At 41.4% G+C, this 72,089-nt stretch overlaps 2 protein-coding genes and 1 long non-coding RNA gene across 3 annotated transcripts in view; 2 read left to right on the top strand and 1 right to left on the bottom strand.

Moving 5' to 3' along the window:
• Nucleotides 1-15,405: 15,405 nt before the first annotated feature.
• rce1a (Ras converting CAAX endopeptidase 1a) lies at nucleotides 15,406-49,658 on the top strand. The gene is made up of 9 exons (XM_079671743.1): nucleotides 15,406-15,770; nucleotides 15,871-16,102; nucleotides 22,490-22,592; nucleotides 22,713-22,796; nucleotides 28,665-28,743; nucleotides 29,778-29,945; nucleotides 34,375-34,446; nucleotides 35,260-35,322; nucleotides 44,454-49,658. Exons 1-9 carry the CDS (start codon nucleotides 15,647-15,649, stop codon nucleotides 44,681-44,683), a joined length of 1,155 nt encoding a protein of 384 aa, XP_079527869.1. The 5' UTR covers nucleotides 15,406-15,646; the 3' UTR covers nucleotides 44,684-49,658.
• Nucleotides 40,631-43,964, top strand: LOC307033307 (zinc finger protein 862-like). Its single transcript, XM_079671723.1, has 3 exons — nucleotides 40,631-40,789; nucleotides 41,339-42,682; nucleotides 43,049-43,964. Exons 2-3 carry the CDS (start codon nucleotides 41,450-41,452, stop codon nucleotides 43,745-43,747), a joined length of 1,932 nt encoding a protein of 643 aa, XP_079527849.1. The 5' UTR covers nucleotides 40,631-40,789; nucleotides 41,339-41,449; the 3' UTR covers nucleotides 43,748-43,964.
• A 6,840-nt stretch (nucleotides 49,659-56,498) lies between the features above and the next one.
• The window catches only part of LOC307032067, an 18,690-nt gene continuing 3,099 nt past the window's right edge, over nucleotides 56,499-72,089 (bottom strand). The window contains exons 2-3 of the long non-coding RNA XR_013806152.1: nucleotides 56,930-57,038; nucleotides 56,499-56,704 (exon numbers count right to left, since the gene is read on the bottom strand). This is a non-coding gene — a long non-coding RNA (uncharacterized lncRNA). The remainder of the gene's footprint in view (nucleotides 56,705-56,929; nucleotides 57,039-72,089) is intronic.

The raw sequence follows: 72,089 nt of genomic DNA, 5'->3' as shown, positions 1-72,089 counted from the left end.
TCGGACGTCACATGTCACGTGATTTGAAGCAGTTGCTGCTTCGGACGTCACATGTCACGTGATTTGAAGCAAGCTTCGAAGCACTGCTTCTATGGAATAGGAAGTCCAGGGTTGAAGCTCCGTTCGAAGCTTCAGTGTCAAACTGCCATCACTAGTGTTTAGAGTAGTTTAGGATCCTGTGATGGTTGCCTTTAGTTTAGCTGTGTTTTTGTATAGATTCTTTGGTTAGTTGTACCACTTTTAAAGTGAGGTTTTGTTTCATTCTTTATTTAGGATATTAGTATTTATTTTCCCTGTATGTCTTTAGACTCACCTTTTAGAGTCCTCCCTTAGTTTGGTTGCCCATTTAAACTTACGCCTTTGTGGCCTCTATTGTTTGTTATTTAAACCGGTGTTTTTGGCTCCTTTGTTTGTTTGAGGCTGTTTGCCTGCCATTTTGTTTCCCGCTGCTATAAGAAATAAACCACTTATAATTATACCAATACCAATCTGGTTGTGTTGCTTCCCTTTGATTCCCCTAGCTCAGAAGGGAACGTAATACATGGGGGCTTGTCCGGGATCTTAACTACTTTCCTGGGGTTATAAGTGGTTGTGTACAGCTAAAAACAATTTGGTAAGGTTGTGTGCAGTTTTAGCTGAGTATGGCAACTTTTGATTTGGAGTCGTTTTTGGTCTGTCCTTCTCATGAGCAGTTAGTTCAGTGTCGTAGAGACGACTTATATGAGATAGCGCAACATTTTGGTCTCCCAGTGGCAAAACAATTATTAAAAAAAGAGTTAAAGGCTCTGGTGGTGGATGAGTTGGTGGAAAGGGGTTTTCTGGGGCTGCCTGCACAAGCTGAGCTCACTGTGCCAGATGTCCTTGCTAAAGGAGAGAGTAGCGACAGCGAGGGGAGCGAGCAGTGTAAAGCACCGTCTGCGCCGCCTCGCTATAGTCCACCGTCTCCTGGTAGTCCTAATCCCCGGGAAGGGAATAAACTTAAAGTCCGCCTCGCCCGACTTCAGTTGGAAGCTAAAGACAGGCAACTTCAGTTGGAAGCTAAAGACAGGCAACTTCAGTTAGAGGCAAAAGACAGGGAGCAAGACAGGCAGTATCAGTTTCAGTTGGAGGTAAAGAAAATCGAAGCAGATAAGGAAGTCCGGATGCGGCAGATGGAGCTAGACTCCGAACTGCGCGCATCCGGCGCTTTTGACTCTGCCGGAAGAAACTTGCCATCTCCACTTCCTCCACCTGCCTTTTGACGTGAGTAACAACATTTCGCTAGTGCCAACATTCTGTGAGACTGAGGTGGATGCCTATTTTGGTGCCTTCGAGCGCATTGCTACAGCATTGCGGTGGCCGGCTGAAGTTTGGGCGCTGATGGTAACGTGCCAATTATATGGAAAAGCTCAGGAAGCAGTTGCGGCTCTCACGTTAGAGGACAGCCTGCAGTATGACTCAGTAAAGGTTGCCATCCTCAGAGTGTACGAATTAGTTCCTGAAGCTTACCGGCAAAAGTTTAGACATTATAGGAAGAGTCCTGATCAAACGCACGTAGAGTTCGCTAGGAAAAAGGGAATGTGTTTTGCTAAGTGGATTGCTTCATGTAATGCTACAGATTATTCTTCTCTGAGAGAATTGATCATGTTGGAGGAGTTTAAGAAGTGTTTGCCTGATCGCATTGCTGAGTATGTGAACAAACAAAGGGTAAACTCTCTCTCTGCTGCCGCTGTGTTAGCTGATGAGTATGTGCTGACGCATAAAACTGTGGTTTCCCCTGTCTCTACGGAGAGATCCCGCCGTGTGTCAGCCGCACCATTTACTCAGCCAGCAAATGTGTATAACGTGAGCAGAGAAGAGAGAGAGAGTTTTTACTGTCATAAGCCTGGACATGTTATTGCCAACTGTGCAGCTCTGAAACGTAAGGAACAGCGGCAGAAAATATCCCCGCCTAAAGGCATTGGCCTGGCTACACACGCACGCGCAGAGGCAAGTAAACGTGACCCTGATGTTTCATTGTCTGATCCTGTGATTGTGCCTGTGTCTTCAGATAAAGCCGTGTCTGAGGAGAAGCCAGAAATTGCGGCTCCCCCTCGTGAGGATGTCATGAGACCAGCACAACACGCCGGCTCAGACAAGCCTTAGACTTCTCGACACTCCCGGTAACCCGAGAGCGTCAGCTCGTGTATCGAATCTTAGTGTTAGTGTTGGCTCTACAACATGTTAAGATTGATGTTGGACCCAGCCTTTGGCCAATTGTGATGTGTACATGTTACGATCCATTCATATTCTGCCCCAGCGTGTCCAAGCACAACCAGCGTCTCCTGCAATGGGCTCTGATTGTGCGGGACTACAACAGTAGACACCAGTCATTAAAGGGTTCAGAGAATGTGTTGGCCGATGCTTGTCCAGGTTCAGTTTGAGATGTTAGTGTGTCAGGTTGAGTTTGTGATGTTAGTGTGTCAGATTGAGTTTGTGATGAATGTGGGTTATTAGGAATTTCGGCAATTTTTGGCATTGGCTGCCATCTCCTGGTCCGCCCCTGAAGATTGCGATTGGAGCACGCCGGGCCCGACGCACTCCAATCGCAGCACACAGCCGGCGCACACCTGCTGGAGATTATCACAAAGCTCGGGGACAATCATCATTCTGGAGGCTCTGTATGTGGACAGATGCCTCTCGCTACTTGCTCTTTGTTCTGGGGTTAAACTTGTGTGATCAGTAGTGTCTAGAGTAGGTTAGTTAGAGTATAGAGTAGCTTAGTTAGTGTTTAGAGTAGTTTAGGATTCTGTGACGGTTGCCTTTAGTTTAGCTGTGTTTTTGTATAGATTCTTTGGTTAGTTGTACCACTTTTAAAGTGAGGTTTTGTTTCATTCTTTATTTAGGATGTTAGTATTTATTTTCCCTGTATGTCTTTAGACTCACCTTTTAGAGTCCTCCCTTAGTTTGGTTGCCCATTTAAACTTGCGCCTTTGTGGCCTCTATTGTTTGTTATTTAAACCGGTGTTTTTGGCTCCTTTGTTTGTTTCAGGCTGTTTGCCTGCCATTTTGTTTCCCGCTGCTATAAGAAATAAACCACTTATAATTATACCAATACCAATCTGGTTGTGTTGCTTCCCTTTGATTCCCCTAGCTCAGGTGTGTGTGTGTGTGTGTGTGTGTGTGTGTGTGTGTGTGTGTGTGTGTGTGTGTGTGTGTGTGTGTGTGTGTGTGTGTGTGTGTGTGTGTGTGTGTGTGTGTGTGTGTGTGTGTGTGTGTGTGTGTGTGTGTGTGTGTAAGGAGTGTGTGTGTGTGGCAAAGGTGCGTAAGGAGGGTGTGTGTGCGTCTATATGTAGCGTGTGTTGTCTGCGGAATCCCCTGTGTACAAGCCCAGCCTTTAAAAACACAATAGCACTTTGTGAGGAAGAGGAGGACATATTACAGATGTTGCGTGGATCCTGATTTCTCCTTTTCCCATTGCAGCCTGTTATGGCCCAATAGAATCAGGTTACTACATCATCATGTGTTAATAGAGTAGAAGAAGTCCATCCACAGCATGGCCCTGCAATCCGCTGCAATCTGCACACACAGCAATTATAAAAGAGGCCATGATTGAATAATCTGGAGCAGGAATCTATAGCGTTTCTGTCGCATTAACACTTTAATGCAATATGTCCAGGCTGCTTCTATGATGCTTAAAGGATTTGGTGGGATGGTCAGGGGAAATTAGCTCAAAATGGCTCACGACACCAAAAGTAGTTGATGGTATTCATGAATCAACAATACAATAGTTTGCTGAGTAATGACTTATATATATATATGTAGGGAGAGGGTAGTTTTAGACACATTGGCTTGATCATCGATATTTGGATATGATGCTGTTTCTGTAAGAAGAGTTGCATATGTAATGCCCATTTGTGTGTGTGTGTGGCTGGCTGGCTGGCTGGCTGGCTGGCTGGCTGGCTGGCTGGCTGGCTGGCTGGCTGGCTGGCTGGCTGGCTGGCTGGCTGGCTGGCTGGCTGGCTGGCTGGCTGGGCCGGGCCCCCTCCCTTCCATCTTATCACTAGACAGAGGGGGGAGGGAATTTAAAAAACAGTTAGCTTACACTTGTATTTGTTCTCTCTAAAACACAGTGTCTGTAAAGGTGGGGGAGACTGTCCCCCCCCCCCTTTCCTGCCATCTCTCTGTTTCTGCTGATGTGTAAAATATACAAAATAATGTTTTATATACTTACTCTCTTGTTAAAAGGTGATGAAGTTTGCAGCGTAAGCCAGCCATCAGTGTTCTAGTTTTAAGGTTTTGCATACCTCAAAGTGTGTCTAAAAGTATTTCGGCAAGAGAAAAATGTTATTTTAACACAACATTACTTTTTCATATTGTTTCAACATACTGTGATATTTTGTCTTTGTCTTGCTCTCCTTTTTCCATTATATTTTTGAAGAACTACATAGTGATTTTAGCAAAATACAACATGCAACTAATACATTATACAATATTACGACTTTTTGCGATATTTTCAACACAATATACTTGTACCTTTTTTTTTTTTTTTTGTAGGGCTTCAAGATATTTTGCATGTCATGCATAAACACGGTGTCATCTTTCTCGAAACTGACGTGCTGTCCGTTTTACAAACAAGTAATTTTTCTACTTCTTCATCCTCTGAATTTGAACCACAACTTGTCCACTGGAGTCAGAGCTTTCTGAACTTATTTCTTAACAGCACTGGGCATTTTTGTGTTGTATTGTGTACAGTTGAAAATGCACAGATAAACAGTAAAATGTGTCTCCTCAGGCTCTCTTATACATAGTCATCTCTCAACCCCCCTGCCTGCCTGCTTTTCGGTACTTTTACAGCCTCATGCCGACTGCAGGGCCATGGGGTGTTAAGAGCCTAACAAGCAGCTCATTGTGGAATAGCCCCCCAACTGAGATACGGGATTGTCCCACTCTCAATAGTTTTAAAGGTCAACTTAAAGAATGGTTGAGCAACAAACAGACGTGTAATCACCACTAAATAAATGCACTTTAACACAGGGGTATCTCCTCTTGCACTTTATGTAGCGCTTTTATCTTATCTTGCACTTTATATATCATAGCTGCTACATTGTACTGCCATGTGGTAAATGCTTGTATGCTGCTCATGCTCGTTATGCATATCATGTATTTATTTTTGCTGTATATATAAATGTCATGTTCTTATATGCTGTATGTGACGGGGCTACAGATGGAAATTAGCTCAAAGCTAAAATCCGGCTCATTTACACTTGTAAGCATTATTTTTGTTTTAAAAAGTGTTCATCAATGTGCACTACGGTGGCCCTGAAGAAAATTCAACATTAAAATATGTTATCAATTTCTCTATTCCCTGTTTATTTGGGAATAATTGCGATGTTTACTATGTTTTGGTAGCTCTTAACAAAACAGAATTTTTATGTATGACAACTTTACAACTGGTAGAAAGTTAAGTACTTTTTCTGAAGAGATTTTCTTTAAGACTGTGACTTTTAACACACCATCCCCCCGAGAGCCAGACATACTCCTCTCCTTTTCAACGCCCCCCCCCTGCAGCAGCTCAGGTGTGAAACCCCCCTACAGAATGTCAGTCACTGTGTAAAACTTTTATTTTCTTAAAAGACTGACTCTAAAAGGCAAGTTTGTGATTTTAACACTGTTTCGATGAAACAATGCAGTCTTGATAAGTAACTTGACTTAACTAACATTCTTTTCTAAATATATGTTTTTAGATGCTTTACTTTGATTTCTTTCATGTTATTTTAACACAACATTACTTTTTTCATATTTTTCAACATACTGTGATATTCTGTTTTTGTCTTTCTATCCTTTTTCCGTTATATTTCTGAAAAACTACATAATGGTTTTTAGCAAAATACAACATGAAACTAATACATTATACAATATTACGACTTTTTGCGATATTTTCAACACAATATGCTTGTACCTTTTTTTTTGTGGTTGTAGGGCTTCAAGATATTTTGCATGTAATGCATAAACACTGTGTCATCTTTTTCTTGAAACTGACGTACAAAACAAGTTATTTTTCTGCTTCTTCATCCTCTGAATTTTCCTCCCCCGTCCCTCTTCATTCAGCCAGCACAACAAGAATCAAGGTGGATCTGTGAAATGAAACACCTCTTCCCAAAGCGTGACTTCCCTATTGAGAGCATGCGTCTAGGGCAGTAGGGTCTAAACCAATTGGCCAGATATACTAACATGCAGAACGTACGGTATGTTTGAAGACTAACCATTTATCCAGTTCAAGCTGTCTTTAAGATGTGACATTGCGCTCTGACTATTTCCCGTAAAATGGTGACAAACTATGACTTATTCTTAAATTTGACCTCTTGCTGCTTGGTTGAAAATGATAGATGAAAAATAACTTTTAAAAAAAAGACTCAAACAGCGAGGGACATTATACTGGTGAAAAAAACTCGCAATTCTACAGATGACTCCCCCCATTCAACGCAATAAGTCCCTCCCTCCACTCAGCAAAGCATCTAAAACTAAGGACCCCCACTAAGACGACAGTTTGAAAACTAGCCATGGATCTGAGAAAAACCAAGTCTCCCCCCGCGAGTTGCAGCCAGGAACAAACTCCTGGACTACCATCATCACCACCATTCTGGACACCCGAATCTTGCAGTACTACTGCTGCTTATTTTGCTCCTTGGGCCAAGACGTCTCTGTTTATGGACACAGTGAAATCAGTGTTGGTTGATATTGTGGAGGGGGTGATACATCGGTACAGAGAAGAAATATGCAACGGATGCCGAGTCAGTCACCCCGGCCAGAGGCAACACGATTGTCTGAATGACATGCCCGAGACACAGAGACACAGAACCACAGAAATACAGAAACAGTCTGTGTTTTCTGTGTTTCTGTGTTTCTGTGTTTCCGTGTTTCCGTGTCTCTGTGTTTTTGTGTTTCTGTGTTTCAGTGTTTCTGTGTTTTTGTGTTTCTGTGTTTCGGTGTTTCTGTGTGTCGGTGTTTCAGTGTTTCTGTGTTTTTGTGTTTTTGTGTTTACTGTGTTTCTGTGTTTCAGTGTTTCAGTGTTTTTTGTGTTTTTGTGTTTCTGTGTTTTCTGTGTTTTTGTGTTTTTTTCGCATTGTTGTGTTTCTGTGGTTCTGTGTCTCTGTGTTTCTGTGTGTCGGTGTTTCAGTGTTTCTGTGTTTTTTCCGTGTTTCAGTGGTTTCAGTGTTTTCTTTGTTTTCTGTGTTTCCGTGTTTCTGTGTTTCTGTGGGGGTATAATACGCACATTTCAATACACATGTATCATACATCTTCCCTGTTACCCTCCCCTTGTTATAATGAAGACAACAGTGCATGTTAAGGACTGTAATACACATGTATCAGACACGCTCCCCTTGCTATAATGAAGACAACAGTTTTTAAAATGTAAAAAAGTCTTTTTTTTTTTCTTTTTTTTTTCCTATTTACATTTAAATTTTTTCACAAACAAAATCAATAGTTATACTGATTGTAACATCCCCAGGACCGTCTCCAGCTTAGAATTCCCCAGATTACTGGAAATATCATGGAGTTTTTTCACTTCAGTCAAAATATTAATGTGTATAATGAGATTGATGAGGCATGAATATAACTACAAACAGAGCATACAATGAGAGCACATGATACACTTTTGATGTTTGTTTCATTTCTTCGGTAATGTTACAGAATGTTTCGGGAAATGAAGATTCCAGGAGAACTTTAAATGTTTTGTTTACAATCGTTTCCCAATGACCAGGAATAGTACTGCCAGAACGAACGATATCCAAAATGTCTTCTAGTTTACAAACTTCAGCCATTCTGTTTACACGGGGATCACTCTGTTTTCAATCGTCCTCATCACCACACTTATTAAAAGGGTATTGTAGACCCTCCAGAAAAACGCGGGCAAAACTCCTTGATTATGCCGGCTAAAATCCTTGATTATGCGATTAAGCATGCAGGGTTTTTATGTGATTTTATGCGGTGAAATTGCGGGAAGTTGCGAAATATGCGGAAAGTTGCGAAATATGTTAAATATGACACACACACACACACACACACACACACACACACACACACACACACACACACACACACACACACACACACACACACACACACACACACACACTTCTCCGCCTCATTCTGTTTTCATTTACTCGTTCGTTATCTGACCAGCTTCAATCTTGTAGGCTACTCACTTCGTTTCTTGTAGCCCTCGAAAGGGTTTTGGAGGTTGATGCCTCGGTGAATGTGAGTTGTTTAGCTTTCTTGTCCGCAGCAGCAGAAAGCATTTTCGAATGTTTGAATGAATCAAAGTGGGTCGTCACGTCGATTTTCTCTTATACTCCAACACACAGTTGCACGGGGTGCAGAATAGTTTCCCCCCACCCGCCCGGTCTTTAGTAGAAATGTTCGTCGGTAAATGAGATGGATTAGATTTTTTCATCTTGGTGTTTTCTCTATCGTGTGAGCTCCACACGTTCACTCTATACAGTGTTGTTTACATTCTGTGATGTGCGAGCTGATGACGTCACGTCAAGAAGAGTTAACTTTTTTTTCTTCTCAACTTTGTGTGGAAAAATGCGGGGATTATGCGGCCTTTTGATAAATATGCGGCCTTTTAAAAAATCTGCGCCATTTTGCTGATTATGCGGTAAATTCTGCGATCGCAAAATCACTTTTTTCTGGAGGGTCTAGTATTGACTACATTCTGATCAATATATACCGAGCGTTTTGCATAGTAGTTCCCCATTTTTATTTTACTTTAAAGAAAAAGTCAATGTATCGAAAAAGAAAAAATCCCTGGCTTCAATTAACCACAGGTTATTAGTCTTCTTCTTCTCCATCCAACTCGGCATGGATCTTTTCAAGTCTCTCCTTGAGGCGTCTGCAATTTTTGAGATTGTGCAGAAAAGCCTCCGAAGCGCCTTGGATCCTCCAATCATCCGTGAACATTTCTTTATCAATAAGAGTCTGGTCGATCTCAGTAATGAAGTCGGTTAGCCAGAGTCTTTTCATTAACGCGTTGTAATTGTTTCTGAAGAAAAAATCGGGCATGTCATTCACACAATCGTGTTGCCTCTGGCCGGGTTGAATGACTCGGCATCCGTTGCATATTTATTCTCTGTACCGATGTATCACCCCCTCCACAATATCAACCAACACTGATTTCACTGTGTCCATAAACGGAGACGTCTTGGCCCAAGGAGCAAAATAAGCAGCAGTAGTACTGCAAGATTCGGGTGTCCAGAATGGTGGTGATGATGGTAGTCCAGGAGTTTGTTCCTGGCTGCAACTCACGGGGGGAGACTTGGTTTTTCTCAGATCCATGGCTAGTTTTCAAACTGTCGTCTTAGTGGGGGTCCTTAGTTTTAGATGCTTTGCTGAGTGGAGGGAGGGACTTATTGCGTTGAATGGGGGGAGTCATCTGTAGAATTGCGAGTTTTTTTCACCAGTATAATGTCCCTCGCTGTTTGAGTCTTTTTTTTAAAAGTTATTTTTCATCTATCATTTTCAACCAAGCAGCAAGAGGTCAAATTTAAGAATAAGTCATAGTTTGTCACAATTTTACGGGAAATACTCAGAGCGCAATGTCACATCTTAAAGACAGCTTGAACTGGATAAATGGTTAGTCTTTTTCAAACATACCGTACGTTCTGCATGTTAGTATATCTGGCCAATTGGTTTAGACCCTACTGCCCTAGACGCATGCTCTCAATAGGGAAGTCACGCTTTGGGAAGAGGTGTTTCATTTCATAGATCCACCTTGATTCTTGTTGTGCTGGCTGAATGAAGAGGGACGGGGGAGGAAAATTCAGAGGATGAAGAAGCAGAAAAATAACTTGTTTTGTACGTCAGTTTCAAGAAAAAGATGACACCGTGTTTATGCATTACATGCAAAATATCTTGAAGCCCTACAACCACAAAAAAAAGGTACAAGCATATTGTGTTGAAAATATCGCAAAAAGTCGTAATATTGTATTATGTATTAGTTGCATGTTGTATTTTGCTAAAAACCACTATGTAGTTTTTCAAAAATATAGTGGAAAAAGGAGAGAAAGACAAAAACAGAATATCACAGTATGTTGAAAAATATGAAAAAAGTAATGTGTTAAAATAACATTTTTCTCTTGCCAAGATACTTTTAGACACACTTTGAGGTATGCAAAACCTTAAAACTAGAACACTGATGGCTGGCTTACGCAGAGAGAACAAATACAAGTGAAAGCTAACTGTTTTTTAAATTCCCTCCCCCCTCTGTCTCTAGTGATAAGATAGCAGGAAGGGGGGAGGAGAGGGGGGCCGGCCACACACACACACACACACACACACACACACACACACACACACACACACACACACACACACACACACACACACACACACACACACACACACACACACACACACACACACACACACACACACACACACACACACACACACACACACACACACACACACACAGTTTGGTGCTTACTTTTAAGCTCGGTCGGGAATCGATTGCAATTACTTTTCTCATTCATAACTATCATAATTCCAGAGATACATCCCATAATACATCACATTTTTAACCATTGAAGCAATGGAGAAATTCTTCAACTTCAACAAATCTTCATGCAATTTCAACTGCTAACTGTTCATTCATACTTTCACTTTCAACTTTAAAATGTTACACATCTTTCTGACATTATTCGTGTAAAACAACTTTTAAATCTGATTCTTAGTTTTAGAGATATTAAACATTGTTCAGACCATGTTTTAGAGGTTTTCTTCACATTTTAACATTAACTAGAGTGTGTGATGTCACAGCTAGAGTGGAGGACAGCTTGAAATTCGCATTCATATTTTTTTTTAAAACTGCCATAATTCCCAAACTCTACATTCCTGAGACATAATCTATCATGACAAACGTAGGAAAACATCTCGTAACTTGAAAAATGACAAATAATTAAGCAAAATAATTAAACGAAATGCTTTTTGAGGGCATGAAGTGACAAAAACGTTCAACATTCCTCCATTAAACCCCATTGTAATTTCAGGCAGATATTTCCTCACGGTAGCATCCGCACACACCTTTAGTTAAACTGCCAAAAAGGCCACATTATTAACCCGAAACTACACAAAAATTACACTTCAGATACTCAACTTCCTTGACATGCTTCACGTTTTGAAATTTCACAGATATCTGTTACGGTTCTTCCACAAAACGTTCACATGAAAGAGGTTAATCTCTCATTCAGAACAATGAAGCCTTTGAAGTCTAGGCACCTCGTTAGCTCAACTATAAACACCTGTGCAATGGAATACGATGATGTCACCACTCCAATTGACATGCTCAGAGCAGCAGACTTCAGATAGACATGTTTACGCGCCAAACCACGGGTAGCGCCATAACCCTACACAAATGCACTTCATTTCCGCCGGAAGTCTTTTGCACAGCGTCTGTCGGTGTAAACCGGTGTAAACAGTCAGACGGGCACTGGTGTAAACACAGCGATTTCGATGCTAACAGTGATGCTAGCTTGGGAACACGATTCTACTTCTTTGACTGGAGATGGCGTTACTCTCCCCCACCCGAATTCAGTGCAAAACTGGGAGGATAACATGACGACGTGGCCCAGCATAACGTACAGCAAAATTTGCTCCTACTTCGTTCAATCCATGGCAATAGATGGAAAAGCAATGGACAGTCTGAAGGCATATCATAAGGCTGCGCACATTCTACTTTGCCCACATGCTCCCGAAAATTGTTGACGATTTTGTTGAGGGAAGGTTACAGTTCTGCAGTAAATATCTCAGCATTTTAAAACCAAAATAAACTGCCTTATTTAGGTCATGCCCACAGGAGCCAACAGTTGTCTGTTGTTTACATAATGCACAATTTACATGATCTCTTTATGCTGTGCAATATATCATATGTGCCTGTACTGTTTGAGTGAAAATAAAGTTTGATGTAATTTAATTTCATTATTGCACTGTTATTGCATTATTGCATTGCATATGTTCCTTAGAGTGCTACAATTTCTTTTAACACAGTTCATCATTCATATTAAGCTCATACTGTACATAAATAACACTGAATTAATTAATTGTTGAGAGGAAACTAAAGAAATGGCTTCAACAAGAAAGATCACATGTTTAATCCTAACAGGTATTACAAATTAAAATATAAAAGCAGCCCACACAATTACATCACTATGAAAATATTCATATATAATATTAAAAAATACAATGCATGCAGTATTTGTTGTGTTTATCTGTATTTAATGAACAACATGGCTGGGTGCTGGGTGCTGGTTTGTGGTCGTAGCACTCTCTATCTAACCACTCGTTCAGGTGCTTTCTCGAGTGATTGCAACCAACTACCGCACACGTAGTTCCCGAACCACTTTTCTTCATGTTGTAATTGTTATATCCTCTTTGTCTCTGCGATATCAGTGCTTTGTCGGCATAACGGAGCTAGCTAGCAAAACAAACCCAGTCCGCCAAAACGGAAGTGCATTGCATCGAAGGGAGGAGTTCAGGATGTAGAGCGGAAACGGCTCAATAACTTGTGTATAGCAGTGTGCAAACAGTCCAGCCGTGAAGACATCTACGGGACAGTTTTGAGATTTCTTCAAATGGTTTTATCATAACTTCAGTGAAAATACTCCAAACAGCCCAGAACTTCACAGGTTTGGTAACGATGCAGCCATCAACGCATCTAAGCGTAGTATTGGGTGTCATCAAATGCCGTTGCCATGGCGACGGACCACTCGCCATGAAACACGATGGGGCTGTAAGTCCCATCGACACGGTCCAATCGTCCCCCAATCTTCACTTGTATATCACCGATCCATGCCTCAACAGCTGTACGCCAAATCTGAGATCTCACCATATGCCGTTTCCATGGAAACGCATCCCTCGCCATAAAACATGATGTCGCTATAACTCCTATGAAAATGTTCAAAAAGTGCTCAAACTTCACATGTGTGCTAACAGTCCAGCCGTGAAGACATCTACGGGACAGTTTTGAGATTTATTCAAATGCCGTTGCCATGGCAACACAATACTCGCCTTGAAACACGATTTTCTCATAACTTCAGTGAAACTGCTCCAAACGCCCCAAAACTTCACAGGTTTGGTAACGATGCAGCCATCAACGCATCTAAGCGTATTATGGGGTGTCATCAAATGCCGTTGCCATGGCGACAGATCATTCGCCATCAAGTTAGTTCAGAAGTTTGCAGTTCAAATATTCTGCTGCTTTTCCAAGCCTTTTTACTTTCTTTTCTTCTCTCATCACACATTCAAGCCCCCAGTGTTCATGTATCATTTCAATCTCAAGTCTTCACTTTCTTCTTACACATTACATTTCAGCATAGCAGTTTAGTGTCAGATTTTCAGCATAAAGCATTCCCACTAGCAATTTCTTCAGGAATTGCATTCTCTAGTTTGATTCTGAAATTGTATATATTTATATAAATATATACCTATAGGCCTATATGGGCCATTCTACCGAATTGATGCAAAGTCAGGTTGGAACAGTTTTGAAATGTATGTTTTTTTCCCAAAACTTTGTCCATATATATTTTGTATCATATCTTAATTACACATCTGGTAAAAGAACCGTATTTTATATCGTATTTTCAGACTGTATTGGAATGTTCTTCCTCTACCAAAAATGGTCACTACCAAAACATAGTACATACACGTAAAAAAGCATTATATTAACCTGTTAAGATTGTTTTACCTTCCCTTATCTAAATAGTATTTTAACAAATATTTCTTGAGGGTTTTCAAAATTAAATCAATGCAATTTTATTTTAATCAAATTTCAAAGTTCAATTTATACAATTCATAAAAATCTCAATGCAAACTTTCTTTGTAAAATGCATAATATCATATTGACTCCAGAGTTGATGATTGTTGAAATTGAACATACATTAAACCAATCAGTATCATTTAATTGTATTTGATAAGTCAATATACTTTACTTTCTACAAAACATCCAGTGTTTCGGTAGTGACCACAGTATTTTTTTCTCAAGGTTGTTTCATATTCCCTCAACCTTATTTCTTAATCTTAACTCATAACATGCCTTATGTTGAAGTGTGAATGTTTGAAGCTACTGACCCAGAATCAGCACTACTGTAAGTAACAGGCTGGAATAGGTTACACGCCGATTTTCAGATTTTGGAACAGATTTATATCAAAAGTATGCAGTGTTTCCCCCACCATGGTCTTGGAGGGGCACTGCGCCCCGCCAACGGAGCCCAGCGCCCTGAAATTCAAGGTGTTTAAACATTTTTTTTTAAATGATAAATTAATTTTTATATATATAAATATATAGCACCAAATTGTAACTTCTCCATATGTACTGTCACTTTTCACATTGAACATGTGCTCTTTTATTAAATAAACTAAACGCTTTCATTTGAAGTTGTGAGTTTAGTGTTTTTGACCAGAAACACTGATGCATTATTCAATAACAATAGTCCACAGCTCCTCTCTCTGCTCCAGAGGATTTAAAAAATATATATCCCAATGACACAATTTTTTGAGTATAGTTTTCTTATTAAAAAATTAAACCCACAATAAATATAAATATTCCAACTCCTGTTTGAATATAATTATAAAGATCTTTTAAATACACCATATAACAAAATAAAATAAAATGTTTTAAGTTTTATTTCCAGAACATGAAATTTAGATGTCAGGGTTGGGGACAGCTATACTTCCCAATAGAAAGTACCCTATAAATGATATAGATAGATATATACATATTCTTAGTAAATATCTATGTCTGAATACTTAATTGTTTTGTTAAATCGTTTTTCTTGTTGTGGGACCACACTTTGCATCAATTCGGTAGAATGCCCCATATATGTGTGTATATGTCCGCATCTGCAGCCTGTGTTATTGTCTCATTATACCGCACTGTGAATGAATCAAAGTAAATATATAAGTCATCATGAACACATCTGTCCATCAGACAGAGGGCTGCTGTGCCTCCTGTCATCATTAATGGACGTCTCTTTAAAATGACCACTCAGAGGAGAGGAGTTCTCATTTCTCTAACCGCCTGCTGCTTCCCCTCCTCTCTCCTCGGTTCCACTCCTCGGCTCCTCCACTCGCATGGTTATGGCTAGAAAGGATCCGTCTAGTGTAAAACTCTCGCGATAGTTTGCAAGTCACGTGGCTGAATGTTTACGTTTGGCAGGCAGCCTTTCAGTTACGATCGTTAACATCAGTGGGCCACAGCAAATGATGGTGAGAAGCTAAACCATCTATTAATTATGTCAATGACTGGGAGTGTGATTGTTGAAATAGGGTGTTAGCGGTCTTGCTGTTCAAAGAAGAATGACAACACTCTAGATCACCAACACTATCGTTTATTTTTTATTCACAAGTCAACGTTGTCGCAGTAAAAGTCCCAAGATAGCTGGTGCAATACAATGTTCCCTTTCAGTGTTTTACTATTATGTCTGATGTTTCTCTATTAATATTACTTCTGCATTAATGTGTATGTTGCATGTTACTGCTGTAGGTGTGTTTCCGAGCCGCTCCAACGAGATTTACAACGAGAACGTGACGTCATATTTACACAAGAAGGATCTTTGTAGCCATAACCCACTCGCATCTCCTGTGGGCGGGACTAAGATACGAGGAGTCGAGGAGGGGAATTAGAGAAATGAGAAAGGCCCCGGGTGGCAGCATTGCAATAAAGAATGGTAGCTGCCCTAACCTCAGAGAAGAAGAAAAGGCAGCGACATGTGATGACGTCGTTAGAACGCGCCGAAGAAGCTATCAGTCCGGTTAGCGACGTTAGCTCCATGGATGTATTATGGTTAGCTCCCCTGTGAAATTAGACTATTGATAAGTTCGCGCTTCTTGTTGGGTGTTTTATCGTCTTAGATGGTCCACCAAACAGCCCGGTGCCGAGTAGTAGTTTGCTCCAGTCTCAACCGGCAGTCGTTATGGCAGCGGAGGGGGATCTACCAGCAGACCTTCTGACAGAGGAGGTGAAACACAGCAGCGGGGACTTCGTTCCCCCGGACGGGCTGTGCTGGGTGTCCGTGCTCTCCTGTCTGCTGCTGGCGTGCTCCTATGTGGGCAGTCTGTACGTGTGGAGGAGTGATCTGCCCAGGTGAGCCCCACACTGCGGAGGGATAACTAATAGGGTTGAATTACTCTCTTCTACCTGGTTGGCTCGTGCCCTGTCCACTCTGTCATAGTTACCGTTGCATAAGGCCAGCAGGGGAAAGTAACTAAGTACATTTACACAAGTACTGTACTGTACTTTTTTTGGTATGTTTTTTCTTTACTCAATTAGTAGGGATTTTTAAACACTACGTTCAACATTTCAACATGACACATACATATTAAATTAATACATAATAATAATTAAAAAAATGAACATAGGCTACATACAGATATGGGAAAAAATACATGAATTAAAGAACAACAAAGTTGATGAAGAATGGTTGTCATCAAATATTATTGCGTCCCCACTCTTTTTTTATTCAAGTAATGTGCTTGAGTACATTTTTGAGATACTTGTACTTTACTTGAGTATTATAATTGTATGCTACTTTATACTTCTACTCCACTACATTTTGGAAACAAATATTGTACTTTTTACTCCACTACATTTATTTTTAAAGATGAGTTACCAGTTACTTCGGGTTCATATTATTAATATACAAATTAAATACATTATGATGTACTATTATGAATGGAAGTACCTGGCAGTATAACAAGTTATTAAAGTTAAGTTATCCTTATCCAGCTGCAAAATGAACACAATGCATCACTAATTATAAACCAGTAATATAATATTTATTATTCAAAGATGGCCACTTTGGATGAGGAGAACTTTTGGTTGTGGTACATTTTACTGTACTTTTACTTAAAGGTGGGGTACGTAATTCATTTCAGAAACACTTGTTATATTCCATGGAATGCTCTTAACATCCCGATAGCAATGAATATCTTAAGTGCTTTGACAATAAATACATAAAACAATTAATCTGTGGAAGCCGTGGTACTGTAAAAAGCACGACCAATCATCTGAGCCGGCCCGGCTAAAATAACTGGATGGCCTACCTGCCTGTCAGCCTTCCATCTGTGCACAAACTTATCTCGTGCCCTCGTACTTTCAAATTCTAGCGCACTCGAGCTGGTTTCTCCATTCTTACCTACCGTACCTTTAAGTATCATTTTTAATGCAGGACACTGTGGTATTATAACTTTTACTTAAGTATACAATCTAAGTGCTTCTTTCAAAACGGCAGAAGGTTCAAGGGGATTTTGCAACACTATGTTCCAATCTCAGCTGATATTCATGTTTTCTCTTAGCATGTGGTCTTCATACTGTATTTGACAGCCTCTATGTGGACTTTATGATGCAATAATCTGAACCTTCCTCATTGTGGCTCAAACATAACTGAACAAACCTGTTAGGGGGCCCAAAGCAAACTCCTTAAGGCCCCTACTCATACATTCTGCCCTGTGTGTATTTTGTGTATGTCATTTCCCATAGAGCACAGACTATGTCTCAATGTTTATCCAGAGATCCAAGTTAACCTTTGCTGTTTGCTGCGCTGAAATAACACTACATTAGCTAAAGGGTCAAAGTTGTAAGCACAACTGTATGTACACTAAAGGAGTACAGTAAATAGGGTGCAGTTAAAGGGAATCTATCATGCAAAATGCACTTGTGTACGTCTTGTATACATGAATATGTGTCCCCGGTGTGTCAGGGAACTCACCAAGTCTCAGAAAACACAACCCCCTCTCTTTTCCTCCATACCCAAATCTCTAAGAACGGGGCTGCAACGGATCTGATACAGACTGATCCAGATTTGAAAATTCTCTGACGTCAGGAACAAGAAGCTCTGCCTATATGGGCAACTCTCCACCTATCAGGGGAATGAGAGGTTGCCGTGGCATGGTAACAGCATGGTAACATGACACTCGTGCCTCGCCCCCCTCCTTTGCAGGGGGGCGTGATCAGCTGCAGCTCATTTGCCACAGAATCAGCCCTTGCAAAAACAGGGCTGGAATAGAGCAAATACAGGGTGTCCGCGGGGTCTTAAAAAGTATTAAAAGTTGATAAATCAATTTAGCGAAAATGAAGGCTATTAAAAAGTATTAAACGGCATTTTCCAAGGTATTAAGAAGGTCCACAGCAACGACTACATGAAACACCCTTTAATTTACTGAATCGACATGTCGGGAAACCCCCTCAAGGCGGCCCCATGCATAGCGCGCCGTAAAATGCTGCTTCTTATTTTAAGTTTCGTTGCCTTGCTCCGCTCTGTGGGGTGGTCCCATAGCCCGCCTCCCTCTCCCCACGTCTCCTGCTGCTGCTGGGCTGTCAGAAGAGGGGGAGGAAAAGAGAGGCAGGCACCGTTTATTAAATATTATTATACAGAGAACAGAGTCGTTATCAATTTGTTTTAAAGCTCAATAAATAACAAGGAAGACCTCTGATCGGCACTTTTCTAATTTTGTACGGAAGATTTAAACTTTAACAGACATGTTGACCGGCGGAACATTTTTTTTAACGGAAACTCTGCCGCACGGTTCCCTCGTCCCTTGGAAGAGGCGGAGAGGTGGGTGTTTTTCATCTGCTGGTGGACTTCCGGAGAGATATACAGCAGGAGAACACGCCGTCCACTGCGGAGAATAAACAGAAGGGCAACCATGGCAACCATGCTCCGGGGTCTTCTTCGCTGCTTTTGGTGTATTTTGTGGCGGCAGCAGCGCCACTTACAGGCCTGGCATATGTACTACAGCGTTTCCAGCATTTCCAGCAGTCTAGTGTGAACGGACACATTAATGAATCGAATGCGTGTGAACGGAAGACTTTTTTGCGTTTGCGTATGAGTTTTACCGTATGCGTCCTCGTGGGGCAGGGGTCTAAGCCAAACTATATCCGGTCATAGAGATCTGCTATTTTAAAGTAAAGTCAACACATATCGACCCTAATATAGTCTATATTAAGAACGAGAAAAGTCTTAACATATATATCGTTTTTTGTAAACATATGACAAATGTGTGAGGGTGATGACGTCAGAGCATCGTCCTATGTGCCAGGGCTTAGCCCCGGACAGCCCCAGCCCAATTTAACCCCTGGGTATTTGTGAGGGAGCTCCTATATGGCATTACCCCGCTGAAGCTCACCAAAGTTTAATATATTTCATAGTTCAAAGTTTTGTTTATTGGTGAAATACTGGTTTCTAATGGTTTCTGAGGAGTTTTACTGGAATGAAAGAGCACAGAGTACAGAAGCAACAAAGCAGCATACTGCATTATACCTGACCTTCACAAAGAGGTTGAAGTTCATGTGGAGAGAAGGCTTCAGTAGTCTGTCTGCATTCTGTTTAGTTGTGCTATCTTACAATCAATATAGTAAATGTGAGGTAAAGTGTGTTGCCAATGTAACCGGTTAGAACTCAAAGTTGCGATGACGTCTTAAAATGTATGGAAAGGGTCTTAAAAAAGGTCTTAAAAGGTATTACATTTGACCTCAGGATTCCTGCATATACCCTGAAATAGAGCGAAATCAGAGTGATTTCTTTGGCCGACTTTCTTTGGGAGGTGTGAAAATGTGCAGTAAAGCAACAATGGTGCGGGAAACACCAACTTGAGTTGGGCGCCGCGAATGCCCGACTGCCTCTGACGGCCTCTGACTCCCAAAATCGGGTAGGTGTGTCAGGGCCTTAAAATGTATGATCTGTTTGGACTTTTGAAAAAAAAACTTCACAGACATGTTTTATATAGGTATGGCCCTACAATATATTATTCAAATATAGCACGATGGGTCCACTTTAAGATAAGATGGACCTGTATGGATCCCTCTAGAGAAATTCAGGTGTCATAGCAGAAAGAAGACAGAAACACAGCTAGTACACATGGGAATATACACAATAAGAATTTCAAAAGAAAATTAAGAAGAATAAACCTGTAGTTACGGTATGAATAGAAGTATCAAAAATAACATGAGTTAAACTCTGATCAGGTGAATGTATATACAGATGTGTGAAAAGGTTATGTGTATATATATAAGTAGGGATGCACCGAATATTCGGCCACCAAAAATTATCGGCCGAAAATGGTTAAAAAGGCCATTTCGGCTTTGGGCCGAAAGGGTTTTAGCACCGAAAAAATATCACCGAATGTCAGAGGGTTACGTTGATCATACTCCGCATATTTGTCCGGGTGTTTTGATTTCAAGTGGTGGAGTAATCCCGAAGTGGTGAAAGTCTTTGCAGTTACAACTCCTCGAGAAATGTCAACTGAACACGTTTTACAAATCGCAATCCGCGCCTCTCTCTCTGATATTTTGAAATATCTCCAAGCGACAGACATGTTGGCTGTGAGCCAGTCGCGAGCATGGTCGCGCGCCGTGCTTGTTGCCGCGTTTTGATTACGTCATCACAACAACACGTTAGGTTACCAAACTTATAGGTGCATTTGTTGTTGTTGAAGGCCTGGCTGTTACAGTCTTTATTTACACTGTTTAGTTGTAGGCCTACTGGTCTAGATGTTTATGCAGTTTTAAAGCACCTTGGCTTTGTTCTGAATGCACTTTGTTGTAGTTATCCTACAGAGAAAATAAAATGCACTTGACTTGGAATTAATGTACTGTATGCATTCAAAAGTGCTGAATAAATGTTTTATGGACCCATAATAGTGATTATTATTTAAGTTAAGTTAAGTTTTGCCATAATCATGTCTTTTTCCATAATCAGGTAGCTGAACAACATTGGTAAAAAATGTATACATTATATATATATATATTTCTATTAATCATTTTCGGCCTTTCAGCATTCGGTTTTCGGCCAACTGTTTCCTATTTTCGGTATCGGTTTCGGCCAAGAATTTCCCATTCGGTGCACCCCAATATATAAGGGCTGTGAAGTTAACGCGTTAATGCAAAAAAAAAAAAAAAAAGATTAACGCCACTAATTATTTTGACGCGATTAACGCATGTGTATTTTTTTTCCTCAGCCGCCCCGTAGTTTCAGAGCGCATCGAGTTTAAAATACCATCTGCAAGCTGATGCTAACAGCCCCGCTCCTGCCGTCCGCTTGTGGCAGACCACACTTCCATGCTCACCGGCAGGCACCGACTGGCACGCACACACACACACACACACACACACACACACACACACACACACACACACACACACACACACACACACACACACACACACACACACACACACACACACACACACACACACACACACACACACACACACACACACGTTGACTTGAGCCGTCCCTTATAGATACTGTTAGTGAGCCGGATCATTTGGCTCGGTTCTCTTAAAGCGCCTGCATGTTTCGGCTCCCAAACAGCTCTTCATGTTACCACTGTTTACCACGGAGCTTCAGTTTCGACGCTGCAAGGCTCTGGTGCTCGCAGCTCACGCTCGTGCTCCTCTAAAACCCCCCCGCTCATCGCCTCCAAATCGTGCACGTTCCGTGTTGTCCTGTAGCAGGCACCGCCGATGTCGGGGAAACGATCTTCAATACTCCGAAAATAATCCCACCAGACTCCTTTGTCCCTCCAACAGAGGGATGTCCTTGTCCTTTTTCCTTTTTGTCATTTTAAGCGATAAAAACTCTGAATCTTCTCTCGAATTATTAATATTTGTGGACGCCCTCGGCTCGAGTTCAGGGCGTCCAGAGCTGAATATGGCCGTCGAATGACGGCAAGACGCCCCCCCTGGCGGAAACGCTGTCTCACAATGGAAGCAGTTGTATTAAAAAATAAATAGCCTAACATCCAGGGGAGATGTGATTTAGTGAGTAAACAAACGGTAAAGGGCAGAAAGTCTGATGCACATTTGATCATCTTAAATAACTTATAATTACAACGGGAACAGTTTGCAGAGCTGTGCTTCGTTGACATAAGTCCAGCCATGCGTCACACCTCTTTTAAACATCACTGTTGGCTGAAATCGTCTCCGGATAATACTTCAGTGTACCCTCTGTTATAGCTCCTCCAGAGAGACTCCTCTCTCCTCTAAATCAGTGTACCCTCGGTTATAGCTCCTTCAGAGAGACTCCTCTCTCCTCTAAATCAGTGTATCCTCGGTTACGGCTCCTCCAGACAGCCTCCTCGAAAATCGATCCTCGACGACCGGCCGCCCTCCCCGACAGGCGCACGGACGCGAGGGCCCACTCATCACTGCGCGCACATCTGCGACCGCAGTTTTAATTCATTTTGTAATGTACAATGAATAGACAGCAGGCATGAACGATGTATGAACTTCATTCAGCGTTGGTAGTTTTGTTTAATGACATATATATGTTTATTTTAGATTTTTAGGATTAAACTTTTAATTATATTTTGAATGTCTTTTCGAAGATTAATCCAATATATAAACACAAAGTGTAAACAAAAATCACCATTTGGTGGTACTACAGTGCTGTGAGGGACTTCTGAACAGCTGTGTCTCCGTTCTGTGTGCTGAATCAGATCATGTGACGTGTGATCTTGTTCCTGTTCTCAGGGATCACCCCGCGGTCATAAAGAGACGCTTCACCAGCGTGCTCATCGTCTCCGGCCTGTCTCCTCTCTTTGTGTGGACTTGGAGACAGTTCACAGGAGTCAGGGTGAGTGTCCCACCATAACATCACGATGAAATACTGTATGTGTTGCAGTCAGACACATTAGCTGTTGAATTATCATTGATTTCTTCTGCTTTTGACTCTTCTGAATGTGTTGTGTGTCAGACCGGCCCAGCGCTGCTCTCTCTGATGGGGATCCGCTTTGAAGGCCTCATTCCTGCCATCATTCTCCCTCTGATGCTCACCATGGTAAGAAGCAGATCTCAACTGGATAGTGGTTTGACGTTGCTCGAGTTCTAAGAGGCTGTGTCCCTGTGGCTGCTAGGACTTCTATTTCACATTTTTACTATCATGTTTGTTTATATACATATTTATTTATTAATATGGTGCAACTGAAAACACAAAACCTATCAATAAATCAATAAAATATATATTTTATGGATAACAGTATGGGGGTTATTCCCTATCTTTATTCAAGAGCGTGGTCTTTACATTTGAGAGCATAATTAATTGATTTCACGTTCAGAATATGTATTTCTTTCCCTCAAACCCTGTCCTCACACTCAAATAGTGCCTGCTTGCACTTAGATTTGCTCTGCTTCTGCTCAAACTGTACGGTTGCACTCAGATATATTGCTGCTTACAGATTTCCTGTGTTCCAGCTTAAAACGTTCTCCTCGCACTCAGGCTGCTTCTGTGCGCTCGTCAAATGTCTGCTCTCGTATTTCTGCTGTGCGCTTGAATCTTTTGTGTAACAACCCTGTCAAAATCCCTCAACCAATAGGAAGCCAGGTGTCCTTGCGGGTGCGTTCGCTTTACTTATTAGAGCGTCCCGTAAGGGCGGTTACTCTTTGGTTTATAAACTACCGCCCTCCACGGCTTTATCACATAACATGTACTTCACTTGTTTAATTTACAACTTGTGGGGGGGAAAAGCACAGTGTTTATATATATATATATATATATATATATATATATATATATATATATATAAACTGTGCTATATATATATATATATATATATATACATACATACAGTGGGGCAAACAAGTATTTAGTCAGCCACCAATTGTGCAAGTTCTCCCACTTAAAAAGATGAGAGGCCTGTAATTTTGTGTGGGGTGTGTGGAAGAGAGGGTGACACAGGGCCGTTGTACTTTTTTGTTGACCGCAAGATTACAATTGCTTTGATTACAACAGTGTATATGTCTGAGAACCAAGTTGTTTTCATTAAACTCCCATACTACGAAACAGAGCTTCAGATCTCAGCGAGTACTTTCTTAGCGTGTCATACAACAGCAAACAGGCCCGGACACAGCCTCTCAGCGTCTTAGTTTGTTTCCTGCTGTCGCTACATCAATACTTTGTTATATACCCTTTGTTGGCAATGACAGAGGTCAAACGTTTTCTGTAAGTCTTCATAAGGTTTTCACACACTGTTGCTGGTATTTTGGCCCATTCCTCCATGCAGATCTCCCCTAGAGCAGGGTTTCCCAAACTTTTCAGCCCGCGACCCCCAAAATAACAGTGCCAGAGACTGGCGACCCCCTGTCGACAGGGGGGGGGGATGCTAGTGAATTAATTTCAGAAAAAAAAAAAAAAAAGTTTGAGAAACACTGCGCTAGTGTATTGTCAAAGAAAACATTTCTATGCAAACGTTATCATTAATAATAATTTTTTTTAAAAATTATAAAAAAAATTAATCAATTAACCTGTTGGAACTCGTTATCAGTATAAAAGACACCTGTCCACAACCTCAAAAAGTCACACTCCAAACTCCACTATGGCCAAGACGAAACGGCTGTCAAAGGACACCAGAAACAAAATTGTAGACCTGCACCAGGCTGGGAAGACTGAATCTGCAATAGGTAAGCAGCTTGGTGTGAAGAAATCAACTGTGGGAGCAATTATTAGAAAATGGAAGACATACAAGACCACTGATAATCTCCCTCGATCTGGGGATCCACGCAAGATCTCACCCCGTGGGGTCAAAATGATCACAAGAACGGTGAGCAAAAATCCCAGAACCACACGGGGGGGAACTAGTCAATGACCTGCAGAGAGCTGGGACCAAAGTAACAAAGGCTACCATCAGTAACACACTACGCCGCCAGGGACTCAAATACTGCAGTGCCAGACGTGTCCCCCTGCTTAAGCCAGTACATGTCCAGGCCCGTCTGAAGTTTGCTAGAGAGCATTTAGAGATGATCCAGAAGAGGATTGGGAGAATGTCATATGGTCAGATGAAACCAAAATAGAACTTTTTGGTAAAAACTCAACTAGACGTGTTTGGAGGAGAAAGATTGCTGAGTTGCATCCAAAGAACACCATACCTACTGTGAAACATGGGGGTGGAAACATCATGCTTTGGGGCTGTTTTTCTGCAAAGGGACCAGGACGACTGATCCGTGTAAAGGAAAGAATTAATGGGGCCATGTATCGTGAGATTCTGAGTGACAACCTCCTTCCATCAGCAAGGGCGTTGAAGATGAAACGTGGCTGGGTCTTTCAGCATGACAATGATCCCAAACACACCGCCCGGGCAACGAAGGAGTGGCTTCGTAAGAAGCATTTCAAGGTCCTGGAGTGGTCTAGCCAGTCTCTAGATCTCAACCCCATAGAAAATCTTTGGAGGGAGTTGAAAGTCCGTGTTGCCCAGCGACAGCCCCAAAACATCACTGCTCTAGAGGAGATCTGCATGGAGGAATGGGCCAAAATACCAGCAACAGTGTGTGAAAACCTTGTGAAGACTTACAGAAAACATTTGATCTCTGTCATTGTCAACAAAGGGTATTTAACAAAGTATTGAGATTAACTTTTGTTATTGATCAAATACTTATTTTCCACCATAATTTGCAAATAAATTCTTTAAAAATCAGACAATGTGATTTTCTGGATTTTTCTTTCTTCTCATTTTGTCTCTCATAGCTGAGGTATACCTAGGATGAAAATTACAGGGCCTCTCTCATCTTGTTAAGTGGGAGAACTTGCACAATTGGTGGCTGACTAAATACTTGTTTGCCCCACTGTATATACCAGCACCTTATAATAGCTACGTTAATAGTAGCCCGTGCTGGTGCAGAACAACAGTCTGGAGTATCGCTATCCAACATGGAGCAAAGTCATATTGTTTTATTTGCCATAGCCTACTTTTTACGCTGGTAAGGGTGTCGTGAATCAACCACGTTAGGTCTTGCTCATTGATAGCTGCATGAACTAACATGGCTATTAATGTTAGCTTAAGCCAAGATGATAATATTTCAAATGGCTCTTAAATACACGCAATATAGTAATCGTAATGTATGCTTCTGTAAGTTTCATTTTCCCTTCATCCAGTAGCGGCCGGCCCATAGGGGCGCTAGGGGCGCCGCCCCACCTCTTCCCACATAAAAAATGAATATATTTAAAAAAAAAAATATATATATATATATATATTTTTTTTAATGAACAAGGTAAATATTATATAATTGGTATCAGTAAAATGTATAGTCTACAATAAAATCTCGTTTAAAACTGTCTTAAGATGTCTAAATTTACTGATAAGTCACTTGTTTCCTGCCTGGCCTTGCCCGTGTATCATTACCCTCTCTCGTCTGGGCGCTAATAGAGGAGCCCTCTACCAGTGCAGCAGCAGCCACTAGCAGCTGACTATTGCTATCTGTAAACTATGGCTCCGAAACATAATTTCAGCCAATCAGCATCGTCAAATCTGATGATCACCGGGCGCCAATGTCAGCGCCCGGTGCAGGGTTATGGCTAGAAAGGATACGTCTTGTGTAAAACTCTCGCGAGAGTTTGCGAGTCACGTGGCTGAATGTTTACGTTTGACAGGCAACCTTTCCGTTACGATCGTTAACATCAGTGGGCCACAGCAAATGATGGTGAGAAGCTAAACTATCTATTAATTATGTCAATTACAGGGAGTGTGATTGTAACTGTGTGTGTGACTAGCTGGATGCAAAGAGGTAAACACTGTCTTTTGTTTCCCATGCTTGCTCTTCAAACAGCCGGGGACAGATACTATGTGCCCGTGCAAAATAAACACACACACACGCACACACACATAGTATTGTAGTTTTGACAGCATCCATCAAACTAGATGTTTTGCCTTAATGGTCTGTTTTCTAATATTTCTGTGTTTCTGAACCACGTCTGTGTCTGCATATAATGTTCGTATTTTGTCTCCTCAGGGTTCCCGCGGGGTCTTAAAAAGTCTTGAATTTTATAATCCGAATTTTAGGCCTTAAAAAGGTCTTAAATATGACAAAAAAAAATAAGAAAGGTCTTAAATATGATTTCGAAGGTCTTGAAAATGATGGGATTTGAAAGGTACTTCTGTGTTGCGATAGCGTCTAAATGCGTTTTGGGGGAAATGTCCGGGCTGCAAAGTAACCAGTACGGTAATAGCCTTTCAATTCCCCCCAACAATTTGTATTGAATTAAATCAACATGGAACCAGTAATCACTAACTTTGTTTTCCCCGGCCCCTTATTGGAGAACACCCAGCTAGTAACCTAGCAACCAAGCTTCAGCTAGCGGCAGTCAGAAACTCATGTATCTTCGAATCTACTTACAAATTAATATGGGGAAGTGTCAGTTCAACCATATTTGGTTGGAAAACATCTAATTTAGTGCGTTGAAACCAGTGGAGGGGAATGTGTTTGAAGCCTGCTACACCTTTTGCAAAATAAATTAGCGTTTGTTTTGCTAATGTAGCGTTAGCTAGTGCCGCAGCTCCGCAACAACACCAGGGGACCTCCGGGCGACGTTTGGGTCTACGTCAATCCTAAAAGCGGACGTGCTGTAGACGCTAAATACCGTAGCTAAACACCAATCATACAACAGCAATGATGAAATAGTGTAGCCAAGGCAGCAGAGCTCTGAACATAGCTCTTCTCTCTCTCTCTCTCTCTCTTTCTCTCTTTCACTCACACTCACACACACACACACACACACACTAGGGCTGCTCGATTATGGCAATAATCACAATTATGTTGGTCAATAATTAATATCATGATTATTAAATATGATTGTTCATTGACTTTGAAAACATCCATTTATTGAACTTTAAAATAAATAATAATTTGAACAGTATCTTTTTAACTGTTGATTACCCAGAACATATAATTGAACGGAAAAACCAATGCAAAAATGTATTAAATAAATGATACATTTAAATAAATAATATCAAAATAATAAATACCGATAAACAAGATCAATCAGTAATTGCGATTCAAAATATGATTAATTGCACAGCCCTAACACACACACACACACACACACACACACACACACACATACACTTTTTGTCACACGCTAACACAGTTCTGTGTACTGTTATGTTGTTATTTTCAGTCATTGTTCTTATGTTGAACATGAATACATTTACTTTGTAAGTAATTATGGGACGTATTTCTTCTTTCATAGCAATTTTCCTTCATACTTTATTACCGTGAAATAGGTCTTAAATTATATTCAAAGTGGTCTTAAAAAGGTCTTAAAAAGTCTCAAATTTGAGTTGGCGAAACCTGCAGGAACCCTGCTCCTGATTTTAAATGGGAATTAAATCATTTGAGTGTTCCCAAATAACCGGTGTTCTGCAGTTTGTGTGGGCCTACTGTACTGTTGCACAGTTTACTGTAGAATCTATGTCCAGGACAAGGTATTTGGAAGTTTTGGAAGATTCATATAGCTAACCACACTGAAGATTATGGAGGTATTGATCAGTCTTCTCATATCTCTAACATCACCAGAAGTCATAATTTAAGGGGTAATTTCTCAAAATGTTCCCTGTGTGGTTTATTCACCATTACAATAGCCCCACCTAAAATAATTTCCACCAGCCGCCACTGCCTTCATCCATGGGTGCAGCACATGTCCTGTTTAGGTTTAATCAGTGTGGCTAAATAAAAGACTCACATTAATAATTAGGGATGCTCCAATCGATCGGCCGATATTCACGATATGCCACGATCGGTGCTCTCTATAAAGGCCTACCCTAATAATCGCTGGGGAAAATTCCACAAAAATCACCAGGAAATCCGGCCCCGGTAAAATAAAATAAAAAGAAATTCCCCCTCCTAAATCAGACCGGGGTGTGCATGTGTCCGGCTGCAGGTGCTGTTCCTGGGCCCACTCATGCAGCTGGCGATGGACTGTCCCTGGAGCTTCATGGACGGGTTCCGGGTGGCTATAGGTGAGACGTGATTCCTTTTGCTTTTCACTTCCAACAATGCTGGATTACCTTTACGCTCGATATATACCACAAATGTTATCTTCAAAAAAATTGAAATATAATTTCAAAATGTTTACCTTTTTAACATTTTAGAAATCTTTAAGTTTACAGATGCAACAAACTCGCTTTATTTATCAAATGTATTTTTGTGGCTCCAGACATATTATACTTGGTGACAAACAGGCAAAGTGTCTCTTTTGATAGTAAAGGTTGCTGACCCGTGGCCTCGGCTCAGAGCGGCCCTGATAGCTTTTATAACTCTATTGGCAAGATGTCTAAAACGAACAAGATGGAAACAATCAGCATCACCTTCCCACATGTGAATAAAGGACATATCATAATTTATATTTAGAGCTTGAAAAATCAGTTACACATTGTGAACATTTAGAAATATCTTTCTATGGCTATGCAAAGAGAAATAAAACGTTCTAATCAAATCAAACTTTATTTATATAGCACTTTTCATACACAAAGGTAACTCAAAGTGCTTCACAATCGAAGCACAAAGACAATTTAAAAAAAAAAAGAAAAAAAAAAGTTAACGGCTTTGTGATTCAAAAGAACACTTAATACAATATATATTATTATATATTCAGGACTGAATAAAACAAGACTTAAATAATAGCGTAAATAAATACAAATTTATAAAAAGGAATACAATTTAGAATGAAATACAGAAAGACTTTTCCGTATATACCAGAATAGGACCGCATTTTATATTTATTTATCTAGTCACTTATTTACTATTTATTTTATTCTGACCTGAAGGGAAGAGGTTATTATGTTTTCCGTATGGTATGTTGTATGACACGGTCACCCACAACCGTGTGGGCTGACAACAATGACAGCACTTTGTCATGTCAGTTTTCAAATAAATAAATAAATAACACTTAGCTTAGACTTTATATCAGTGTACAATATGAAAGTGTTCTATAATGAAGTGCTCCTCCTCTTCAGAGGTGATAACCCCCCCCTGTGTCCCCCCCCCCCTGCAGACCCCTGGTTCTGGTCGCTGTGTTTCAGTGACATGCGCTGGCTGAGGAACCAGGTGGTGGCCCCGCTCACAGAAGAGCTGGTGTTCAGGGCCTGCATGCTGCCCATGCTGGTGCCCTGCGCCGGGCCCCTCACCGCCATCTTCACCTGCCCCCTGTTCTTCGGAGTGGGTGAGTCCTGCCAGTCTGAGAGAAGCTAGGAGGGAGTGAAGTGCACTGATTATAATACTGACGCTGTGGTGGAGAGAAAAGGAATGTCCAGGGGCGAAAAATAAAAATATTCCTATTAATTCCAACAGTTAATGCAAAAATTAACCCTTTCAAACAAACCATTTGCTATATGAATTTGTTTTCTAAAAGCTAAATACAGAACCAAGCTTGTCACACGCTGCTAACAAAGCAAGGTCTAAATACTGTATCGCTTCAATCTGCCGCTAGGCTGCAGAACCTCCTTTATGCTGCAGGAGCAACACACTCAAATTCTTTAAATAATAAATACCACACAATCTAAGGCTGTAAATGCTGTATATTTAATCAAAAACTATGCATAAATACAAACTCAGGAAGTGGCTCCAACAGCTGTGCTTGAGTGAATGGCTGGAAGTGAAATGTGCATCTATTCTCCTCCATTAGAATCAGGTGTATTGCCAAGTAAGTTAACACAGAGGAATAGGCCTTGGTGTATTTGGTGCATACATAAAGACAGTTACAATTCTAAGAAAAAACTACAAAAAATCTATTATAAAAAACAATTAAAAAAAGCTATTAAACATTTTCAATATAGATAAATATTTACATGAAATATAGATATACCAAAAACTATGAATAGTATAATATGTGCAGAATTGTTGGTTTAAGAGAGGTGGCTTTGTAAACAAATGTGCAAAAATATTGGGAGGATATCCTTGCTGTACAGTTTGGATCTACAGATGTGTTTTCCCCCAGAAATTCCAAGACTTCTTTTACTTTGATATACTACTTTATGAAAATGTATCAAAATACTGTAACGAGCTTGACTTTATTAAAAGACTTACTGCAACAAATGCAAAAATCTGCAATCTGTTCCTGGGTTATGACTAGAAAGGATCGGTCTTGTGTAAAACTCTCGCGAGAGTTTGCAAGTCATGTGGCTGAATGTTTACTTTTGGCAGGCAGCCTTTCAGTTACGATCGTTAACATCAGTGGGCTACAGCAAATGATGGTGAGAAGCTAAACTATCTATTAATTATGTCAATTACAGGGAGTGTGATTGTTGAAATAGGGTGTTAGCAGTCTTGCTGTTCAAAGAAGAATGACAACACTAGAGATCACCAACACTATGGTTTATTTTTTATTCACAGGCAAGTCAACGTTGCCGCAGTAAAAGTCCCAAGATAGCTCCTGGTGCAATAGAATGTTCCCTTTCAGTGTTTTACTATTATGTCTGATGTTTCTGCTTTCATGTGTATGTTGCATGTTACTGCTGTAGATGTGTTTCCGAGCCGCTCCGATTACAACCAGTAGCGTGGCATGGGGAAAAAATTAGGGGAAGCCAATAATACGTCCTTTCTTTTGGGGTGGGGGGGGTATGGTGGTCAATGTAATAACGTAACCAGAGTGATTACAGCGCCCGGTATCATTTTACACACATTTGTATCATACAGATGCAGGACTTACACACGCCTGTTATCTGACCGACAGGTCCGCACGCACTCTCCAGCCGAAACTTTAATAAGCATTCATTCACAAACTAACTCAGGAGACCTTTAACGTTTTAGGTCCGGTTCGCTCCTTTGTTCCTCGCTGTACACAGCTCCAGTTTGGGCATTGGCCTGTCATCAGATTGTATTTGTTGTTGCTGCTGCAGCGGAAGTTTAGTACAATTATTTTTTGATTAAATACTCCAAATCTCCGCCCTCCATAATTGCACTTGCTTCAGTTGCTTGCTACTTTCTAACGGCGGTGAGAGTGGTGCAGTGACGCTATCTATCTTCTATCTATTAGATTTATGATTCGAAAATTATAAAGTAGGGTAGACATGTGGATATTATCCGACTGAACAAAACGTGCATTTACCTAACAGATTAGTTTTCCACTGACCTTTTTTCGAGCTATTTTCCAAAATCCTATGGAGAAATCCCATTGCTTTTTTGTCGAGGGAGACCGAGCGCAGCTTACTTCCGCTTTTTGGGACGCGTCACTGCACCACTAAATTGATGCGATTTGATTGGATTGTGAGGCAAGGGAAGCCAGCCGCCTCTGGCTTCCCTTGGCATGGCCCTGACCAATCACAGGTTGGCATGGGCATGACGTGAGCCTCATCTGATTGGTCAATCCCTCAATTTTTTTTCACCAAGGGAAGCAAATTTCGGCTGGCCTCCTCTCGCAACCGAGAGTGCAATCTACTGTTTCACCATAACATCTAGTCGGGCGCTGTTTCACTCTTTGTAAAATACTCAATGAGAATGGGGGAGAGACGGGCCGGCAGCAACACACAATTTCCGAAACTAAACGAAGTGTTTTTATTTATTTATTAAAATTATAACTATAATCCGAAAAAACAGGGGAAGCCTGGCTTCCCTTGGCCTCCAGGAGAAAACGCCACTGATTACAACGAGAGTTACAACGAGAACGTGACGTCATATTTACACAAGACAGATCCTTTCTAGCCATAACCCGCTCCTGGGGGAGGATTCATGGATGTATAATAAGAACTGGATACAGCGTGGGAGGCGGGGCCTCATTAATTCCTATGAGAGCTGCTCATTGGCGCATGATGATAAAATGGCCCAGCACCATATGGCGCTGAAATGGCCCAACTTTTGAGAGAGCGAAACGTCACAGATTACCCGGCATGCCTGAGAAGTACCCGTATGTGCGCTCATAGCGCATGCGCAACTTTAACCAAAATGCTCGTTCGCACATCAAGCACGTCAATTTGCGTACACGTAACAGCACGGTAATGATTTGTTATTATGATGGATTTGATATTAACGAGGCGGCAGTTAGCAGCTAGCGGCTAGCTAGTAATTATGCTAATGTACACATCAATCGTTACTTATATTACGCTGTAACAGGATCTAGTGATATCCAAGCAACAGAGCTTCATTTAGCATCAAAGAATTATTGCACTGTGTGTGTATATATATATATATATATATATATATATATATATATATATATATATATATATATATATATATATATATATATATATATATATATATATACACACAGTGCAATAAGCTTCTTAATGCAATAAGAAGCTACAGGGACGTTAATCTAACGTCGGTAATATTAACTTTATTTAATACAACATTTACGGTACAAGATTTAATCAAACAGCCCATGTAGTATAATAATGAATTACAGCAAACATGTGCAATATATCCATTACTACAGCTCCGTGGGATGGCAGTAAGACGATATGGGTCCGTTCTTATTGTGCATCCATGGGTAAAGATAAACACAACTCACATTGGTTTCTCATACAGCATCTCTGTAAACTACGTGTAGTCACTGAATTTCTCTCTGCCTTTAACGGCTCGTTGTAGCTCCAGCCCCCACCCTCCCTGTGAGCACAGTGTGCTCTGATTGGTCGGGACCATGCTGAACACGTAACATGAACGTGCTGGGCGGCGCGGTCCCGTGGGTTAGATGCGCGTTCATAATGCAGAGGGAAATAACTCTCAGAATAACGTTATTAGCACATTTTTACAACTTGAGGAACGAATGTTTTTAATAAGTAGTTTATTAGTAGTTTATTTAGTTTAAAAAAAATTATCCAACGATTTACAGACCACTCTTTCCCCCTGTAAGTCAATGGGAAAAAGTGTTTCCGGGCCTGGCAACCAAACGGAAGTGTAGCACCGCCGTTTGGCCACCACGGATACTTTCATCTGAGTCCGGCGCACTTCCTGGGGGCTTGGGAGGATTAGGCAAATGAAGCTGCTGACGTCACTTCTTCTTCTTCTGCTTTGGGTTTACTGGCAGGCCACAAATAACTTCACGGCGTTTACTGCCACCCGAAGTCCCCGGCCGGAAGTCCCCGGAGTTGGGGACTGGCTTCAGTAGAAGCTGCTGGGACTCCCAGCAGCTTCTACTGAAGCCTTCCGAGTAAATCGCCAGAACGCCGACACCTCCTCATCTCCACCGCTCCCATGTTTTCTTTTGTGTTGCCATAAGTTAGTCTCTCTGCGTTTGTGCGCTGGGCTAACACTAATAATGCCAGCAAATACAATGGCGGCTTCACAAAACCTTTCAGAGTTTTACGGGGCGCGGTTTGCAATTCGCCCAGCCAATCGAAATTGGTACTTTTTTCACCCCAGGAAAGTACCACCTCTCTAGCAGGCACTAAACATGGTGGTAAAAGTTCTCGGAGCTAAGTTCTCTTTTTGGTGTGAACGCAAAATTCCAGTTACGGGGAAAAGTACTCCGGTGTGAACGCGCCTATTGTGATGTTGTGTCTTTATTTGTTTGTTAATGTTGTTTCTTTTATTTGTTTTGACGTATAGATTTGAATCCAATAAGGACATGAACGCAGCAGATTCATGGCTTATACAAACCCAACCATTTGATGCTCATGTTGCTGCTTTCCTATATCTTTACGGTCTCTCCTCAGCTCACTTCCACCATGTGATCGAGCTGCTGAGGTTCAGACAGGGGACGCTGTCCGGGATCTTCCTCTCTGCAGGTGGGCTCTAGGGCTTAATCACTGGTGGACTGTATTACTGTATAGTACATTTACATCTACGTTACTTTAATACTGTACATGGGTCTTTTATAGAAATGTCTTAACTTATCTATATATTTTATATATCGCAGTCTTTGTGGTTCATGTTCTTTCAACTGTAGATATGTGTATATACTTGCAGCTGTTTCTTTCACCTATAAAGATGGTTAGATTGTAATGCCTGAACACACTGCTGCTGTAACTACATAATTTCCCAATTTGGGATCAATAAATGATCTGTCTATCTATATATTTACTAAAGTAATGTACTTAAGAACAATTTTGAGGTACTTGTACTTTTCTTGAGTATTTCTATTTTATGCTACTTTATACTTTTACTCCACTACATTTTAGAAGCCAACATTGTACTTTTTACTCCACTACGTTTATTTAGTTACTTTACATATTCGGATTATAAACCAAGACATAATATATAAATAAAGTAATATATCAACTATGACATATAATTAAAGGTTAAGATATCCAGCAGCAGTATACAAAGTTATTAAACTAGCTGCACCTTTACCAGCTGTGATGAACACATTAATGCATGAATAATAATAACCCAGTCATTTAATGTATACGATTCTGAAAGAAGACATTACGTACAATAAGTACTTTTGCTTTTGGAACTTAAGTATACTTATACTTTGAAATTGTAGTGATTCTCCTTTTACTTAAGTACTATGTCTTACTTCTTCCACCTCTGCTGTAATGTCCTGTCAGTGTATGATGCTATGAATGATGCTGACCCATGCTTCTGTTCCTCTGCAGTGTTCCAGTTCTCCTACACAGCCGTGTTCGGGGCCTACACCGCCTTCATCTTCATCAGAACAGGTCAGGAGCTTTCACATCCGTTCCTAAGAACAACATTCTCCATATTCTTAAGTGTCTTTATTTATACCCTACTGGCTTTATGACACTTTTGGACGGCAATACAGATCTTCATATTTTACTTCTTCACACCCAGGCCCGTGGATTACTAAGTCACTTGTTAATACAAGGGAAGATAATATTCTGCAAAAGCACGAAGACCTTCTTGGGACATGACATTTATCATTAGGAATGACATTGAGTATCGATCAACATTTGTTTCAAATTAGTTTTAAAAAATATCTTTTAGGTATATTGGGTCGATGGTACTTGTATAAGCAGACAATCATAAGTGCTCTGCATTATGAAATGTAAATAATAGATACAAAAAAATGGACTCCCGTAGTAGTCCAAAGCTATGGCTACAGTTAGTCTGAATTAAAAGGTTACTTCACCTCTATACTGATCATTTGTATATTTCATAACTCCTACTGTGAAACAAGGATCTATAAAACTGAAAGAAGGATTCAATTTATTTAACATGTTTAGTAGATGATGGCGTGTTGGGTCCTTGAACTAGAGGGATTTGGCCCGGGAAGGTCCTTGAAGAGTCCTTGAATCTGAGGATACTCACATGGAATAGTGGCATGATTTTATGCTACTGTTAAGGCTTTTTTACTTGGATCATACTTTGAAATACGTGTGAGAGTTTTGCAGTTGGCCTCTATTTACTTTAATTCTTCCAGTGTGTTTTTGTGTTCTCTGCTCACTGTGGCTGAATGGTGGGAGTACTGAATATACAAATATGAACTGTGAAGTATTCCTTTAAACTAATTGTACATTGATTAATGAATTGAATACCCTGTGTGGACACTTGGTGCAGAACCGGATATTTGGGATTTCCTGGTTTTATGCATGAATTTTTCCTAAAATGTGACCTGGTCTTCATTGAAGTCACAATGACAGACAAACACAATGTGCTAACGCTAAAACTTGATTAGCTTTTGTTGAAGTCTAGGGGTTTACATACCTTTTCCAACCTTCTTTGAAATTCAGTATGGACAAGAGCAAACCATACTTTGTGTGCTATTAGTAAAATCAGATGGTGTTTGTTGATTCATGTAACTTAGGTGAAGATCAGACCATATTTTTTTTTTCCCGCTGCTGGAGAGGACGCTGGCGTTGACTGTTCGCCGCTTCTCCGCCTCTGTCACCCTCTATCACCCTCAACTACCATTCGTTCTTCAATCTTTCGAATTGGACCACTGCCCTGCATTTACACATCTTTAATGCAATGCACATTGTTTTAAAACAATTTTTTTTTAACTTATTTTGGACTTCTGCCTCCGTTGCTGGCTGTAGCCGGCTGCCCTCACGTAGCCATCAACGTGCCGGGTGGCTATTGCTATCTGCTACATCGCCTACTGTCTGTCTCCGTCCCATGCAACAACCGTGGACTCTCTCTGCCTCCTGCCTTCATCTCTGGGGTGCATCTGTCCCGTCCCGCTGCTCACATCCTCCTGCCATGTTGTGGATCTTCCTCGTCTCCACAACAATCCTCCACCTCACCTCTGTGAACCTAGCTAGCCCGCTAGCTGCTATCTGCTGCTATCTGCTGCTAGCTGCTATCGCTGCTATCGCTGCCATCACACTGCTCCCAGCCATTCCGCCTGTCATCATGCTGAAATACTCCATCTCACAGCTGCTGTCATTGACCAACTCCTCCACTCCGTCTTCCATCTCAGTCATCAGACATCTTGGACTCCTTCGTCGACCCCGCTACATTCACCGAAGCACCCGCCGCAGTTTTGTTTACCTTCAGCACAGACAATCCATTGCATCCATCTGCTCCACGCAACGCACTGTTGCACACCTGACGCGTCATCAGAACGCAACTCCTACTGCTTCTCTTACACTCTCCCCCGCTCACCTACACTCCCAGCTGCACGGAATACCTGGAGCGGATCCCACTCCCCTCCGCCTCCCAACACATATAACAAGCCATTTCTCCCCACCATCAAGCCCCCCTCCTCTGCTCCACTGCCCCCCCTCTCATGCCCACCCCCGCGCTGCTAACCTAGACAACCTCATACCTCTCCAGCCTGCCACCACCCCTACAACCCCCCACTTGACCAATTTTGCCCTTCTAAATATACGGTCACTCAACAATAAAGCCCACATCCTTCACGAACTCATCCTGGACAAATCCATCGACTTCCTTCTGCTCACTGAAACCTGGCAACAACCCAATGACTTCTTCTTGCTTAATCAAACATCCCCCCCTGGTTTTAATTACATCACTAAACCCCGCCCCTCACGCCGTGGTGGTGGGCTGGCTGTCATCTACAACCAGAACATCCGGACTACAGAACTCACCCTCCCCTCAGTACCATCCTTCGAATTTCTCGCCTTCAAAACCCCTCCCTCACTGACAGTTATCCTCATTTACCTCCCCCCTAAACCACACCCCTCCTTCCTCTCTGATCTCACTGAACTCCTAACCATTGCTTCATCCCTCTCCCCACGTCTGTTACTCCTCGGCGACCTTAACATCCACATGGACTCCACCACCTGCAAACACGCTTCTGAATTTTCCTCCCTTCTGGACAATTTCTCATTTACACAACATGTCACCTTCCCCACCCACGATAAAGGACACATCCTTGACCTTGTCTGCTCCACCAACCTCACAGTACTCAACCCCCACCCCTGCCCCTTTCCCCTCTCTGACCACAAACTCATACAGTTCACCACCGCCTCCCCTGTCCGCCGCCCCCCCCCCCCCCCCCCCATCCAGGAACATCACTTTCCGTAATTTACGCTCTGTTGATCCCCAGCACCTCTCCGACCTGCTATCCTCTACTCTCCCCCTGGACTTGAACCTCAGCTCACCCGATGATCAACTCAACCACCTTAATTCAACCCTACTCGCCTCCCTCAATAGCTTGGCCCCCCTCAAAAGGAAAAATGTCACTTTTAAAACCTCCTCACCCTGGTTCACCCCTGCACTCCGTAAACTGAAGCAAACCGGCCGCCAGCTTGAACGCCTAACCATGAAATCATCCCTCACAGTTCACCATGATTCCTACAAACTCCATCTCACTACCTCCAGAGACGCCCTCAATGCCGCAAAATCTGTTTACCTCTCCACCATCTTCATCGACCCCTCCCGTAACCCCAGGACCCTCTTCTCCACCGTCAACAAGCTCCTCAAACCCCGTGCCGACACCCTCTCTTCCTCCACTTCCACATGCAGTTCATTCCTCCAGTTTTTCTCTGACAAAATCACTGCCATTAATCACTCCCTATCCGCTGCATCTGACACACAAACATCTCCCCCAACATCCACCGCCACAATTCCTCCCTCCATCTCCCTTGACCTCCCGAGCCCTCCTCCCCACGGCATTCTCTCCCAGTTCACTCTGGTTACCCCCCCTGAAATACTCCAACTGATCAGCTCCTCCAAACCCACAACCTGCTCGCTTGGCCCTCTACCCACCCCTCTTCTGAAGTCCTGCCTCCCCGTCCTTTGCCCCTACATTGTCAACCTTTTCAACTCCTCCCTGTCCCAAGGAACCGTTCCCTCTGCCTTCAAAACTGCTGCTGTCACTCCCATCCTCAAGAAACCCGGTCTGGATCCCTCCTCCCTCAGTAATTACCGCCCCATCTCCAACCTCCCCTTTCTCTCTAAACCAATAGAACGCATCATCTCCAAACAACTCCACCGCCATCTCCAAAAAAATGACCTTTTTGAACCCCTTCAGTCTGGTTTTCGTCCTCACCACAGCACAGAAACGGCACTCATCAAAGTCCTCAATTCCCTCCTCACCTCTGCTGACACCGGTTCCCTCAACATCCTCATCCTCCTTGACCTGAGTGCAGCCTTCGATACCGTGAGCCACACCATCCTGCTTACCCGACTCCGGGATATCGGTATCGAAGGTACTGCACTCAGGTGGCTCCAGTCCTACCTCTCCGACAGATCCCACTTCATCTCCCTCAACAATCACTCCTCTACCACAGCTTCAGTCACCCAAGGTGTTCCCCAAGGTTCAGTACTCGGCCCCCTCCTCTTCATCATCTACATCCTCCCCCTTGGTCAGATTCTCCGCCATCACAACCTGGACTTTCACTGCTATGCTGACGACACACAGATCTACCTCAGCACCAAATCCCCCCACAACCCCCCTCTCACACACATCGAATCCTGTCTGACTGCAATAAAATCCTGGATGCAACACAACTTCCTCAAACTCAACAGCAATAAAACTGAACTCCTCCTCATCGGCTCCAAATCCACCCTCAGCAAAACCCCCAACCTGACACTCACCATCGATGGCACCCCTGTTTCCCCCTCCACCCAGGCACGCAACCTTGGCGTGATATTCGACCCCACCCTCTCCCTCGACCCCCACATCCGCCAAGTTGTAAAAACCTCATTTTTCCACCTCCGCAATATCGCCAAACTCCGTCCCTCTCTCACCCGCCCCGCAGCTGAGCGACTCATTCACGCCTTCATCTCCTCCCGCCTTGACTATTGCAACTCACTCCTCTTCGGCATCAGCACAACATCCCTCAACAGACTCCAGAACGCAGCCGCCAGACTCCTCACCCACACCAATTCATGGCATCACATCACCCCAGTCCTCAAAGAACTCCACTGGCTTCCCGTCTCACACCGCATTCACTACAAACTCCTGGTCCTCACCTATAAAGCCTTCCACCATCTGGCCCCCACCTACCTCACTGACCTCCTCATCCTCTACCAACCACCCCAGTCCCTCAGATCCACCTCAGCCGGTTTGCTCTCAATCCCCAAGGCCAAACTCCGGAGCTTCGGGGACAGAGCCTTCTCTGTGGCAGCCCCAAAGCTCTGGAACTCCCTCCCCCAAGACCTCCGTGAGTCTGATTCCCTCACCCTGTTCCAGTCAGTGCTCGAGCTTAAGGACCTCCCGTCGTCCCGGGGACGAAAAAAATAGGGTCGGGGAGGATAAAAAAAAATGTTGGGACGGATTTGGGACGAGAGTTAAAATTAAAATATACCCTGCTAACTCTACTACGAACGGCGATGAAAATGAAACTGACTGCACGTTTTGTTTAGCACACAGTTATTAAAACCTCCTTGTCAACATATACACACGCACAAAGCATTTAGCAACCCGCAAAATACACACTCACACACACACACAGTACGTAGCTACAGCTGTGCCGCTGGCTGTCAGCCACCCGGACAGCTGTCTGTGATGCCTCGAGCTCAAACACACTCAGAACGTAGCTAGACCCGCGAATTCCTGGCCCGCGAATTCGCGGGTCTAGCTACGTTCTGAGTGTGTGTATTTCGCGGGTTGAGTGATGTACAATAATAATGGCATCCCGTGGAGGAATTCTGTAATTTTTTACCGTTACATCGAGAAAACGCACAGCAGAACCAGACCCTGGAGCGCCGGCCTCAGCCACAGCTGTAACGGGGAATTCAACCCAAGTCAATGAGGTAAGCTTGCTCTTATTAATGTTAACGTTACCAGTTAGTTAACTAACGTCAGACTGATGTATTGTTAACGCTAGCTAACCAGTCAGTAGCCATTTTACACTGAGTGATATGACGATAACGTTACCTTAACTATGAGGAGTCAAAACTCCGCAACAGTTCAGATCACGTTACTAACTTTAACCACTTATTTATTTACTTACTCCTCTTCATCCCCTATGGGTAATAAGGCTGAGATGAGAACTCTCCATCGCATTTAGTCCTTAGCAATATGCTGCGCCTCTCCCCATGTAGGGATGGGTAGTGTGCGAGGGGGCGCCGCGGGGCTGTTTACACACTCGTGGCTGCTGCATGCAACACACACACACACACACACACACACACACACACACACACACACACACACACACACACACACACACACACACACACACACACACACACACACACACACACACACACACACACACACACACACACACACACACACACACACAAATACTAATGTAGGCTGCACACTCAATTGTTCAACTTTTACATTTCTATTTGCAGGTTGCCTCAAATGCCTCTAGCTCAAACAAATATGAGGCAAAAAGAAAACGCAAATGGTTGCCGGAGTGGAAGAAAACCTTCCCATTTGCTGAATTTGATGCAGAGACAGGCATGATGTTCTGCAAAAGCTGTCGTGCTTTTCCCAGTCTTGTGAAGGGAAACAACCTTTTTGTTGGTCTGGATGGTGGCAAAATCCGGATAAAAACACTCCAAGAACACAGCAAAACGACATCACATTCTGACTGCGAAGGTGCTCAGGCTGCAAAAGTAAACCCAAGCGGAACACCCATGGCTTGTGTCCTACAAAAGATGTCAGAGAATGTCAGAGAAAAGATGACAAAGCTATTTAATATAGCTTACTTTGTGACAAAAGAAGAAGCCCCCTTCACCATGTTTCCAAGCCTAGTTGACTTGCATCTCAAAAATGGTCTGGACCTTGGTGACACTTACAAGAACGACAATGCCTGTCGCACCTTTGTCCAGGCCATAGGTCAATCTATGAAGGATGACCTGGTGGAGAAACTAAAAAACACACACTTCTTCTCTGTCATGTCCGATTCCAGTGTTGACCGATCCGTGAAAGATCAGGAGATGGTCTACTTGACATATGTGGAAGATGGCAAACCTGTCAATCAATTTGTGGACATTGTTTCATTGGAGCATGCCCACAGCCAAGGCATCCTTGACGCAATACTTGTTGGTTTGAGGAATGTCGGCCTGACTGAGCAAGACTTGAAATCCCGGATGGTTGGCTTCGGCTGTGATGGTGCATCTGTGATGATGGGAGTTCACAATGAAGTGGCAGCCAAGCTGAAACAAATGTGTCCCTCAATTGTACCAATCTGGTGTGTGGCTCACAGACTGGAGCTGTCAGCGCTTGACAGCATCAAATCAGTGCCTCTGCTGGCTGAATTGAAGGAAACACTGAATGGTGTTTACAAGCACTACTCCCACTCTGCAAAAGCTTCCCGTGAGCTCCATGCACTTGGGAAAGTTATGGGCATAAATGTGGTCAAACCAGGTAACATTGATGGGACAAGATGGCTTCCACATATGTCCAGGGCCCTTGAAGGTTTGGTGAAAAACTTCAAAGTTACCATGGTTCACTTTGAGAACCATGCTAGTGATCCGAATGACAGGGAAGCTAGTGCCTTAATGAAAGGGAGAGCACGTGCCATTCATCGGTCCCTGACACAGTACAAGATGGTGATGTTCATTCACTTGGTGTTGGACATTCTTCAGGAGCTGAAGCAGCTCAGCCTGCTGTTTCAGAGGGATGGACTGACCTTGCAGATGGTCTCTGATGGACTACAAACAACAACATTGTCACTTGTAGCCATGCAGGTCAGTAAAGATTTTTTTGATTAATTGTTGAACATTAACAATTGAATATACAAATTGGTAAAACTGGTATTTATATAATCCCTAAATATGAAAAACTATAAAGATATTTTGTCATTTGTGATTATATTATTGAAAAACTGTGGAAGCATTTTGTGCTGTTATTATAGAATAAGAAATATTTTAAATGTCAATAATGTACGCCTGGAAGTCTAGACATTATCAACATCATCAGAGTAAATATTCCATATATTATACACATTTCAAATATTAATTATTATAGTCACAATATAACATACTTTAAAACGTTTTCATTTTATGGATTACAATGAGTAAAATGTTTTTTCTTTCCTTTTATTACAAACCTAGACAGACCCAGGCCCAAGGCTCCAGAAGGTACTTGATGAGGTTGGACCTGGAAAAACCTGGCAGAATGTCCAGCTCAACAGGAGGGAAACGGACAATTCCACCTTCAACTCACTAAAGCTCCGCCTCATTAACAACCTGTGTGGGTTTCTGTCAGCACGCTTTGGGAATCTGGAGACAGGGATTCTGAAGGCAACCTCCACCCTCTTTGATCTGTCTAACTGGCCAGAAGACACAGCTGAACTGGCGACATTTGGCAATGCGGAGCTCATTGAATTAATGGAGCATTTCCAATCCATCCTTGCAGAATGCGAGGACTTTACTTCTGGAGAAGCAGCTAAGAGAGAGTGGCTTGACCGGAAAGTCCTCGTACAGCGTCACTACAGGCACATTGAACCCCAGGTGCTGTGGCAGAGGCTACTTACGGGTGCTATTGGAAGGGAAGACCAGTTTAAGCAAATTAAGGTCATAGTGGAGATCACACAAGTGCTCCCCATGAGTTCATCTTGCTGCGAGCGTGGATTCTCCAGCATGAAGAGAATTAAGTCAGACTGGAGGTCTTGCTTGTCTAACGAGATGCTTAGCTTCCTCCTGCACATCTCAGTTCATGGCCCTCCTGCACAGCAATTCAATGCAGAGAAAGCGGTCACCAAGTGGTGGAGTAGTGGCTGCAGGAACAGAAGGCCCCAGTTCCAAGACTAATTAATGTGTCAAGGTCTCCTGACTGTGTTACAGTCATCCTGGTTACTGGTTACTCTGGGTTCTGTCTTCAGGACAGAGTGTTGGATTTTTGTTAATTGGATGGGACTTGACTGGATTACATTTGGAGTAACTTTCTTGTTTGTGTGTTTTTAAAATATATTTTTTTATGTGTTTGACTGATTCACTAAAATAAAAAGGTTGATGAATTATCATCTAATGATTTGTATGATGTTGTATTTATGTTAAAGGTAACTTTGAATGATTTTAACTAATGATAATATAGAAAAACTAATATTTTAAATTCGGGACGGTCCACATTAATTTCGGGACGGCTTAGATTGTATTTCGGGACGGTTCCGGGAGGATGGGGAAAAAAGTTAGTCGAGAGCCCTGGTTCCAGTCCCGTCTCAAAACCCACCTCTTCAACTCTGCTTATCCTTAAACCCGCCCCTCCCCCCTCTGAACCAACATCCTCCTGACTGCTTTTCTGTTTTTGTTTTGTTTGTGTTTGTGTTTTTGTTCTTGTTTTGTTTGTCGACCTGATTCATATTGTAAAGCGTCTTTGGGTCTAGAAAAGCGCTATATAAATCCCATTTATTATTATTATTATTATATTTTAGAAGACATTATTCCAAAGTCTTCACTTACTTCCCCCCCCGCTTCAGGAAGTGAATCTCCACATTGACATTTCCTCTTCCTGTTTTAGGTCACCTGATTGGCCCGGTGCTCTGCCACTCCTTCTGTAACTACATGGGTTTCCCCGCCATCAGTACGGCGATGGAGCACCCTCACCGCCTCACCGTCCTCTCCTCCTACCTGATGGGGGTGATCCTCTTCTTCCTCTTCCTCTTCCCCTTCACTGACCCCGCCTACTACGGCCTGCCCACCCCCGTGTGCACCCTCACCTCCTCCCCCAGCTCCCTCTGCCTCTCCTGATTCCTGCCCCCCCCCCCCAGTTTACAGTTAAGGTGAGGGTTGAGCTGCCATGGAGAGTCGGGAAATATGTGGTCTATGGCCTCCTGATACGTCGGTGCATATTCATTAAATATGAGTCAGCTGAAGCTCTTCTGAGAAGGGGGGGTTCATGTTGCTGGGATCCTGGCACTGTGTGTTACTGTAGTCTCTGTCCCTGATATTAATGTAGCGCTAACACTGAAGGACACTTCCCCCTCAGATCCTCTCGTACTGATGGATCTCCTCTGTTTGTGACGATCATAATATTCAATTTTAAATATTAATCTTCCACCCGTAGTCCGTTTGCCAGCTCGTAGGATCCGAGTGAAACCAGAAATGATGAGTACCCCAAACTTCTATGTTAAAATGTATAGTAGGGTTCTCCAGCACATAGAAACTGCAGGATGATAACTTGAATATGTTGGGCAATTTGCACAAAATGCCAATATGTGTACTCTGTGGACTGATTTTGATATATTTTGGGACAATTTCTGGTTGAAACTGCCATTTTTGATCCTGAAAATGATCCAAGCCATTGTTCACTATTGTCCACATAGGCTATAATGCTAATGAATGCAAATGAATGCAACTTATGTCCCAACATATGCAGGTTAGCATCCGTCAGCTTGTGGTGGAGGCCCATACTATTCACACTGCTGACAACTAGCTTATCAGCCTGAGCCCGTCTTTTGAAAGGATCATTCTTGTTTATTACAACGTGGTCTTATTTTCACAATCCACTTCCATCACTTATACATTTACCAAGTTAATGCAGAGATTTAGAAACAAAGGTAAATAACAGCGAAGGGCAGGTGTATAGAACATTCCTAGAGAACAGTAAAACATGTAAAGGCGAAAGTTGAGGTATATTCATATCCATATTTACTTGTTTGTGCTGAGGCTTGCTAGTTCTCACTTTTTAAAATCTCAGTTGGGGCAGTGATGAACCTTGATCCGTGTCTCAACTAATGCCGTGTTGGGTCCTTGAATTTGAGGGAATTAGGATGGGAACCGTAAAATGATCACCCATAATCAATCCACTTCCTGGTTAACCTGTGAGCTACTGGACTTCTGCTAGATTTCTGTATACACGAGGGCTTCAGCTGCTGACTCTTTGAACAATTCAGTATGCTATTGAAGGGTTCCTGCCACCCTGTTATTCAGCATGGATCTAAGCTGCTGGAAAAAAGCATTATATTGATCCAGATATTCTTCTGGTTTGTTCCTGAGCCATCAGATCATCTGACTGTTCGTGGTTCAAATAGATACATGATGGCAAAAACGATGAAAGTAAGACCTTGGTTGTAGAGTCCTGCTGCCCGTTGAGTTTTGAAAAGGTTTAGGGTTTTTAGACGGGTTTGGATAATTTGGGTGCCTAAGGTTTAGGTTTTAAATTGGGCAGTACTAGTTGGGTTTAGTTGAATCTGAAAGATTGGGCTTGTTTAGCCCGTACATAACTCTTATCAAGGTTTGATAAACCTGAATTATCCTTACATTCTTTGAACATCTCTTGAGCGAGACTTGGATATATCATTTTTTTCCAGAGTCACAGCCCTTACAAAATCGTTGTTGCTGCACTGCATTGTGGTCCAAAGAGGCTCATAGACATGTTGGATCCTCTCCTGGTTGGATTCCTCTCTGAATGATTGTCAAACAGCCTGCTGTAGCTGCACTGGAGTTCAGGAATGTAGGAGATCACCGTTAGCTGTTTTAATTGTACACACTCGTTCTTAACCGTGTCATTTCTTACCTGTCCAGACAAATCAGACAGCGGCTCTCTGCTGCTGTAGAGAGGCTGGATGGGTCAGTGTTGGCTATAAATGTTATTTATATGCATGTTTCAGTGCTGGTAGTTGTTGTTCTGTTGGTGATGGGTTCACTGTCCATATTGACGGAAACATACTCTGTGTGAGCCACAAACACAAGACTGGTTTTGAATACCAGGAAGTTGTACTTATGTCCTCTGGGAGGTGAGACATTCCACAAGTAGAGTTTGCTTTTGCCTTGTTGAGTTCAACTCTTTAATGCAGTTTTCTTTGACTCCTGAAACCTGTCAATCAAACTCTGGGGCAGATTTAGCACCCAGAAGGACTTCCCTTTTCCATATGAATCATAAAGCAGTTAAACTCCCCGTACTGTAGCAGATTGTTAACGCTGTTAGAAAGTAGTTTCTGTCTGGACATGTTTGAAAACACTTTAGAAAGTTGTGTTCTAACACATCAAAATAACAGTTTAAACGATGATGTTCTGATGCAACTGTGCTTTAAATGCTAGTTCTTAGATCTGTGTGGCCAGAACGTTTTGAAAATGTAAAATGTGTTACCCAGCAGACTGCCGACACTAAAAAGCAAACTAGCTGCTTTTTGGTGTACAGTACACAAACTTTATTCCCATCCTTGGTCGCACAAACCAACACAAATTCAACTTTCTCTTGTTCAGTCAAATCCACAAAAAAAAAAACTTTATTTTTGTGTGTGTGTGTGTGTGTGTGTGTGTGTGTGTGTGTGTGTGTGTGTGTGTGTGTGTGTGTGTGTGTGTGTGTGTGTGTGTGTGTGTGTGTGTGTGTGTGTGTGTGTGTGTGTGTGTGTGTGTGTGTGTGTGTGTGTGTTGTTACAACTCGTCAAACCCCAGCTTTTTATTTGAAAGGATCTAAATTGATCTGGATTAGCCTGAATGTCTTCTTTTCATTTGATTATTGTTCTTTCTGTTCTGGACGGCTTGCCCATCGGAGCTCACATCTTTAAATGGGAGACACTGCAAGCTGCTTGTTCACAATACAAAGCTAGAAAGAACAATAATCTCTCCACAAAGAGTTCAAACTGAGTCCATTAGAGCAGCAACAGGTTTATCATAAGCTACTCATTTCATGGTAGCTCTTTCCAGTCGCCAGGAAACACAGCAATGCCCTTACATGGGCAGTGAGACAGAATATTGCTAGCTAGAAATATGAATGTAAAAAAAACAGGATTTAAAACATAAACAATTGGCTTTCCAAATGTAATTTTAGGAAAGACGTTTTATTGTAACACAGCATCAAAGACATGCAACATGTAAATATAACTTTTGTTCAAAACTCAGTTTGATTTCTGCTTGCATTGTGCAGCTCTGCATCACCAAATCAAAGACATAGTGTGTCCCTAAATGCCATTAAAATCACCATTTAATTTCTAACAGTTATATGTGCTAGTCTTCTGCCACGTCGTCTTGTAATATTCCCATTCCTGAGAGGGGACATGAAGGTGCATCACTGGCTTTTCTCTTTCAAACCTTATTGAGTTGATGCTTTCAGAGAGACACAAGCCAGTGTCCAAGCAGCTATGAAATAACTGCAACTTAGAGCTGCAGCAATAGATCCTATATGTGGGGAATGCTTCTAGATAAAGTGACTGAGCGAGTAAAGCAGTGGATTATCTCGACTGAACATGGCCATCAAATATTTTTGAATAACTTGAGTTTTACCTCACCTACCTGAAGAGGCCAGCAGAGGGCGACAGAGCGCTGTTACCTAGCTGAAGTCTCCTTCCTGTTTATCAGCCTGCATGACATCAGCCATTACTCACTGCGAAACCAATCCAATCTTAACTTATCTTAACTTAGGCTCCAACACAATTACAGCCCAAAAGAGGAGACCCCTGCGGTGATGCTACATCCTGTTAGTGTCTTCAGCCCCCCCCCCCCCCCCCATCCCGTGTTTCATTACTCCACTATGGATTTGTTGTCTTTTACAATGCCATGCTTTACAAGTAAGCTTTAAACAATAGACTATACAACCCTTATTGATCAAGCATTTTTCTAATTCTGTCTTCTGAGATAATTTAGTCGATTCTAGTGAAATTGATTTCAGATTTTGGCCTGTGGTAATGTTTTGCTTCCTGCCTTTCATCTTTCATTCTCAGTCTGAATGCATATCCCTGCAGTATTTCTGTGAGCGAAGCGATGTGCTTACTGGCTGTCACTGTTTTTTTATTTTTTATTGCAGCAGCCACTAGTAGGCACACAATTCGAACATGTTTCAAATACAACACAGTGTTTTTTAATTAAGTAAGAAATGCTTTGACCACATGCCACAGTTAAGGCATGACTGTACTGTTATTACTCTTCGCAACACTATTTTCAAAAGGGAAACGATCACTTCATGCAGAAGAAAAGACTCATACCTCCAATACTGCTGAACATAATTACAAATTGTAGATTAATACATTTTATAGATGAAATAACATGTTAGCTATTTAGTATCAAGAGCCATATTATAATTTTCAAAAGCACATTCTTTGCTGTTTAAAAAAGGCAGTCTAACTAATTAAATATTCAGTTTCCTTTAAAAGAGAAACGGGTCATGTTGTCCCTTTTTCATTTGGTTTCTAACCCAATCTAAGCTCATGCATTGTTTTTTCCACATATAATTTGCAGTCAATCTGAATGTTTGTTCTGTCTGATCTGTAGTTTCCTGTCCCCGGCTTAAACTCAGACACTTGTTCTGCCTTTACTGCTCTAATAACAAACAACAATACATGTTTTCTCTTCAAACCTGTCCTCCATCAACAACAACACGGATCAGTGTGTGCTGTTTCAGATGAACCTGTCTTAATATGCAGAGCCGCTCCGACAGACAGTCTATTTTTGCTAAGCTTTAGCAGCTCCGTTATTTTAATAAACAACACCCAGAGGAGGAATATTTCAAACGTGCATTTTCAGAACTTGTGAAAAATGAAAAGTGAGTCCGCTGGTGAAAAAACAGATGTTTATATTGAGCACTATCTTTTGTACTCAGATCTATTTTGGTGACAGGAACAGAGTGCACAGATGTGTGCATGTATTTTATGCTCACTGTGTCACACGTTGTTGTACAATTCAATTCCGTCACGACAGAACCGTGTTTCAGTATGACAATCTTTTACATGAACTTTGGAATCACTGCGAAATATCTATTTGTAAATAAATAATGTTCTTTTATAAACGCTTTTGTGTCCGTGCTGTTATTGATGCTTTGTGAAATGAATGACCACATGTTTCTGTGATGTTTTTCTGGATTTCACAATGATGCATATCTCTTTTATCACATTTTAATGAGTTTTAGGAGAAAATACATTTGCCAACATCTAATATCTAATACAATCACTCTTGTTCAATGTCCTATTGTTAGAACATGTGTATGCTCTTCATCTGTTACAGTTCATTGTGGTTTGTTTAGCCAGCAGTGTGTGGTGGCTTTATCCTGGGAAATATGTGACACTATCCATCCATCCATCTTCTACTGCTTATCTGGAGAAGGGTCTCGGAGGACCCCAAACTTCCCTTTCCCCACATCAACACCTCTGACTGGGGGGTTCCAAGGTGCTCCCCAGCCAGCGTGGAGATGTCATCCCTCCACCTGGTCCTGGGTCAGCCACTCGGTCTCCTAGGGAGGCAGCTAGGCAGCATCCTTACTGCCCACCACACCTTAACTAGCTCCTTTCCATGCCAAGTAGCAGCGGTTCTCCTCAGATTCGCCCCCTGCTCTGGGAAAATGCTGCTCCAAAAACAGGTAAAAGAATAATGAAAACAATGTGTTCTCACTTGTAATAGTAATAGAAAAACCTGCCAATAGAACAAGGTGAAATGTGCTTGGTAAGATTTCTTGAAATAAGATCTTGTAATTAGCTGGAGAAACCTATTTTGAACTATATCTTCAAAGATCAGGAAATGTTACAAAATAAGCCAGAAATGCTCTAAAGTTTTCTGTTTTCTGATGTTAGTTGATTTTCCAATAAAAATGTATAAAAAAACTTGTTTCACCTGAGATCCAACTGAAAATAAGATGTCTTCAAGAGTCTTTGACTTAACAAGATATTCAGAGGCATTGTTTAGAACAAGACCCTATATCTCACTGCATTGTTACTTCTTAAGTTAGTATGTCTTTATATCCAGTGTAAAGATATTTTGATTAGAAATTAGACAATTATACTTTGCAAGATTTCAAGTTTTGCTAGTGATCTCCCCTCATCCCTAAGGGAGATGCTAGCCATCCTCCGGAGAGAAAAAAAAAAAAAAAAATTCAGCTGCTTGTATCTGCAGTCTCTCTCTTTGGGTCATGACCCCCCCTTCATGACCACAGGTGAGGGTAGGAACAAATATGGACGGTAGACTGAGAGCTTTGCCTTATGGCTCAGCTCTCTCTTCATCACAACGTTGGACCGTAATACCCCTCCCACTGCTCGGTTCTCATTTGTATATGACACGATTGACATGGTACTTTCCAATTCCAATTTGGCAAGCTGTAGTGCTATTCCCAAGATGTGAGTTTTTAAGTAAAACTATAAGCTGTAGAGATTTCTGCATTCTCTCCAATCTAATGGAACACAAAGAACTTTAATTCTACTGAGCGACACCGCCAAATGCAATGGTGTAATGTAAAGTAACCAAGTATATTCACTCAAGTACAATTTTGAGGTACTTGTACTTTACTTGAACATTTAAATGTTTAGCTCCTATGTACTTTTACTCCACTGCATGTATTTAATACCTTTAGTTACTTTACAGATGTGGATGCATGATGTGAAATATAATCAAGTGTTGAATCAGACTTCAGTTCCACCTGTAATCCACAAGCTACCCTGCAGTATACAAAGTCATTCAAACTAGCTGCACCTTTTCCAGCTTTGGGAACACTTTAATGATCAATCATTATAAAACATAATATCATATATATTATTCTGAAATGGACCAATCTGCACAAAAAAACCCGACTAATTTCACAGAGCTTGGTGAGATGTGGGACTGAATATGAAACAGCATTAAAAAATCTGAAGCAGTTTGGAATCAAAGGGCGTATACAAATGATTTTGTGTACTAATGGAAGCAGCCTTGTAATTAGACTAGATAAATATAGCATTACAATATACAGGATTTAGTTCTACTGTGCAGTATTTCATTTGACATTGTGTTTTATCTCAATTATATGGAAGATTATAAGGAAAAATATGTGAAATTCCTTTTCTTTTTACTTTGTTTTTTTCTATATGATTTTGTCACATCCCACATTTATTTTTCTAATGTGGCCCTAATCCACTAAAAATAAATTTGACTTTATAAAGTTAACTGATGATTCATTGATTTACAGTTGAGGCCTAAATTATTAGCCCCTCAGGAGTTATGGAACATTTTCCTAAAATTCTTCCCAATGTTTCCAGCATTGATACAACTTGATATAATCAAACATTCACCAGTGCTATTTAGTAGCTTTTGGTACATTGTGGAAAATAAAATACGTTTTTAGACTCGCTTTATATCAAATATAGTGAAAAATTGGTTGGTCAAAAATATTAGCCCCCAGGCCATTAATAGTCAATAGTCTGAGCCACAACTGACAACAAGCTCTTTTAGTAGTTCTTAGGTTGGCACAGGTCTCTTTAGGGATTTTGGCCCATTCTTCCATTGCAAATGGTTCCAGCTGGTCCAAACTGTGTGGTTTCCGAGCATGGACATTCACTTTGAGCACTTGCCAGATTCTCAATAGGGTTAAGATCTGGACTCTGTGCGGGCCACTCCAGCACCTTGGTGTTGGTGTCCTTTAGGAACTGTTGGACCAAGTTTGATGTGTGCTTTGGGTCATTGTCTTGTTGGAAGACCCAGCGACGACCTAAGCGAAGACTAAGAGCAGATCTTTTCATATTATCCCTCAAAATGTCAACATAATCTTTATTTTTCATGAAGCCTTGCACCAGAACAAGGCTCCCTGTGCCTGAGGCTGCAAAACAGCCCCACAGCTTGATGTGTTCTTAGGGTTGAAGGCCTCTCCCTTTCTTCGTCAAACATAAGCAGCATCCATGTGCCCAAAAAGTTCCAGTTTAGTCTCATCAGACCAAAGCACAGACTTCCAAAACTCATCTTTACCTTTCAAATGTTCACGGGCAAACCTCAGTCTGGCTCTGATGTGCCGCTCTTTGAGTAAAGGGGTTCTTCTGGGACGATGGCCCTGAAGCCCACCACGATGAAGAGCCCTCACAACTGTGTTCCTTGAAACATCAACTCCAGAAGAGGCCAAGTCAGCAACAATCATCTTGGTAGATGTCCGGGTATTCTTGCTTACATCTCTGACTATTTTCCTCTTCAGAGTTCTTGAAATCTTGCGCTTTCGATCACGCCTAGGTTTGTTTCTTACAGAATGTGTCTCCTACTTCGCAATGATGCAACGTACAGCAGTTCTAGACACTGTGAAGCGCTTGGAAATAGCAGTGTAGCCTTCCCCCTTTTCATGAGTCTCCACTATCTTCTTCCTGAGCTCAAGACTGATTCCCTTTGTCTTTGGCATGGTGAGTAGGAGTAGTAGTATAGTCCCTCTCAATAAGGTATTCAAGTGCCTGTTTCTTGGAGTCCTTTTATGCTGATTGAATGCTCAGGTGTGGCTTGAAAGCTGATTGGTTGATTAGGTGTGGCTTTCAAACCACACCTAATCAACCAATCAGCTTTCAAGCCACACCTAATCAACCAGATTGATTGATTAGGTGTGTTTTGAAAGCAAAAATTCACACGGAGGCTAATATTTTTTGACCAACCCATTTTTCACTATATTTGATATAAAGCGAGCCTAAAAACTTATTTTATTTTCCACAATGTACCAAAAGCTACTAAATAGCACTGGTGAAGAATTTTAGGAAAATGTTCCATAACTCCTGGGGGGCAAATAATTTAGGCCTCAACTATATACAGGACTGTCTCAGAAAATTAGAATATTGTGATAAAGTTCTTTAATTTCTGTAATGCAATTAAAAAAACAAAAATGTCATACATTCTGGATTCATTACAAATCAACTGAAATATTGCAAGCCTTTTATTATTTTAATATTGCTGATTATGGCATACAGCTTAAGAAAACTCAAAAATCCTATCTCAAAAAATTAGAATAGTTCCTCAGACCAAGTAAAAAAAAAAGATTTATAACAGCAAAACACAATCAAACATTTGAAAATGTCCATTAATGCACTCAGTACTTGGTTGGGAATCCTTTTGCACGGATTACTGCATCAATGCGGCGTGGCATGGAGGCAATCAGCCTGTGGCATTGCTGAGGTGTTATGGATGCCCAGGATGCTTCAATAGCGGCCTTTAGCTCATTAGCATTGTTGGGTCTGGTGTCTTTCAGCTTCTTCTTCACAATACCTCACATATTCTCTATGGGGTTCAGGTCAGGGGAATTTGCAGGCCAATCGAGGACAGTAATGCCATGGTCAGTACACCAGTTACTGGTGGTTTTGGCACTGTGGGCAGGTGCCAGATCATGCTGGAAAATGAATTCCTCATCTCCATAGAGCTTTTCAGCAGACGGAAGCATGTAGTGCTCTAAAATCTCTTGGTACACAGCTGCATTTACTCTGGGCTTGATGAAACACAGTGGACCAACACCAGCAGCTGACATGGCTCCCCAAACCATCGCTGACTGTGGGAACTTCACACTGGATTTCAAGCAACTTGGATTTTGCTCCTCTCCAGCCTTTCTCCAGACTCTGGCGCCTTGACTTCCAAATGAAATACAAAACTTGCTTTCGTCTGAAAAGAGGACTTTGGACCACTGTGCAACTGTCCAGTGCTTCTTTTCCTTAGCCCAAGTCAGACGCCTCTTCCGTTGTCTTGAGTTCAGAAGTGGCTTGACCATGGGAATACGGCTATTGTAGCCCATTTCCCGGACACGTCTGTGAACAGTGACTTTTGATACCTGGACTCCAGCTTCAGTCCACTGTCTTTGAAGCTCCCCCAAATTCTGGAAGCGACTCTTCTTCACAATGCTGTTAAGGCTGCGGTCATCTCTCTTGGTTGTGCAGCGTTTCCTGCCACATTTCCCCCTTCCAACAGACTTTTTGTGGATGTGCTTTGAAACTGCACTCTGTGAACAGCTTGCTCTTTGAGAAATTTCTTTTTGTGTCTTACCCTCCTGATGGAGGGTGTCAATGACGGTCCTCTGGACAGCAGTCAGATCAGCAGTCTTCCCCATACTTGTGATTTAGTTTACTGAACCAAGCTGAGTGTTTTTCAAGGCTCAGGAAACCCTTGCAGGTGTTTCGAGTTAATTAGACGATTCAAGTGATTCGTTGAACACCCTACTAGTATACTTTTTCATGATATTCTAATATTTAGAGATAGGATATTTGAGTTTTCTTAAGCTGTATGCCATAATCAGCAATATTAAAATAATAAAAGGCTTGCAATATTTCAGTTGATTTGTAATGAATCCAGAATGTATGACATTTTTGTTTTTTTAATTGCATTACAGAAAATAAAGAACTTTATCACAATATTCTAATTTTCTGAGACAGTCCTGTATGCCCCATTATGTGAGATGGCTGTGGCTCAGTGGTGTAGTGTGTTGAGGATCACGGGAGCATCCCACTGCAGTCCTTAGGTGCATCTCACTTCGGTTAAATGGAATCCTTGCGTCTCTCACTTGCGTCGTTTCCCTGCGACTAGTCCCTCCCACCAGGGAAGCATGGAGAGACGCAAGGAAACCACGAGAAGCAGGGAAATTTGTTTTAAGAGCAATGGGACGTCCTTTCCTCCGGAGCGTCACGTGAAGCGACGTCCGTTTGTGATGACGCTGCACAGCTGATCGTCTGACAGCAGCCAGATCAGTGCATGCGCTGCATCGTCCAATCAGTGAGCGATACACAGTGAGGGGGCGGGGCGAGTGTCTGAGGATTTCACCGGAGGATGGTCTGAATGTTCCTTGATTATCGCTCCTCTGTTATCACTCCTCGATCCTCCGGCAAAAATAAGGCCACTGGGACGGTACACAAGATACAGAGCCCGAGAAGTGAGGAAATGAAAAATAGTGAAGTGAAGCACCCCTTGTGTCCCTGGGTAAGACACTTCACCCCAAATTCCTCCTGTGGGGACCGCCCACAGTACTGAATATATGTAAGTTGCTAATGAATCAACATTGTTGCAGGAGACAGAACTGAAGCAGACATATTCTGTACCAGATGAGCGCACAGATACAGATACGGACATAGAGACAAAAAGAGACGAGCAGGAAAGACATGGCCTTCTGTGGGCCAAAAGTAGTCGAGATGACCTTACAGCTCAAATTAAGTACTTTTCGAGGCTTATTAAGTACTTTTCCCAGTACATTGATTACACAGTCTTTGAAGATTTGGCAGCATTCACCAAAAACCAAACAAGTTTTTTAGTAGTCAAATATACAGCAATGTTCAGATCAATTACTTATTTCTTTTTTCAATAAAGGTGAATGCATTCTTGTATTAATATCACTTTATAATCATAATATGTTACAGTTTAGACCTAAGATTTTTCATGGCCAGCAACCATTATTATTGTGCAAACCCAGTGGCGAGCCGTGACTTTTTTACCTAGGCCCTTTGACCCCCCTTCCATAAAAAGTTATTACGTCACAGCATTGAAATTGAATGAAAATGAACCTTGTTTTGACTTTGCCTCTTTTGTTGATATTTGTGTTTTATCCAACAATGTGCACCAATACAGTATGTGTCAACAAGGTTTGCAGACATCAAGTATGATATATGAACATATACTGTATATATTATTCAGAATCATGTACGAGGAATTTGACTTGATGTCATGGTGAATACATAACATATAAAACAAAAAAACGAACATAAGTACACAGATAGCGAACTATATTAACAACACTGTAAACAAATATAGATAGATAGCAATTCAATAAAGTGAAGCAGTAATTTACAGCGAAATAGAATGCAGTGAATTATAGAATATAACATATGAAATATGTGCAGTAAGCAATATTTGAACATTGTGTGCATTAATGTAATGCGTATAGAGTCTGCGTTGTGGCTGAGGTAAATGTCAGTGGGGGGGCCGGGCCTCGTTTAAGAGGCCGGTAGCGGAGGGGAAGAAACTGTTCAGGTGGAGAGATGTTCTGGTCCTGATGGAGTGCAGCCTCCTGCCAGAGGGTCCATCTCCCAAATGTAGGCAGAATTATTGATGGTGATTTTAGGATGTTGTGGCTGTTTATCCTCCAGGACTTCTTCAACGCTGCAAACAGAAGGAGAAAGTGTGATGTAAGTTTAGTGGTTCTGTCCTGGAGAGATGATTATTTTACAAAATACAGTTCCTGAAGTATAAGCAGATTGTGACATGGGATTTCAGCCATGTTCTGTGCAAAATAGTCATGGTCCAGTGGAGCAACAGCAAGTGCGGACACCTCGTTCAAAAGGGCCGCACGCCATGCTGCTCCACTCTCACTTTCCCCACATGCACCTTCATGCGCAGCAGGTGGCTGATTGTCCTCCAGGGCGGCGTCTTCTGGAGGTAGTTCGTCCCCAAGCCCGACACAGATGTTGTGTAAAATGACACATGCCGTTACAACCTGTGCACAAGGCAGAGCAAAAAACGAACAAAACAAAGTGTGATGCATAGTATTTTATGTGACTATTCAATTGTTAGACATTAAAGGTCCCATGACATGGCCTTTTCTACTGATCATAATTCCATTATTGAGGTCTACTAGAATAGATTTACATTGTTCAATTTTCCAAAGTCACATTGGTTTATCATACAGCATCTCTGTATAGTGTGTGTATTCACTCTCTGTCCTAAACGGCTTGTTTGAGCTCCTGCCCCACCTCCTTGTGAGCCCAGTGTGCTCTGATTGGTCAGCTCGCCCACTGGCTCGCTGCTGCGAGGAGCTGACAGTGTGAGCTGGCTTACTGGTGTGGTTTCCTGCTTGCTGCGAGACAGTGCGAATGGACGCGGGAAGGGGCGGGGGGTGCTGAGGCCCCATCTGCGAGGCTCCACTAGCACCCGCACCCCCCGCCCCGCACCCCCAAACGCGGCGCACCTACAGTTTAAGTGCGCCACAGTTTTGCTGTGCTGCGAGGCTCCACTAGCACCTCCCCCAGCACGTCACATTTTTGCTGCTAAAAGAGTGTGTGTGTGTGTGTGTGTGTGTGTGTGTGTGTGTGTGTGTGTGTGTGTGTGTGTGTGTGTGTGTGTGTGTGTGTGTGTGTGTGTGTGTGTGTGTGTGTGTGTGTGTGTGTGTGTGTGTGTGTGTGTGTGTGTGTGTGTGTGTGTGTGTGTGTGTGTGGAGCTCAACGGATTGGTCCATTTGGGTATGGGCATGTCCTCGCATAACACGGCTGCTGCATTTATCCTGGGAAATATGTATCACGGAGAGGGCTGTCACCACGCTGCGGAATGTGACACGCCCGTGCTTCAGGTTTCGCTGGAGGAGAGCTGTCAGTTTCTCCAATCGCTTCCGCGAGAGCTGCGCTCTCATGCTGGCTCAGTTTAATTCCACACCCAGATAAACGATTGTCTGAGAGGGAAGAGGACAGCTCTTCTTCCAATTCATTATGAAACCCAGGCTTTGACAGATGCGATACGAAATGTAACGTCTGTAAAGCGACTTCCTCCCTGGAGCGAGCCAGCAAATAGCAGGTCGTCCAGAGGAAACCACACTCTCATCCAGTGGCGAGCCGTGACTTTTATACCTAGGCCCTCTGACCCCCCTTCCCTCTTAAAAAGAAGAGATATTACGTCACAGCGTATACTTCAGCGGAATATCAAAACAGCGGCCCGGGATGCAAAACGCATCAATGACAGCGACCCTCTACCACACAAAAAAACACCATTTATATAAACACCTATCATGACAGGGCACCCACAGCCAAGTGACAATTACAAATGAATTAAGTCGGCACGGCGGCCCACATTGAAAATGACTCAGGCCTACCTTTGATGATCAAATCACTTAAACACAAAGTCCATCCTCGTGTCCTTTTGGATGAAGCACTTGCGGGTCATTCAGCTGATCCTTTGTCACTCCAGTTTATCATTGTAACTCAATCTTGAAAATGACTCGGTTAATAATTTTGCAACGATGTCATCACTATCAACACTGTCAACACTAGACAGTGTTTACCTCTTTGCGTCCAGCTAGTCACACACACAGTTACAATCACACTCCCTGTAATTGACGCGTGCTCTGACCCCAGGCAGGATTCACATACTGTGTGCTGGTCATAACTCATTATGAACCCAGAGCCACATGAGGGACAATCTCTCACACAATTGTTACTCATGTTTACTATGCCATCGAAGTGTCTCTTGTGCTTCAGTAACGGGGTGCTGAAGAAAAGAGGGAGCAGATTGTCGGGCCTCCTTCCTATTTATACTGGAAGGGAGCCCGAGGATGGGGCCCACCTTGCGGGTGGGCGTGGACTACAAGTGTTTCAGTGCTGCGCAGGTGCGCAGGGGATTACCCAATAGCGATAGCCTTAGAGGGCGAAGCCATATACGAAGTAGAAAAGCAAAAGGTGAGCATATCTCTTTATTTTGCTACCTAAAGTAAGTTGACCAGATTTTCAGCATTAAAACCGGGGACATTTTGAGTTTTGCGGTCAATATATCATCGACATATCCAATTTTCTTCACTGTTAAAGAAAAAAGGGGGACAATTCTGGTTCAATGTAATTCTAACATTTGAACTGTTGTGCTGTAATAAACTGATGTGTAGACATACTGATAAAACTGTGTACTGACTCATTACCATAAATTAACTAACTAATTAATGAAACCCTTCCGAAAATCTGATTTCAATACCATGGTAAGTGCAGTTAGACTCGAGTAAAGTCTTAACTCACTTATTGAGTGTTCCATAGTTAATAACAAAACATTTTCAAACTACATATAATAGCCTCTAGTTTATTTGATAATTAACATATGTACAAGATATATAGAGACAACAGACAAGTAACACTAGCAGAATTACACACTATCAAAGACACTTCAACAGAGAGACACAACTGTCAAACACACTATGACAGACAACACTGACAGACACACTGGGACAAACAGATAAAACAATAACAAGCCGGAACTGTCCCATCTGTATCTGTCCATGGGCCTTTATTACGAAGCCGGATTTTCGCTTAGCGGGCTAACTTCAGGGAAAATTCTGGGTTTCTGGTCCTACGATGCTGATTCTCTTTTTAGCGGGCTAGGTCTCCATGGTAACTTATGCTGAGTGGCTAACCTGGTCGGGACCAGGTTAGGTTGCCGGCTAAGAGATCAGTGTATAAAAGCTCCGCCTATCAACCAATGAAATCTCTGTGAAAATGATGTCGCCATTTGTGGATGACACTGTGGAGCTCGGAGCTCAGATTGTGAGAGGCGCTCTCCGGCGGGATAGGATTTTTAGGGAAAGATTAAACCCTTTGGCTTTCTCTGAAGAGTATTTGTATGAAAGATACAGGTTCTCGTCAGAAGGGCTGACTTATCTGTGTCAGCTCCTCGAGCCATATATTGCTAATGCCACACATCGGAGTTGTCCCCTTACAGTGCCGCAGCAGCAGTATGTATTGCTTTGTGATGCTTTGCGATACTTTGTGAGCGGTAGTTTTCTGTATGCTGTGGGTGATGCAGAGAACCTGAGCAAGAATACAGTCTGCAGTGCTATTCATAAGGTCGCACATGCTCTGACAGGGCTCGCAGAGTCCTTTGTTGTGTTTCCTGGCACATGTCCCACGCAGACGATCAAAGAGGGATTTTACAGTATGGCAGGTATTGATATGTGATTATATATTTACAGTGAATGTTGTTCCTATGACGTACACTGTTGTATTTGAGGATGTTATTTTTTTTTCTCCATGCCCTTAAAAGTTCTTTATGAATCATAAAAAAAAAATGAATGAATGAACATTTGCTGCTCAGTACTGTTAGAAATTAAAATCAATGTTTTAATGGGGAAATGTAGTTTAAACATGCCGACAGTTTTAATGCTCTTTTATACTGAAAAACCAGAAATTCTTGTGCACAAGCAGTTAAGCTTTTATTCTGAAAATCCTTCATCTACGGTTAGCATTTAGCATGTGGCTAATATACGATTTCCTGAAGAGGTGAATTTAGTAGCGAAATGATATGGAGTGGTGCAAACCGAAGCCTACTGATTTAACACTACAACTATAGATGTCGAGATACTACCATGCTGAATATTAAATGAAGGTACAGTTTATTTGAATACATTATTGTTTACAGGCGAGAGTAACATGTGACAACATCCGGAATGACCGGAAATCAAACGAGCCGAGAAGTATTTTTTAGAGTATTGATTACAGCGTTTAGAATGTGTTAAATGAAAAGTGATGAAAGAGAATATGAGGAGAAAAGGCGTGTTAAGCATATATTGAATGTGAAAGGAACCAATCCTCTGTTTAAATGCAATAACGGACATTGGAGACGAGGCGAGCCGGCTGGCGGGGAGGAGCCAGCAGAGGATATATAACAGCACCGGAGGAGAGATCCAGTCTCTTCTCTTCCCTATCGAGGAGCGGATCACAGCTGTTTGTCTGACTGAACAATATCATGCTTGTGACCAACCCGCGCCCTTTTTAATTAAAGTACCCAATTGAACTTTCACAGAGACTCCATTTAGTCTCCTTTTAAAGCTTCTCTCCTGGACGGGAGAATAACGAACACAGTTAACAGTACCCAAACATAAATAATAAATATGTCTCATCTCATCATTAAAACATGAAAAATAAAATGACGTGTAATAATGGATTATGACAGAAATGTTACGATCCTTTCCATCAAAATGACGGACAACGAAAAAGTCTAACGCAACCACTGGTTATACCCCAGGCACGGACGCAATGCTGCGCAAATGTGGGTCTGACTCTGCCTCACAGAGGGTGACTGGCTGTCTACATGACGTGGCCTGCCAACATGGCCACTTTCATACAGATCATACACTAATGCCCTCGATTGGTCTCTGTGTTTCATTCAAGCTCGGAAGGGTTTGTATGTGTGGCGCGAGCGAGCGAGAAAGCGCACGCACCGGTTAAGTGTATTGTTTTTGTTAGCATCTGGTGGTAGCTAGCGGCGCTAACGGATATAATGAGCTGTCAACAAGGTGGAGGAGAGTCCTCTCCTGTAAGACTGAGAGATAACTACAGCTCAGGTGAGGTAAAGGACTCTCTGAGTGTTTAGATAGTTAACTTAGTCTAAGTTATCTGTGGGCCTCAAACGGTTCGGTCACCATTTATGTAAACACATATTTCCATTTGAAGGGGGAGTGATTAGTAAAATATGCATGAATAATAAATAAAAAAATGCTAACTAGGTGAATGCCCCCGGACCCCCATAGAGGATTTGAGGTCCACCTCCACTTAAAATATGTTCACATACATCGGTTCCTAAATAGATTTGCATTTTTTTTTAAATAGTAACCCATGTCCATATGTTTATTCTGGGGTAGTAGATTTTAGGGCTATCGCTATGGGCAGCAACGCTGTAAATATTGACAAATAAATCCAGGAAAATGGCACAAAAGAAAACTGATAGCGGCCTGGCTGGGTGTATAATTCCCGGCCTGACTTATTGTCCCAGTCCGGCCCTGTTATACTCCCACCTTCGGGAAGTATTGTTAGCTTAAAGGGGGGGAAATGTGGTATCTTACCTTGTTATTATTACATGTTATTGCATTTGTCCAGCAGGGGGCAAACTTACCTTATGTGTTCCCATGAGGAAGTCCCGGCAAGCATGTTAAAAGTAAAACCAGCTAAACCTACTCCTATGTTGTGGACATATAATTATTGATCACAAGATACAAGAATAAGTAATTTATATTTTCAATCTGAATTTACTTTAAAATAAAAACATCTATATTGATTCTGACTCTTCTACATCCAACTCACAGGTTTATCATTGCTTTGAGAAAAAAGACTATTAATTTAACCCTTTTAGAAGGGAAGATATGGTCATTTGTTCTGGGAATGTCATTTTCGAGCCTGAGACCTGAAAAACAGGCTTAGGGCTTAACAGGTTAAACCCTTTGGAATTATGTTTATTTGACATGTTTATAGAACAAACAATTAAACACTGGCTGTCGTGGAACATCTGAATCTCTAAAAAATGTAATTGTATTTCTCACTTACCTACCTTAACGTGAACCACAGTGGTGTTTAAATCAACGACATCCTGGGAGGAACTCTTACTTGCCGACGCCAAACAAAACCGCGAACACCAGGCTTATAAACATTATTTATCTTTAGTGACCCCCTCAAGTACACCTAAGGGTCCCTGTAGCTCCGATAGGGAACCACTGATGTAGATAAATCATACATTTCACGTTTCATAAAATGATACATTTCTCTTCACCTGCCTCTTGAGGTGAGCTGTAGCTGACCTGCAGTGTCGGACCACTCTGCTTATTAATGTCATATTTCATCACACAATTTCAATAATTGAGATACAGCGTGACATTGAGAGTCCTCGGCTCACAGATGAAAGTTGAAACTGTTTATATATATTTAAGCAATAGCTCACGACAGGCCGTGCTATATGCTCATTATATCACAGCTAAGCGGCGTGGTTCGGCCCGACGCGAAGCTTCGCGTGTGACGCTTCGCGTCGGGCCGAACCACGCCCCTTAGCTGTGATATAATGAGCATATACCACGGCCTGTCGTGAGCTATTGCTTAAATATATATATTCATGTCGCTTCTAAGCCTGTAGTTGAGTGCTGCAATGGCCTGAATCCGTGCTCATCTACATTTCAAAGGTGATGAAAAGTAACTAAGTACATCTACCATGTTATTCTACTTTATACTTCTACTGGCCTGGATTTCAAAGGAAAATATTGTACTGACTTTATTTTATAGCTGTAGTAGTTTACATTTACACAAAAAATGTGATCCACCTATTAGACATGATGCATTGGATTAAAGGCCCCCTTATATTTGAGCACTGCCATATCCTTTAAGAAATGATTGTGCCTCACGACAAACCTTACAGAAGAGCCACTGAATTTGTATTTATTTTTGTAGCAAAGGATTATAAATTACACAATAAGTTATATTGTTTGCATGAGCAAAACTATATAAAAAATACAAATCATATAATTTAATGTAATATAATATAATCATGTCAAAATATAACATTGAAGGCTTCATAATTAGATGCTCTGAAAGGGGGACATTTTTAAATTTACCATGCCGGTAATTACTCAAGTACAATTTTGAATGTAGGACTTTTAATCACTTTACATGTATTTTTTTACTTTAACTGTATACTATATGTTTTGCTTAATGAAGGTAAATCACCTTAAAATACATTATATGTATTAAAACATTACGGAAATGAAAAAAGAAAAAACTCTTTATATACATTTTTCTTTTAAAGTCATTTCTAAAAAAGTTGATAACCCCAAATATGACCATATCAAAACTAAATGGAAACGTTGGCAGCCCTCTTGACTAATAATCCAAACTGTCAGTACGCTGTTACTGTTACGGATAAATTAAACTGAGGCTTTTTCCTATTCATCACAACAAGGTGATAAGCAAACTTATCACAGTTTGTGTTGATCCTCCTGATGGGATGGCCATGGGATTTCGTGTTTCCCATTCTCCTCTCTGTCCCTCGGGGGGACGAGAGCAGCTTGTTCCCACTCAGCCGTAACTTCCGCAGCTATTTATAGAGCCCACCACCAATTGAGGCCCAGACATTATTCTTTGGCTGCAGTGTGGAGGAGTTTTACCCAAAAGTGGCTTATGGAGCAAGTAGGGTCAGCTCCTCACGGGATGAGGAGGACACCCTGCTCCTCCCTGTCTTTGTCATTCTCTCTCATCGTCAAGTCCTGTCTTGCTCTGAGTCATCCAGATGAGAAATATATCTTAGAAACAGTGAAGCCGCAGCCTCTCCAGAGCTTCCTCTTGTTTTTTGTTTGTACTCCCTTTCCATCACTCCATGCGATTCACAAACATGAAATATCCAGCATATTTTCTCAGCAGTGACTCGAGTCCCATGTGCCCCGCTGAAGATCAGTGGCGCAGAGAATGCAGCAGATTGTAGGGACTTAATGTTTAATAAAATCCTCTTTTTTCCCATTTAAGGCTGAGGCAAGTGACTTCTAGTGAAATAAGTCTAGCTTTACAGCTCTAGCACTGGATCCCTTTGGCTGCCATTGTAGCCTTGGTGATCAATCATCTGATTTGGCTTGGAGACCATGTTTGGAAAGGAAATATATAAAGCTGAGCTGATATTTCTGACAAGAGATATATAGAAGTGTTTCACCATTATCTCCAGGCCTGAGTAAGCAACCATAATGAGGACGAATAGGGTTTCTCTGTTGTGGCTTGGACCAAACATCATAACATATTCTTGTAGGAATACTTCTTACCATTTTTAGTGATAGCATTGACCTGCAATTGTTATTAAGGGTTTACATAAATCAGGTTTCATAATCAGCAGATTTATATTCCAAGTATGGATGTTTTTCAGGTTGTCGGTCTGTAAATGGTACATCCTAATGTGCACAGAGACAAATTCAATTGAAACCAAGTTAATACCAATATAATATTGGCAGCCATCAACCCTTACCCACTTTGATTTCGGAATTGCTTCTACTTTAAAAGCAATATCTTCAATAAGCGTCAATAACACTGCATGAATTTATGCATATCTCTTTTCTCAGTTTGACTCCACTTTCAGCATCTTATAAAAGCTTAAGCAGTGTGTCAAATTTAGTTCTATAGGTGTTTCACTAAAATAGCTGTCCTGTAAAATACATTCCTTGGGGTCTTATTATCAACACAAAGAGAGCTGACTCACTTTGAAATGCTATCTTCACATGCCCTTCATTCTCTCTGTCCTCAAAACTGTCTGTAAAAAGGTTTAGAGGTCATTTCCTGTCTACGTGGGAGGCAGCAGCTTCAAATAGAGCCTTAAAAAAGAAGACTCTGTCCGACATATTTGAAAACACAGTCGTTCTTTCACAGAGCGAGATCAGATTCATCTCAGTGAATCAAGGACAGAGAGACGGAAGGTCCTTTATTTTTTTTTGTAATATGTTAAACAGCGATAACAAAAACATGCCTTCCTGTTTCCCCAAAGCTGTCTCAATTAAATTGAATATTTTTAAAGATTGAATAATATAAAAATGTAACAAAATCACAGCTATATTTCTCTCTTACCAAGAGCAAGAAGACAATTATCAATCCCATATGTGTATTTTAAATATAGTCAGGACATGGTTAGCCTAGCTTAGCAATTTTTAACAAAAGTGTTTGTAGCTTTCGGGAGTTATATTACAGTGAGGTTGCCAGGTTCATCAACCTCAGCTTTACTTGGTTTAATGCTAGGCCAATGAGTAAATGTTAGCACAATAATATGCTAAACTTGGTATAAATATGGTGAACACGGTAAATACACCTAACATCAACATGTTGGCATTGTCATTCTGAAGCCTGTTTATGGGCTCAGAACAGTCTCATTATACACACATGCACACAGAAGGATTCACACTTGTATTTCATGATCCGCAAAAGGATTCACACTTGTATTTCCGGATCCACACTTGTGTTTTTCAATGCACACACAAATGTGTTCCGTTTCATATACATGTAAATAAAATCCAAACACAGAAACAAGTTTTACATATGTATTTTTGATCCACACATATTTGTTTTCCGTTTAAATCCCCTGAACCTGCAAACACAAACCGCTTTCTGTGCATGGATCGCTGTGCATTCGTGTGTGGGTTTTTTTGAGACTCCCCTGACGCTCACCCGATTCCTACTTGTAATTTCTCTCATCTATAGCCAATCAGATGTCTCCTCCAGTCTAAGCCAATCACATGAGCGCGCCCCCACGAGGGTATGATTTCTTGCGTTCATGACACTTCATATACGCATTTTGCGCAGTCCGGTCAGCTCGCTAAACAGAGAGCGGAGCATCAGTTGATCATGCAGAGCTGCGTGTCTCCGTCAGACTCAGCAGCTGATCTGATCTCTCTCTCGCGTCCGGTTACACTTCACTCGCGTTTATGTCCATATCGATCAGATCCAGCTCTCCTGATCGGCCTTTATAGAGAGCACCGATCAAACTATTTAGAGTGAATATCGGCCGGTAATGACCGGCGGGGCTCCCCCCCGTTGACAGTTCACTGTCTAGCACTGGCTTTGTAGTGCACTGATCGATTAGGCTAAGCTAACCTGCGCTGCTCCCTCCACACTCACAACAACTTCATACAGACATAAATAAAGCAGCTGTATTCGCCATACAGGAAACACACATTTAAAACGGTTTTGCCTGCCATTTTTGTGTACACACAAGCATTCATCAATGGTTCGGAAAGTGGGGCTGTACCTTAATAATATAAAGGCTTGTATTTGCGTGCATTTCCTGTTCAGAAAGTGGCAATGTACTGAGAGTGGAGGCTCCATGGACCTTTCAGCTCCGGACTGCGCAAAATGCGTACATGAGGCACTACGTCATGAACGCAATAAATCTACCCTCGTGGGGGCGCGCTCATGTGATTGGCTTAAAATTGAGGAGACATCTGATTGGCTATAGATAGAACAAATTACAATTACGAATCGGCTGACCGTCAGGGGAGTCTCAAAAAACCCACAGACGAATGCACAGCGATCCGTGCACAGGAAGCGGTTTGTGTTTGCAGGTTCAGAGGTTTTAAACGGAAAACAAATTTGTGTCTATCAAAAATACACATTTAAAACTTTTTTCTGTATTTGGATTTTATTTACATGTATATGAAACGGAATCCATTTGTGTGTGCATTGAAAAACACAAGTGTGGATCCGGAAATACAAGTGTGAATCCTTTTGCGGATCATGAAATACAAGTGTGAATCCTTCTGTGTGCATGTGTGTATTATGAGACTGTTCTGAACTTCTGAGCCAACCCAGTCTCATGGCATTTCGTGTTCACCAACACGATTTTTAATCTATTGATTCGTGTTCACCAACACGATTTTCCCCTTTTTTTCGTGTTGCACAGCATGATTGTAAAAGCAATGTATTTCTATTGGTAATCTATATATATGATGAATTGGAAATGGGGAACCCTGATGTAAACAAGACGAAAGTCTTTCTCTGGTCTGCATCCCCTTAACAATTGTATGTTTTGAGCTGTACTATACTCTACCCAATATACAAGCTGTTAATAAACTTTTCAATCAATCAATCAATCTCACAGCATTACGTGTTATAGGAAGACCGGAAGCTGTGTGGTTCATAAAAACATGTTCTTACTCAATATCAAGCCACAATTATTGCTTTTATTTTAAATCGTATAATTTCTGACTTTTGTTGCCATCTCTGAGGAAAATAAATGGGGCTGAGAGCCTCAGGATACTGAAATCTGTATTTTTTAAATATTTTTTTCCTTCTAATTTGTTATTCTTTTCAAAATAACACACTGCTATTTACTCAACAATAACACATAATCATCCTTGTTTTTATTTATTGGTTTATTTCTATAATCTCGGGATGTTTTTACGTCCGTCAGGAACTGAATTTCAAAATAAAAATAACCGGAAACAGACGTAGGCCTCTAGGAGTTTAGGATGGCCAAAGACACTACACTACCCATAATCCCCAGCTTTCGTTTAGGACTACAGTCCCCGTGATTAATCTTTAAGCTCTGGGATTGGATATTGGAGTGGCAGTGCGCCAAGGTTATGCCTAGCGTCAAACAGCTGTTTGAAATGGAACGAAACCACGCCAGACTATCCAAAACTGGAATCGAACGCTCCCCCAGAACTACACATGCTGGCTATTGTGTTTCGCAAAATGTTCTATGGGACGTCTCTACTGAACGTTTTCGTTTTTCCAACAATTAGAAGTTGCCATGACATTGGTGTTATCAAATGTAAAACATATAATTAATAAATGGGTGAAAATCGCTTGTGTCTATAATGCGCAGCATTAATATATATACCCACATGACAGCTCATTGTTACTTTGTAATTCTACTCCACTACAATACAGAGGTTAACCTGGTATTTTTACTCCACTACACTTATTTGATTCTGATTAATGATGTGAAATATAAACAACCCTTAAATCAGACTTTAGTTACACCTGAGTAAAATTCAGGGAAGGTGATTGTCAAGTGCCAACAATCAGGAGAGATATTTGATAGTTGGTGCTTGAGAAGACTAAACATTTATCTGCAATTGACATGAATGGAAACGAGTAATAAAGTATATTCATTACTCGTTATTCTCTACTAATAGTTAATTAAAGACTGTATAATGGCTATTTTGCACATCCCTTTCAAGATTTTCGAAGGTTATTGACATATCATATACACAACTACGGTGTATGCAATGAATGAAAATCTTGGGTCACAGGTTCCTCAACAGCGCATTACAAGACATCTATCAATATGTGTATTCCTCCACCATTAAACGGTCATATTCTGCACATTTCTAATACTATCTACATACATAAGAGTATAATTCATACGTATAATATCAGTTAAAATAAGTGCTTCAACATAGTTAACATTGCAGGAAAGCAATATATTAGACGTTAAGTACTTTGTCAGGCTTAATATTTATCTGTAGATACCCCCAAAGCTTTTTTCTTATTTAAAAGAAGACCTTAATCTAAAGTATTATTTCATGTTTCAATAAAGGTTAATTCGTTTTTCTGTTTTGCACATCCTCATATTAATATCTTTGTACATCCTGCACTAAACTGTTTTATTGTAGAGATCACTTATAGTATCTTCTTGATTTTTTATATTCTATATTGCTATCATTGACCTTCTACTTTCCCCCTATGTATGTACTCTTAATATTTTTTTAATCAAATATAACACATAAAAACAATAATTAAATAACGTGCTTTAACCACTAGGCGGTGCACACAAGTTACACACAGCCATAATAACTTTGTATTATTAGTAGGGCCGGGACTTTAACGCGTTAATTAAGATTAATTAATTACACAAAAATTAACGCATTTTAATCGCACTTATTTTTGCACCGCGGAACGTTTCTCACTGGATGAGTTTAAGGGGTACCGATTATACTGGAGCACCAACTAACGTTCATGACTTCAGACAACAACAAACCACAGTGAACAATTGTCAAACATGAACGAAGAAGCTGATGAGACCGCTTTGGTTGGCCCCGTGGATGGGACATTTTGTTTTAAAAAACGGACGGATGGAAGCGTCAATAAGAGCACGGTTGTTTGCAAATTATGCAAAAAAGGAATTTGCATATCACCGCAGCACATCAAGCCTCAAGTATCACCTCAATACAAAACATATAGCAGCTAGCGTGGAAGCTAGTGTGGACGTTAGCCTGACTCGGAGTACAAGGACCCACACCCAATTCGCGTTGATCAAACAGTGGCCTATGCAACAGAGAGATTTTATTTTTCATCAGGATATTGGAAGAATAGGAGGGATTGAGGTCAATCACTGGCACTTTTTTATTTTATTTTAAATGGTACACTTTATGTTGAACTATTTATTATGTTGTTGGTGCAACTGGCACTTTATGTTGAACTGTTTATTGTTTTGGCCAAGGTTATTGAGAGAGTTGGACTGAAATTGATTAGATTTTTTAAATCAACTGTTGTTAAATCAACCAAGTCTGTTATGGCCTCTGAAGCAACAGAGAGATGTTTTCTAACAGTCAGGGTTTCCAATGTTCTGAATGTACTTGAAAGTATTGTGCTTTACTTAAAAAACAAAGTATTATAGTTTACAGAAGGTCTACCTACCTATAGGCTACCTGCATCTCTGAAATGTACTATATTCCTAAATATGCTATTGCTACACTTTATGGCAAACATTGCACTTTTCTGTTGGTCATGGTTAAGTACCACCTTGAAAAAAATAAACAATGTTTTGTTTTTTAAGCTTATGTATTCAGTCATTGTTCAATGGTATACTAAAATCCATGTGAAAAAAATTGCTTCTCACTGTTCTCAGGTCAAATATTTATATGTGATTTAAAAATGCGATTAATTTCGATTAATTAATTACAAAGCCTCTAATTAATTAGATTAATTTTTTTAATCGAGTCCCGGCCCTAATTATTAGTGTAGGACACTTATGTATGTACAACATCTGAAGATGTGTAGTTTTATTCATGTTTTCACAAATGTTACAGCATATTGCTATACTATTTCAGACTCAGTATTTACATTCTTATATTCAAAGAAAATCAGTAATATCTTTAAAAACGACAAGTCCTTTTACATCAGCTGTGCACCGTTATGGTGTAAATATAACCTATCTACGAATTAGATCAAATGTAAAAGTCAGCCGAATTAGTGTTGATACTGCAAGGAGACGTATTTTGTGAAGAGAAATTGAAGATGTTGTTTAATTGTTGATATATTTATGATCCACGTCAAGTATTCAGTTTCGGCGGAATTTCTTCCAGTTTTTCCAAAGGTCTTCTAATCAGGGCTCTATAAATAAAGAACTACGGCAGATCTGTAATATGTAATGCAGCCGAACTGTGTATTACAATGCCGTTATGTGATGACTTTCAAAGAGAAAAGCAAGAACACTCGGAATTAAGTATTATTTTATTATTTTAAAATGTTTTTCCGATTTCATGTCATATAAACACCAAATCACAACATGCATTGCGGCTAAAACATCCAATCGGCGAGCTTAAACCATAGCTGAGGATCTTGGGTAATCGCTCGAAATGCCTACGTCTGTTTCCGGTTATTTTTATTTTGAAATTCATTTCCTGACGGACGCCAAAAAAGCCCCAGATTATGGAAGTAAACAAATAAATAAAAACAAGGATAATTGTGTGTTATTGGTGAGTAAATAACAGTGTGTTATTTTGAAAAGAATAACAAATTAGAAGGAAAAGATTTAGTATTCTGAGGCTCTGAGTCCCATTTATTTTCCTCACAGACGGCAGCAAAAGTCCGAAATTATACGATTTAAGATAAAAGCAATAATTGTGGCTTGATATTGAGTAAGATTTTTTTTTTATGAACCACACAGCTTCCGGTCTTCCTATAACACGTAATGCCGTGAGACTACCGATAGAAACACATTGCTTTTAAAATCGTGCTGTGCAACACGAAAAAAAGGGGAAAATCGTGTTGGTGAACACGAATCAATAGATTAAAAATCGTGTTGGTGAACACGAAATGCCATGAGACTGGGTTGTCTGAGCCCATACCTGTTAGCATGTTTAGGTTAGTATTTAGCTAACCTCAACTCAAAGCACTGCTGTGCTTATGTATAACCTCACAAAGCTGTGATCATGGATGGAGACTGTATACTTGAACTTTGGACAGAACCAGGCTATTTTTTGCCTGCTTCTAATCTTTATGCTAAGCTAGGCTAACCACATCATGCCTCCAGATCTGTACTTGAATATGCTCTCAAAGTAAGCAGATACAGGTTATTCTCCAAACTGGCTAAGGAGAATATAATTGCCACTTCCTGCATTTTGGAAAGTGCCTTTGTTCATGCATGCAAAACAAAAAGCAGAATTGCCCTCACAGGAGTAAAGACTCATACAAAAAAATTCCCTAAAATGTACTAATTGCATACACAACATAAAGTTTGTCTAATAGTGGTATTATTTAGCACCTCTTTTAAAGGGCCCAGCTTGGTG

Source organism: Notothenia rossii (genome assembly GCF_949606895.1).
Source record: "Notothenia rossii genome assembly, chromosome: 3".
NCBI classification, from domain to species: Eukaryota; Metazoa; Chordata; class Actinopteri; order Perciformes; family Nototheniidae; genus Notothenia; species Notothenia rossii.
Note: the sequence above shows the minus strand (reverse complement) of the source record. Positions and strands in the feature narration are given on the sequence as shown.

What these genes read in the sequence shown, in the direction of transcription:
- rce1a (XM_079671743.1), top strand. Translation starts at nt 15,647, where the DNA reads ATGAGAAAGGCCCCGGGTGGCAGCATTGCAATAAAGAATGGTAGCTGC. An exon ending in CGGGTTCCGGGTGGCTATAG is followed by an intron (nt 28,744 to 29,777) that starts GTGAGACGTGAT and finishes CCCCCCCTGCAG; the next exon opens with ACCCCTGGTTCTGGTCGCTG. An exon ending in CCCCCTGTTCTTCGGAGTGG is followed by an intron (nt 29,946 to 34,374) that starts GTGAGTCCTGCC and finishes GTCTCTCCTCAG; the next exon opens with CTCACTTCCACCATGTGATC.
- LOC307033307 (XM_079671723.1), top strand. Translation starts at nt 41,450, where the DNA reads ATGATGTTCTGCAAAAGCTGTCGTGCTTTTCCCAGTCTTGTGAAGGGA. An exon ending in TGTCACTTGTAGCCATGCAG is followed by an intron (nt 42,683 to 43,048) that starts GTCAGTAAAGAT and finishes TTACAAACCTAG; the next exon opens with ACAGACCCAGGCCCAAGGCT.